General features: G+C 50.2%; 1 protein-coding gene across 1 annotated transcript; it reads left to right on the top strand.

Moving 5' to 3' along the window:
• The first annotated feature begins 25,425 nt into the window (after positions 1 to 25,425).
• Muc5ac (mucin 5AC, oligomeric mucus/gel-forming) lies at positions 25,426 to 57,689 on the top strand. The gene is made up of 55 exons (XM_052172839.1): positions 25,426 to 25,498; positions 26,123 to 26,197; positions 26,982 to 27,041; positions 27,358 to 27,619; positions 27,868 to 27,982; positions 28,363 to 28,453; positions 29,099 to 29,208; positions 29,329 to 29,542; positions 29,638 to 29,763; positions 29,951 to 30,065; positions 30,257 to 30,395; positions 31,633 to 31,743; positions 32,260 to 32,329; positions 32,415 to 32,552; positions 32,633 to 32,797; positions 34,084 to 34,178; positions 34,702 to 34,828; positions 35,099 to 35,354; positions 35,498 to 35,550; positions 35,984 to 36,084; positions 36,402 to 36,553; positions 36,783 to 36,921; positions 37,014 to 37,127; positions 37,233 to 37,412; positions 38,748 to 38,987; positions 39,326 to 39,482; positions 40,289 to 40,417; positions 40,642 to 40,813; positions 41,416 to 41,459; positions 41,573 to 41,758; positions 42,748 to 44,596; positions 45,209 to 45,285; positions 45,391 to 45,544; positions 45,671 to 45,882; positions 46,555 to 46,660; positions 46,754 to 46,887; positions 46,993 to 49,116; positions 49,342 to 49,535; positions 50,000 to 50,174; positions 50,554 to 50,804; positions 50,897 to 51,080; positions 51,328 to 51,529; positions 52,134 to 52,312; positions 52,872 to 52,962; positions 53,091 to 53,191; positions 53,330 to 53,361; positions 53,847 to 54,009; positions 54,555 to 54,653; positions 54,837 to 54,901; positions 55,433 to 55,555; positions 55,635 to 55,733; positions 56,151 to 56,270; positions 56,464 to 56,521; positions 56,623 to 56,731; positions 57,178 to 57,689. Exons 1-55 carry the CDS (start codon positions 25,426 to 25,428, stop codon positions 57,455 to 57,457), a joined length of 11,190 nt encoding a protein of 3,729 aa, XP_052028799.1. The 3' UTR covers positions 57,458 to 57,689.
• The last annotated feature ends 13,373 nt before the right edge of the window (positions 57,690 to 71,062 follow it).

The raw sequence follows: 71,062 nt of genomic DNA, 5'->3' as shown, positions 1-71,062 counted from the left end.
TATTCTTGCTGGCAGCATCACATTGTAGACCATACTATGATTATTTATTCTTTCTACTGTTGATGTTTTTGGTATTCCCTCTGTGATGCTCAAACTGTTTTCTTTCCCCATATTCATATGTTGGTATGGGAACCCTTGGGACCTCAGAGGGTCCTCTGTGACTTTATTTGGAGCTAGATCTTTATAGAGGTCAGCATATTAAAATAAGGCCAGGAGAGTGAGTCCTAATTCATTCTGTCTGTGTGCTATCAGATTTGTCAGCTTGACACAAGCTAGAGTCATTTGAGAAGAGGAGATGTAACTAAGAAAATGCCCCATAAGATCAGATACAGGCAAGCCTGTCGGGCATTTTCTTGATTAGTGATTGATATGGGAGGGCCTAGCACCTTTATGGGTGGTGTTGCTCCTGGGTCTGTAGTCCTGGGGTGCATAAGAAAGCAGGCGGAGCAAAGCCATGAGAAAGCAATTCAGTAAGCACTCCTCCGTGGCCTCTGCATCAGCTTCTGCATCTGATTCCAGGTTCCTGCCTTGAGTTTCTGTCTTCACTCCCCTGGATGGGATGATAGACTAAAAGCTGTAAGAGGAAAAAAGCAACCCTTTCTCGCTTTGGTTGTGGTATTTTATCACAGCAGGAGGAACCCTAGGGCAGATTAGCATCTTAATAGAAAGGGGAACCGACATAGTCAGGGAGAGTATCCTGGGAACAGAAGGCAGAGGACATGGTTTCATGACAAGGATAGTTAACATCCATGAGAGCTTGGGCAGGCTGATGTATTTCCTCACAGCAGCCTGGGAAGGACCAGCTCACCCCATTTGGAGCTCAGATTCCTGCCTGCCACCTGAGAGCACCTATTTATGAGGTTGAAGTATAGATCTAAGGCACTGTGTCCCACGCTTTGGCAGACACTTCTTCGTTGTTAGGGACATGATGGCTATCATGCCCACATATATGGTTTGAGTGGATCACATTGCTCCCTCAAGGAAATTGGGAGTGAGGGATAGGGTCCTATGTAGACCAAATGCTTCTATGAATAGCTGAGTTCACATAGTTGTACATATATAGCACAGGCTAGGGTGCTGGTAGGAGCCCTCCTCCTGGCTCTTGGCGTCTCAGTGTGGTGTCACACACACACCTTTCTGAATCCCTCACTGGAGCCCTTTTGCCCTTCCTTAATTGTGGGAAATCTATCTCCATTAATGACTTTAATGTTTTCTGCTCCATTAAGATTGAACAATTTAAAACTGTGGTAAAATGTGGGATGGAGGCTCCCATCGCAGTTGTTCGGGGCAGCCATGTTGTGTGAGGCCTATGCATCCTTCCAGGAACCCTGCTTGCCTTACAAAACTCCTGGAGAGACCCAGCTGTTCTCTCCATTGTTTCCTTCTGGTGACCTTGCTCCGCCTTCTGGCCTCTGCCAATGATGTTGGTGTGAGTGTTGGAGACCAGCTGTCATGTCTTAGTCTCTGTCTCTGTGTCTCCTTTGACTTTGCCTGCTTTTGTCTGTCAGCTTCTGTGTCTGGATGCCCCTCTTATTTTTCTCTCTTTGTGTCTTCCTGTTTCCTCCCGTCTTTCTGCATCTGGATCCTCACAACCATCTCTGTCTCTTTATGAATCTAGATATCTCTGTTTGTGTCTCCCTACATCTGTCCATCTCTGTCTCTCTGTGCTGCTCAGTCTCTATGCCATCTAGGTGTTCTATCTCTGTGTCTTTCTGTCTCTGATGCTGTGTCCTCCTTCTCTTCTTTGATTTCTGAACCTCCCTATATCCTTGTCTCTGACTTTTTTGTGTCTTTTTCACTGTGTCCTATTTCTGTCTGTGTCCCCGTTTATCTCATTCCTGAAGTTTGTCTTCCTCCACACCACTCCTTTCTGCAGTGTAGGCATGGTGGAGGGCCAATGGCTTTGGTGACTTTTTCCCACAGGTGAAGATGCCCTTCTAACCCCACCATAGTGGGGGCAAAGTCTCACCAGGCCCTACCATAGGCTCTGGGACCCAGCTTCCTTAAGGAGACCTTATTGTGTAGGATGGCAAGGCTACTGAGTTGTGGGTGTTGCCTGCCTGCCCTCTTGTAGGATTTTGAGACCTAGCCCTTTCTGCTGCAGACTGCAGGCTGTGGTCTCTACAGACGACGGTAGCTCAGCATCTCTGTCTTCTGTGGTACCAGAGGCCTCCAGCCTGATCCTAAGGTCTTAAGGTCCTTCTCCCCTAGGGCATAGGTACAGACAGGTTTATGTGTGCTTCTCTCCCCTCCTGGGGTTGACAGGATATAGTGGGACCAAGTAGCCAGTCTACTTAATTTTGGGGAGTTAAGTCCCTTGATAATTTCTTTCATCCAGGCCCCTGGTATGGGAGCCCACCCAGGATTACCATTAATCACCTATCTGCAGGATCCTGTGGGTTCCTTGGGAATCAGAGCCAGATAGCCACTCCACCAACCACACAGAGCCTTTTTTTTTTTTTTTTGAGACAGGGTTTCTCTGTGTAGACCAGGCTGGCCTCGAACTCAGAAATCCCCCTGCCTCTGCCTCCCAGGTGCTGGGATTAAAGGCATGCGCCACCACCGCCGGGCCACACACAGAGCCTTGAGTGCTTGGGTTTCTGGGGTGAGGCACACTATAGACTCTGGTCACTGCTCTGGCCTATCAGATGTAGGCATGGCCAGGGTAGAAATTGGCTATCTGCTATCCCACACTAATGTCTACACTGAGCTATAGAAGAGATAAACAGTCTAAGTAATATTCATGGCCCCCGAAGGAACTCTCCATCTTTGGGTTTTCCTAGTGCTATGTCCTCTTCTGGCTGGCGGGCAAAACTTTAGAAATGTCAGATGTGCCGCAGGGTCCTCTCAATGCCAGCTGTACATAGTGGATGACGCTTCCTATTGCCCTGTGAGGGAATAATTTAGATGCAGGATCTGTGTTTGTAGTTTTAGGGCCCAGATCAGTTTCCAGTCTATTCCTTATCCTTTATAAACACTTCATGGGAACTCTTCTCCCAGGTTAACCCCAAAATCAGCCCCAAAAGCCTAACCACTCACCTCTGGCCAGTGGGTCTGGCTGCGAGACAGGGATGTGTGGTAGCTGAAAAGCAAGGGTTCTAGCCTGTGATTGTCACTGATCTTGATCAGAGTGAGTCCTCTTGCCTCTGTGGGTGGGCAAGCATGGTGATGCAAGGGTCCTGTAGGATCATGGAAGGCTTCCTGGACAGTCCTCAGGGCTGGGCTTGGGGAAGACCTTGTCACAAAAGCATAGGGTTGGGATTGGTGGAGGAGGATGGTGAAAGAATTCATGGGAGGAGGAAGGTAGGTGTCAGGGAAAGGGCCACTGGCTGTCCAGCCAGGCTAGGACAAATGAAGGGCCAATCAATGAAGTGGAAGCATGAGGCCCTGTTTCTGTGAGAATCTTCCAGAGGTTTAGGGAAGGAAGATGAGAGTTGTGGTTACAGGTAGCAGGATAAGAGGGTTAGATACCCAGAACCTTTGAAAGGTCTTTCTGAATAGACTCAGCACGTAGGGGACCTGTTGGTAGGTAAAAGACATGGTGGGTCCAGACCTTGGTTCTAGAGGGCTAGAACATGGAGCCATGGAGGCTTGCCTGACACTTGGAGTTTCCAGGGAATGTGGGATCATTCCCCACATGCTCAGCATCTAGTTATGATGGCACTACGAGACATGGCTTCATTAAATCCTGACAGATCTATAGCTAAATAAGGCAGCTGGTCTAGTGCTGAGTCCAAACATGGTACATTCGTGTCACCTTCCCCCAGTGTTTGTGGGAACACGGAATCTCCCTCCTTCCTTGACTGTCTCAGTCACTAGGGTTCTGGCACTTTGCTTCAAGCCATGTGCTGACACTGTCTGGTTCTGTGAGTGACAGTGTGTTACAGAGACAGTTCATAGTTGCTCTGCCAGGTTAAGAGAGAGTCTATGTCACCAAACATGTAAACTCATTGAAGAGAATGAAGGGCAACCACAGGAAGGGACTGGGTTCAGGCCTTGAGGAGCCCCAAAGAGAATGAGAGTCTAGGAACTCCACAGCAGGGTCATATACTCCAGACCCGCACTGTGACATAAGGTTCTTTGTTGGGGTTTGTCCATGGCTGCCAGGAGTTCTCTTTCAGGTTGTAACTCTGCTCCCATTTGGTTGTGGATGCAGAGTACACACCTTGATAGCTTGAATTAATGATGTGTCAGCCACACAGGGTGCTAGGTGTTGAGGTGTGAGTGGACAAAGGTCTAGGAGATGGGTTTATGGCATCCACACTGAATTCCAAGGCAGGGATGATGTGTGGCGCAAGAGGCCATGTGAGTACTGTGGGCATTGTGGAAGTATTGTGGGAACTGTTGTGGTACTGTGGGGACTTTGAGACCACTGTGGGCCAATTATAAACCCTCATCTCATGCAGCCTTTGACAAGCTCTCAGCCAGAGCCCCTGAGGTAAGGAGTCAGGTTCTGCCTCCTGGGAGGATCCTGTTTGTGGCTCAAGACCTGTCCTTGCTCTGCTGTCGAGGCTTTCCCATGTTACCTGATGTCCACACTTGACCTTCTTACCCCACTGTGGACATAGTTAAGTGCTTCACCTTCCAGGGCTAGGAAGATCCCCCTCTACCATCCTATTCAATCTCACACTTCCTACCTTGTGTGGTCATTAGAAGTGCTGGCTGTCCTTCCTTGTGAACTGAGATCTGGTCCACCTCTCATACACACATCCTCAACTCATAGCACTGCAGCATGTCTTTAAGGCCAGGGAGATGTTAATGACACCAGGATGTCCCCAGGCAGTGAAGCAGAGCCTGGTCTCTAGTCCAGGAGTTAGCTGAGGATGACCTATATCTGGCCTATTTTCTCCAGTTGGAGTGAGGGTGGTGGCCACTGTCCTCCCACAGTTTGGCTAGCATTGCTAAGAGACTGAGAGTAGTTTCTTTTCTTTCTTTTTGTTCTGAGACAGAGTTTCTCTGTGTAGCTCTGGTTGTCCTAGAACTCACTTTGTAGACCAGGCTGGCCTCGAACTCAGAAATCCACCTGCCTCTGCCTCCCAAGTGCTGGGATTAAAGGCATGCACGACCACTGCCCTGCTAGAGAGTAGTTTCTCTTCTTCATGGGTTCTGAAGAGTCCTAAGACTCCCCAGAGATGCTGGGCAAGGAGCTGGACTTGCATCACTTCGAGAAGTAGAGTTCACTTTAAGAAGGGATTGGATTGAGGAGGTTTCATTGTTGGTTCTGGTGTTATTTCTGAGAGTGTCCATCAGTGTAGGTCGTCTACTGCCCTCTGAAATCCCCTTACCTTCTCTCTTGGCCTGAAGTGGGATAAGTGCTGAGCATGCCTGCATAGTCATCTGGTCAACCTTGGTGGCAGGTGCCATTCTTGTTCTGTGTCCTTAATCTGAGCTAGTCTCTCTTTTGAACTATGAATACACTCTCCACCCAATGCAGGTTCTCATGCCCCAAGGAGAGATAAACTCGAAGTTTGTTTTCTGAAGGAGGAGTGTGGCAGGATATTTTCCTTTTCTGTGAATAAATGAATCTTTTGCTAGTATGCATGCCAAGGTACATGGATCATAGGCAAGGAACCTGGCTGGGTTATAGCCCATGACTCAGGCCTCCATAGGGAATCTGGATCCACCCATATCAGCCGGAAGAAATCCTAGGCTAGCCCTAACAGCTACCCACACACCTTTATCATCCACGGGGTATCTTCCAAGTACCTGATGACCTACCAACAACCACCAGTGGTGGCTTGGTGGCTTAGCCTAGTCTTTCCCAAGGTACCCCATGCTAAGCTGTTCAGACATAGCCCATAGGCTGGTCAGAAGGCTCTTTCCATGGTGAATGAGCTTTGCAGAGGCATAGTGGCTAGTAGCCCATGGTCATGGCTTGGTCAATATTTGCTGAATCAGAGGGCGAATGAATAAATCAAACCACCACCACCTGCCTGGGTGTCTACCACAGGCCCACAGAAAGGCTCCAGACCTCTTAGTCAGGCTTCAGGCTGAGTCCTTTTGTGGCGAATAGTGGTCTGGACCAACAAGTCTCAGGGACCCTGTCATCCCTCTGCCCTCCCCTTCTCCTTCTCCACTCTCCTTCCTTCTCCCTATTTCCATCAGTTCTTTACTGGTCCCTCTGTGCATCTTGTACAATGTCAGGAAGAAATTTCCATCTGTGTCCTCATTCAACCTTTCCATGCCTTTGTACAGTGGATATTTTTGTCCTGAGCTGACTGTGAGTGACGAGTATCACTATAGCCCAAATTCAGCCTCAGTCTCCACTTTAGGCACACAGGGATGCTTTGTGGATGACTGTGTGACAGTCGCACAGCTGTGTGAATGGATCAGTGCCAAAGAACTGTGCAGTTAGCACGGTCACAAGGGCGTATATGTCCTACTCTGTATTTTGCCACATTGCAAAGCATGTTATTAGAAAAAGGACCTGGGGAAGCATCTTCCCAACATACCCAGGTCTGAGTGTACCCCAGGTCTGAGTGTATCCCAGGTCTGAGTGTACCCCAGGTCTGAGTGTACACCCCAGTGGTATAAATTCTGCTCACAATATTATGTAACTGTCACCATCATCCACCTCCACAACTTCCTTCTTTTTAAAGCCAAAAACCATGTCCCTGTCAAGTATGGATTCCTCAGAACCCAATACCCTGTCTTTTTCTCTCTCTGACAACTGTACAGACCTCAAGAAATGAAATCCTGCTAGATTTAGTGCAGCATCCTTGATGGTCATCCATGGCCAGTGTCCTTCTTCTAAAGGTTGAGTAATATCCTCCTATAAGGATAACCACACATGGGACAAGAAGATCACTTTGTTTGTCCAGTTATCTGTTAGATACTTGGTTATCCACTTTTTGGATCTTGGAAGTAAAACCATGTAAACCTGGGTGTGCAAAAATCTGGCTTGTTGATAGAATCAAGCATTAATGTGTGCTGCCCACACAGGAAGGTAGGCTGACTAAGATGGAGTTCTCCAGATGTCTTGGATACAGGCATCTGGGGCCCACCAAAGCTCTGCAGAGGCACTGTTCGGACTCCATCCATCCTGGCCCTGTTCAGAGATACAAGGGTGCAATCCTCACCCCATGTGGCTACTTCCCTGATCCTTCTGGGTGGCCTGCTGTATATCAGGACCAGTGGCCACTGTTCCAAGTGTCCAACTCACTCCAGACCCCCTCTCCAAGCAGGTGCATCCTGGAAGGAGGCATATCAGGGTAGGGAGTGGCAACTGAGTATATAGTTGCATCCCCCATTCCTGAGGCCAGGCTGCTGAGGCCATCAATATCACAAGTCTGAATAATCTTGGAATGGGCATCCATTGTGATGGTTAATACTGTTGTCAACTTGACAGGAGTCAAATTCTCCCAGGAGACATACCTCTGGGCTTGTCTGTGAGGGAATTTCTAGATTAGGTCAACTGAGGTGGGATGACCCACCCTGAATGAGAGCAGTACCACTACTTGGGGTGGGGTCTTAGACTGAGGAAGGAGACAGTGAGTTGAGTACCAGCATTCATCTCTCCTTTTCTCTTAACTGCAGATGCAGTGTGACCAACTACCTCATGCTCCTGCTGCCACGTCTTCTCTGACATAATGGATGGTATTCTTAAGCTGCCAGTCCAAATGAAACTTTCCTTAAGTTGCTTTGTCAAATATTTTGCCATAGCAATGAGAAAAGTGCCTAGAAGACCCTGTCCAGCTTTCTCACGGATGCCTTGTCCTTCCCCTGTCCTTTGTAGGATGAGCATGGCAGTGAGAGCTCTTGTCCAGCCAGACCCCCATGCCCTCCCTACACAGCAGAATAACTTCTGGGGCCACCCGGCTGTCTTCTGCCCTGAGTCCCAGCCCTTCAGATCTTGTTGCATATGACCCATTCACAGTGTCTCTCACAGCTTGGCTACCTCTTACAGCCCTTTGGCTAGGAGGAGGGACACCAGAATGTAAGTGAGGGGTCTATGGATTCTGATCCCAGGGATACCCCAAGCCTTTGACATGATGAGAGAAATGAGTGGCCAAAGGGTCAAGCCAGAGCAACACGGGAAAACAATTGTCAAGTAGGGCCTAAATCAAGTCAATGAGATGTGTGATTACCCAAGTGCCTTCAGGAGGTCAGGAAAGAGGGGGAGGGGACGTTGGGGCAGGGGCATGAGCATGACTAGTGACAGGTCCCTGAATGCAGAGGATGGGAATGCCTGGTTCCCCAACTGCATCCTCTCACTGTAGGCCTCAGGGAAAGGAACCTGTATCTTCTGCTCCATGGTCCACTTTTTTAGTCAAGGCCACCATCCACCATGCCCTTCAGGCAGAGGCTTCTCACATGGCCTGCCTGTGCCTGTACAGGCACTAAGACACCAGGGTGGAACTCAGATCAGAGTGGTTCTCATGCATCTTACATCCTCCCAGTAGCAGCATACATATCCCAGTCTCCATAGTATCTAGGGATAGGACCCTGATTTTGTGGGCAGTGGTTTATTGCACACTCTCAGGATGTTATCCTTGCAACAAGTTATAAGATAAGCAGTGGACTTTCAGAGCGTCCAGTCCTGGCCTTGTGCCTTCCTTCTAGCAGGCTGCCGGGGGAGGAATATGACATTGGACAAGGCAGTTCCCAGTGAGAGTCAGATGTGCCTCTGGCGACAATAGGTCATGGTTCTAGTGAGTGGAGGCTGAGTAGTCTACCGTCTACTATGCAAGGCCACTGGTGGCCATGGAAGCCTACCTTCTCCAACCTTCTCTCCTTACCTACTACAGGTGTCTCGAGTTCATGCCAGCTCAGTGTGTGTGTGTGTGTGTGTGTGTGTGTGTGTGTGTGAGACTCTCTGACTCTGAAGGAATATCAGAGGACTTTTTGAGGCCTATCTCAACAGTGTCTGGGGAAACCAAAGTCTGAAGATACCTATCAAAACCTGATAAAGCTGGACCCACTCCTACGACCCATTGCCCTGCTTAGAGCCATCTGCCGCTGTGGCCTGGCCAGGGAGCACAGACAGTTGAAGGTCTAAGAAGAGGCAGCCGATCAAGAAGGCAATCAAGACCTCTCGTGATTCCCTCCAGCAGATGGCACCCTTAGGCTCAGACACTGCCACTTGTGGTGGGCCATTCTCCCCTTCCCCCCATATCTGCCACAGCTTCAACTGAACCCGACAGGTGTGGGGTGCAGGGAGAGAACCCAGAGGCTCCCTCACTAAGACAGCAGAGGGGCCTGCCAAGCTCGGGCACTGGCATTGATGGATATCTGGGAACACCACCCACCAGCTTGTCCCATTATCTACACTCTGTGTCTCCTCTTGGGTGCGGTTGAGTTGTGGTAGATAAGCCGCTTAGCTTGGCGTGCGCCCTTAGGCTTTATCGGGGCCAGGATGTTGTCTCAGGTGGAGTTGGGCCGGCCCAGGGGAGAGGTGTTCCCAGGCTGCAGAGACCCAGTGCTGCCTAGCTCCCAACAAGAAGGGGGAGGACTGGAGAGGCCAGGCCAGGGGCCTTCCGCCCCAGAGGCCAAGGTGGATGGGAGCCAAAGTTGGCAGTTTAAGCTCCTGTTTGGTCCTCAGAAGGCAGCCTTCCTCATCAGGTGTGTGCCCCCTGTGCATGGAACACGAAGGCCCTTGGGGAGGGGGCATTGGGGGGGGGCAGCCTCAGACACTAGGATTTGTCGCTGGGCCTGGCCACTTGTGGGACCAAATGCATTCCTAGGTTTGCTCTGCTCAGTTCTTGAGACGGCACCCACAGTAAGGAGACTGGAACTGGGGAATTCCACTCTCCCCTTTGCAGTCAGATCTCATCCCAAGACAGTTCTGAGCATCTTACAGTGACCTGTGACCAAAACCAACATAAATCCAGCATGGATTCTGTAAGAGAACTGCAGATTCTGTGGGAATCAGGTAGTCCTGGGCTGAGTGGCAAGCCAGGCGCTTGGTTTGTAGGTGGCAGGGATGGGTTGCTGAGAGTGGGGCCGAAGGGAGTGGAGGCCTAGATGGCTGGAGGACTCAGGGACAGGGTCCTGGAGACAGTGAGGGAAGCACGGGGTGTTGAGTGGAGAGCTTGGGCAGGGGGGGATGAGGCCCACTTCCTCCTCTGCCCCACCCCAGAGCTCACGTGCATCCAGGCCTGGCCCAGCCAGCCTGGCTTCCCAGTTGAGACCTAGCATCATCGGGTTTCACCTTATCCCATCCTGAATGTCTCTTTATAGTCTGGGCCAGAGTTATACACCCCATTCAACATGGTGTCCCCCACAAGTCCCATGTCCACTTATCTAAATGCTCTATGTCCAAGACCCCTTCAAAAAGCCCCTGTCCCCTCAGCAGGAAATGCAGCCTTTAGAGTCTGTTCCAACCCAACCTGCCATTTATCCTCAAGTAGATGAGTTACAGCAACCTATAGCTGGTGGGCCCAGGGGCCCCACAGTTGGCTCACAGCCAAAGTATTGTCCCAGAGCTGGGGGAAAGGCAAACAACTCTGTGTGGGGCCTCCTTTTCTATTCCAAGCACTCTGGGAACAAAAGCTGGGGGGGCTGAGGAGCCTCACAGTCTAGCCGACCTGGCCCCACCCAGAGGCAGGGGGAGGGGGCACCTGGGTTGAAGCAGAGGGTGTCTGAGAAGGATCTTGGGTGTCCCTGAGACTGCTGGATCCCTCGTCCAAGGCAGGGAGAACAAGGATTCCAGCAGGAGAGTGGTTCTGTGCAATCCTGGCCAGGGCTCTGAGCCTCTCTGGATCTCAGCAACTCTGGGAACTGACAGAAGATCAGAGGAAGGATAGCTTAGGACAGACTCAGTTTTGTTGCCTCTCTTTCTGAAGTGAGACTCCCCTGGGCCCTGCATGGGAATTATGGTCAGTACTAGGATTGCCTGGGCTCTGGACAAGGCTCTTCTCTTCTTCCCCGCCTCCTTCTTGCCTTCCATTCCTGCCACTATGACCATGAAACCATTGCATGTGGCCCTGATTCCTGAGGTCTTAGGGGGTTCCATCCCTAAACCTTCAGCCATGGCTTTCCAGGCTTAGGCCCCCTCCATCAAGCCTGGTGTTCCATATTCATACTTCTTTATTTATTCACACTTATGTTCCCTGCCTAGGGAATAAAAAGTGATGGAAAATTAACACTTCTTACAATGCTCAGGCAGATTTCCAGCTGTCATTAATTCTGTCCTGTGCTATGGTGCCCAGAGATCCTCTTAATCCTCCATCAGCAGGGGAGAGGCCCAGTGAGACCATGGTGGACATACTAGGAAGCCCAAGTCCTTTGGTCCTTTAAATCATGGGCTTTTAGGCCAACCAAATGATGACTTATAGGGCCAGGCAGTTCACAAACCCTAGGGAGAGCTCCAGAGGCCAGGGAGGCCATGTTCATATAAGTAACACACACACACACACACACACACACCTAACTGTGGTGGGGCCCATGAAAAATGTCCTCTAGAGACAAACAGATTATAAAGTAGGGTAAGGCAGGTAGAAGGCATAGAGGGTTCCCTGTGGCTAGGGAGAAAGAATGTGGAGAGATAGTCCCTTCAGTGCTGAGGAGTGGCTGCCATCAGATGGGCACATCTACCACTCATAGTCACAGAATTAGACAGCATAGAGAGGATGCTATACTAAGGACTGGGGAGCAGTATCAGAGGGGGTCCAAATTAGTGCAAGGAAGCAAACGAAGGGTGACAGCCTACCTATCTAGGAGCCGATTTCCTCATTGTTGCGATAAAGTAGCTGATGTAAACAACCCAAAGGAGAAGGGCTGACCTTGACCTGTTTTCAGAGGGTACACTGGTGTGTGTATGGTCACTTGGACTCCATGCATCCTGATGGCAGAAATGTATTGTAGAGGAAGTTCTTACTCTCGTGGCAGATGGGAAACAGAGAGCAAATGTCTCGCTTTCAAAGGCATAGTGATCTACTTCTACCAGCTAGGCTCCATCTAATGTTTCCAGAACTTTCCAAGGTGAGGAGCACATGGCCAACACATGGGGAGTCGGGCATTTCATATTCAAACTGTGACAGCTGGTTCCCCAAGAAGGAATCTCTCTGGTTTTCAGGGAAAGATAAAGAGTTCAGGCTGAATGCACTGGTGGCTGGATCCAGTGTTTAACATATGAGTGTTTAACACTGTGTTAACATGGGAAAGGGTGGTTTCCAGTGTTTAACATGGGAAGGGGTGGTTTCTCACGTAAACTGTGGTGCCTCTATCCACAGTCTGCAGGTTTGTGATGGGAAGAGTTCACAATGAAGGCAGGAGCTTGCTGGACAGAACAAACTGAGGTGCAAGCACAATGTTGCCAGACCTTGAATCTTGATTCACCACAGCAAGGAGCTGAGGAACAAACCCAGAATCTGCATTCTGACTCACTCATGAGCAGGTTAAAAACCTCCCTTTCATCTTCTGAAGTTCAAAACCAGTCAAGATGCTCTCATAGGGCAGAGTCTCCTGGATTATATTTTAATGGAGTAGTGACCTCAGCAGGTGGCCTCGATGTCTCAGCCATGGAGCTGAGAAGGTTAGCAGAGTGGAAGGAAGGAAGCGATGTGCAGGGAACAAAATCTTGCTTTCTAGAGCTGAAGTGATGAGGAAAAGGGACACCTAGGAAAATGGAAGACGAGCCAGGCATAGTGGCTCATGTCTGTATTTTCAGTACTTGAGAGGATGAGGTAGTTCTACATGTTCAAGACCATTCTGGGCTACATTGTATGACCTTGTGTACAATCTACACAGTAAGTACCAGGCCAGGCAGGGCTACATAGCAAGATCTTGTCTCAATCCCATCCCTTCAGTTACCACTTCTAAATAAAAAGGAAACACACAGACACAGACACAGACACAGACACAAACACAGGACACAGATGCAGACACACACACAGACACTCACACACACACAAACCTGGATACTGGTTTAGTCCATCCGACATAAAAAGAAGTGTACAAAGGATAGCCGAGTCCAATGGAGATAAGAAACCTGAGCTTGGTTTTGTCTCAGCTAGGCACCCTTTCCTTCTTCCCTTTAGGCCAGTGAGGTCTCAGTGGATACATAGACTCTCTACCCTTTGCTACCACCATGCTATCAGCAATGAATACCCATCCCCCCTCTTGGCTTCATCTCACTGGTGACCAAGCCTCTACAGTGTCAGTGGAGGACTTGTAAAGAGTTGTAACAAGGTACCCGTGCCACCCTAAGCAAGAATCAGACCCAATGTGAGCATGGAGCAGAGAGCCCTTGGGCATTCAGACACCTGCAGGAAATGTGAGCCTCTGCCTCTTGGTGACTGAGTGCTAGGAGAAGCCAACTAAAAGACTCGACAAACCCAGAATCTCATAACAGAACCTGTAATACACAAGTTTTGATAAAAATTTGATAAAAATTCAGTACAAAAATCACAAAGATCTCAAGCTGAAGCCAAAGGCAATCAGTAAAGGTCAATACTGAGACAGCACAGATAGATGGTACAGTTACTCAGCTAAGGCCTTTACACAGTCACTGTAAAATGGCTTCCATTGGGAAACACAGAGGCAAGCTTAAGACACACATAGAGGCTCAACAAAGAACACAGAATCTAAGCAGAGATATGAAAAATGCCAGAGTAGGGCTGGAGAGATGGCTTAGAGATTAAGAGCACTGGATGCTCTTCCAGAGGACCCAGGTTGGATTCCCAGCACCCACATGGCAGCTCACAACCATCTGTATCCTCCAGTTCCAGTACTTTCTTCTGGCCTCCCTGGGCACCAGACATACATATCTCCCACAATCATATATGTAGGCAAAACACCAATACATTAAAAAAAAGACATCAAGGAGAACCAATTATAAATTTTAGGACTGAGAGAGCTACAAAAAAAAGAAAAATGTCAAAAGCTTAGCTCTCGCACATGTGCGTGCATGTGTGTGTGTGTGTTTGTGAAATGTGCTTCAGAGATTCATTTGTTTCAACTCTTGGTCTTCAGTTGAGGAGCACAGTTTTGGGAGGTTGTGGAACCTTGGCTTTGCTAGAGGAAATAAATCACTGAAGGATCAGTCTTGAGGGGTGTAGTCTAGACTTTGTTCTACCTAAGTCTTTTTGAATCCTGGTCCACTGGTGCAAACAACTATTGGGCACAGAGTGACCCACCATCATAATTTCCCCATCATGATATTCTGTATCTCTGCAAACCATGAGCCCAAACCAAGCCCTTCATCTTGTATTTGGTCACAACAATGAGGAAAGTAGTTGCCACAGTGGACTTCAGTGATAGAAAGCAGGGGAAAGATCCTGTGAGAGGAGAAAACACTGAACTGGAAGACATAAGTCAACAAAGATGACACAGGCTAGAGAGAAGACAGAGCATCAGAGGCTGGCAAGGCACACACAGCCCCAGCAATCTGTATCAGAGAGCTCAGTGATGCCTTCATGGTGTGTTAGTTAGTTACGATTCACATGACCAAGTACCCAACATCAGCAACTTAAGATAGGGCTTTTTCTGAGTCACATTTCAGGGACACAGTTCATCCTGGTGGGGAAGGTGTGGAAGCAGGATCATGAGGCAAAGTCCACAGGAAGGCGAGACAGAAGAATGCTGGTACTCAGCTTCTCTCCTTTTATTCTGTCTATGGGCTGGTGATGCCCACATTTGGAGTTGGTATTTACTCCCCAAGCAACACAATGCAAGAGTTCCCTTATAGACATGTTCAGAGTTTTGTCTTCTAGATTCTACTAGATTGTGTCAAGTTGATGGTCTATATCAACCATCACATATGGTTTGGTCTTGGGCATTGTGTGAAGAACCCATGTGTGGAAGGCTTCAAGTCTCCAGTGTCCACACACTTCTGCTGTGATACATGGCCTTGTCACAAGTTTCAAGCCTAATGATTATAGACTAGAACCTCCAAAACATGAGCCCCAAGCACAAAACCAATTCTATTGTCCATTATCAGCCTGTCTATCTGAGGTGCTTGTGTTATAGTAACCAAAGCTAACTCACAGAATGGTGGGAATCATGGAAGAAGAGGAAGAGGGTGTGGCAGAAAGGAAAGTAATGAGAAGGGGTGAAAATATCCTGAGTAGGGTTAGAAAGATGGTTCAGCAATTGCGAGCACTTGCCAATCTAGAAAGGACCTGAGTTGTGTTCCCAGTGCCCATACTCAGGATGGTCCTCGACTTCAAATCCAGGGGATCTGAATCCCTCTTCTGGCCTCCATGGGAACCTGACCTCACATGCACAGACTCACAGTAACACAAATAATTAAAAATAACTCTTAACAAAGTAAAATCTCCCAAGTATGGCAAAACACACTGAGGCTCAAGAAGCCATGTGAACCTCAAGCAAGAGCAGCCCTAACAACCCACAAACTTCTGAAAGCAGAGGAGAACACGTTTTGAAAACTGTAAGAAAGAAACCTGGTACCTACACAGAGTACCGACTCAGCTGACAGCAGAGTCCCCATCAGAAACCGTGGAGTTCAAAGATGGCAGGGCATCCTCCAAGGGTGGGAAGAGCTGTTCTCCAGCCTAGAACGCCACTCCAGGGAGGGCAACTCAGAAACAGAAGGGTCAGGACCTTAGAGGAAGGGACTGAAAGCCGAAAGCCCCGAAGCTGATAGGAACAAAAGGAGAAACACAAACTTACAGTTAGAGTTAGAGATGCCGACACCCCTCTTTAAACAATTGTTAGAACAATGAGACCGAAGACCAACAAGGATGTAGCAGAGATTAATGCTCTCCGCCAACAGGACCTAAACTTCATCCCTGGGCACTCCACCCTGGGGCACACACCCTTCCCTCAAATGCCCTGGGACCATTGTCGAGTACTTGCTTCCTCCAGGTTATGTGACAAGTATGGTCTGGAAGCAGAGCTGCTGTAGTGACCTACAGAAGACCTTGACCTGCAGTCATGGCGAGGGACTAAGCAGAATACAGCTGATAGCGTGGTCTGGGGCAGCGGAGCTGTCAACAGTCCGATATAGAGGGCGAGTCACAGGATATTGGGCTTCTGGTTGTTATTCTCTTCTGCCTCAGCTGGGCCTGTAAGGGGTCTTGTCTCAGCTGTATGTGGTCTTGAGGGATGCTAGAGTGAGTATTCAAGAGGTGGAGCGTTGACTGGGGAGGGGGCTCTATGGTGATGCAGCTGCCTGAGAGTCATCCACACTCCCATCAGTAACTCGGTAAAATCACTGGTTGTCTGTTGGGGTTTGAAAGTGCAATGCCTCGGGCAAGCTCCTAGGTTTGAACTTGACTACCAGCTGGAGATGTTATTTTGGGAGGTTGTGGAACATTTCAGAGGTGGGTTCTAGAAGGAGGAGGTAGGTCATTGGTGCTAGACCATGGAATGTACAGTCTAGCTCTGCTTCTTGCCCCAGGCAGATGTGTGTAAGCTGCCCCTGTCTCTGTGTCTTCTCTGGACTGTACTCTCTCTTTTTTTTTATTTGATATATTTTTTATTTACATTTCAAATGATTTCCCCTTTCCTGGCTCCCCACTCCCTGAAAGTCTCATAAGCCCTCTTCCCTCTCCCTGTCCCCCCATCCAGCCCTTCCCACTTCCCTGTTCTGGTATTGCCCTATACTGCTGCACTGAGTCTTTCCAGAACCAGGGGCTACTCCTCCATTCTTCTTGGGCATCATTTAATATGTGGATTATGTCTTGGGTATTCCAAGTTTCTAGGCTAATATCCGCTTATCAGTGAGTGCATACCATGACTGATCTTCTGAGACTGGGCTACCTCACTTAGTATGATGTTCTCCAGCTCCATCCATTTGTCCAAGAATTTCATGAATTCATTGTTTCTAACGGCTGAATAGTACTCCATTGTGTATATATACCACATTTTTTCTATCCATTCCTCTATTGAGGGACATCTGGGTTCTTTACAGCTTCTGGCTATTATAAATAGGGCTGCTATGAACATAGTGGCACATGTATCCTTATTACATGCTGGGGAACCCTCTGGGTATATGCCCAGAAATGGTATAGTACTCTCTTAAACCACAAGTCAAACTAAACCCGTCCTACCTGAGATGCTTCCTGTCAGATACTTGGTAGTAGATATGAAAGTCACAGCTGCCTTGTTCACCAAGCTGGGCTTGGACAGGCTCATCTTTGGTCTGCTAGCATCCTCTTTATCTGGGATGAGGATATAGCTTTATGTCTCTGCTGAAAAACATCATGCAACAGGCATAGGCACTCCATGTCCTGGGATCTCAAACATACTGAGTCGGATGACAATAGAATCAAGTCAGAAACCAGCTCAGAAAACAGCAAGAGAAATACTTGACAACTGGAAGCGTTTGGCTGTGTGACTCATGGCCAGAGAGGAATGAATTTGGGTAGTTCAATCGCCCATCGTGGTAAGCTTCAGAGAGATAGGAACACAGAAAATCTCAGAGAAATGACAAACTCTGCTGTGGGGATGAAGAGACAGCTGGTTGCTAAGCTCAATCCCTGGGGCTGGGGGGGCGCTGATGTGGTGTCATCACAGCACCCGGGAGACAAAGACTAGATCCTTGGGGTTCACTGGCCAGTCAGCCTGGTCTACTTGGTAGGCTTAGGTCAGTGAGAAATCCTGTCTCACATAAGGGGACAACTCCTGAGGAAAGAAACTTGAGGTTATTCTCTAGTTTACACACACACACACACACACACACACACACACACACACACGAGCAATACATGAACATACATGTGCACACAAATGAATACATATATGCACACACATGCACGCGCGCACACACACACACACACACACGAGCAATACATGAGCATACATGTGCACACAAATGAATACATATATGCACACACATGCACGCACGCACACAATACAAATATGATAATCTGCTATCACCGTGTTCAATGGTGAAAGGTCAAGGCTTTCTGTTTCCTCTTGGGAAGAGGCAAGGATGCCTGTCCCCACTAGCAGAGCTCTATGACTCAGATACTATCTGATGAGATTCTTAGCTTTTGAATTGGTAGAAACTCGTCGTCTGCTAAGTCAATAGATCCCTAAGGTTTTTACCTGACAGTTAAAAGGACAGTAGATTAGATCTAGAGATGATAAATGGCCATCTTGGGACTAAAGACAACTCAAGAAAACTTGGCTCTCTACCTGCAACTTTCCATCTCCACATTCATAAAGTTCTTGCCAGCCAGTGAATCTTCACAAGATTCACAGGCACAGAGGCCTAAAGCAGCACAGATGTACCACGACAGTCCAGGAGGCTGGGGGTGTCAGTAAGTCATCAGGCCCCATTTCTCCCAGAGGCTCTTGGGAAAATCCATTTCCTTCAGGTTCTTTCTTTAAGGACCACTGTGTTCTTTGGCTGTTGTCTCCTCCTTGTCTCCAAAACCCTTCACTTCTTCATCTCTGCGAGAGTTACTGGGATCATCATGAAGAGGAAGGTGAGGAGGAAACCCATGACAGCAGAGCTGAGCTCCAGGGTCAGACCATGGCCTGAGGCCTAGGCAACTCACACCATCATGGCTACCTCCATGCATTTAGAGTTGTCCACAGCAGCATGGGTGGAGGAGGGCAGAGTCCAGTTCCTGTGGGCCAGGAGTGCTTGGCTGGTCTACTCGGACCCTGACCTGGCCTGGGGCAGTGATTCAGAGCTGTGCACACAAGACACCTATGGATTGTTTACCTGCTTAGTGCTCCGAGACCAAGATGTGGGAGTAAGCCTGCATTCTTCTAGATCTGGGTGTTAGGGTGGTTCCCTTCACCCCAAAATGTAAGTGTCCCTGATCTAGCTGCTCTTGGAGCTACGGTTTTGGGGTGATCCCAGCCCCATTCTCAGATATCCCAGGGGCAGCACTTTTGGGTGAGGAGGGTCGGTCTCAGCCAAGCAGCCAATTGAATCTAGTCACCATAAGGGTCAACAAGGCTTGGGAGTACCACACAGTTTTCATCCCAGAGAAGCAACCATTGCTCTGATGTTCCCTTCCATTTTTTTTAAAACCAGAGTAAAATGTACATCGCATAAGATCTGCTGCCTTTGTGTCTCAAGTTCACATCTGTTGCTGTGATAAAACACTTTGACAAGAAGAAACTTAGGATGAGGAAAGTTTTTAACTTTGGGGAGAAAGGTTCCAAGCCATCACTGCAAGAGATGTCAAGGCAGCAGGAGCGTGAATCAGCCAGTCATATCACATCCACTGTCAAGAGCAAAGAGAGAAGGAATGCACACACGCCCACTGCTCAGATTGCTGCCTCAGTCTGACACACCAGGACCCGAACCCAGGGAATGGTGCGGCTCACTCCAAGGCTGGGCTCAGAGCTCAAACCACTGTAGACATTCTCTCACCGAGACTCTCTCCCCAGGTGGTTGCCCAGTTGACAAAACTAACCACCAGTCATTTTCAATGCATAGTTCTGGTGTCACAAGTGTTCAGCCGTTGCCATCATCCACTTCCAGAATATTCCATCTTCCTAAAATGAAACTCTGTCCCTGTTCAATGCCGACTCCGTGCCCTTCCCAGTAACAGGCATCTCAAGCTGCTTTCTGTTTCTGTGAATACGACGGCTCTAGGGACCCTCTGTAAATGGAATCCTGTAGAATTTATGGTTTTTTTTTTTTTTTTTTTTTTTTTTTTTTTTTTAGTTCAAGAAAGGTCTCACTATTTAGCTCTGGCTGTCCTGGAACAAGTTTGTAGATCAGGCTGCCCTCAAATTCCCAGAGATCTACCTGCCTATTTCTTGAGTACTGGGATTAAAGGTGTGTTGTACCAGGCTCAGCCCAGAAATTTATCTTTTTATGTCTGATTTATCTCATGTGTCACAGTTCTCTGCCCCTGACTTCTGAGACAAGGTATCTTTCTATGTCGTCCTGGCTGACCTCACACTTGCTATCTTTCTGCCTCAGGCTCAGGGTGCTAGGATTACAGGTGTGTGTAAGGTAACATCCTGGTATGTGGACACAAGATGTCTTGTGCAAGTAGCAGAGGAATTTGGTTTTTGTGAATCGTGCTTCAGTGAGCCTGGATATTTGGCCATCTCTTAGAGGCCCTTTCTGTTGTTCTGGATGTGCATGCAGAAGCAGGGCTTTGCTATGAATATACATTTCAGTAGATATGATTGTGCGTGGTGTGTCCATCTGTGTGTGTGTGTGTGTGTGTGTGTGCACTTATGTGTGTATATGTGTGTGCACATGCTCGGGTGTGCTCACGCATGGGAATTGGAGTGTGGAGGCCACAGGTTGTTGTTAAATATCTTCTTCAATCATTCTGAAGCTTGGTTTCTGAGACAGCTGCTTTTTTACTGACTGTGGAGTCACTGATTCTACTGGGCGTGGTGGCCAGCAAGCTCCAGGGATCTCCCTGTCCCTGACTCTTCAGTGCTGGTATTCTATTTGCCAGGCTTTTTTTTTTTTTTCAAATGAAGGATTCAGAGAATCCAAACATCAGGTCCTTATGCTTGTCTGGCATGCACTATATTGTCAGAATAATTCTCCTAGTGCCTGGGTATGACTAATTCCTGAGGAAAGTGTTCTTTAAATGCACTGACCCTGGGTCGTGTAGGATACAAAGGGTCAGAGCTGCTGCCTATGTCCCAGAGGTCTGGCTGGGGTCTGGCCCTGGAGAGACACGTACTCCCTTCCCTCCCCTGAAGCTGTGTAAAGGGTGAGAAACCTGGCCAGGCCCCCAGGCCATCATGGGAGAACAGCACTGTGGAGGGGTGGTCAAGGGATAGTACCAACAAGATTCACTTGACTGTCACAGACCTAAAGCTTCTGAGGGCTGGGAGAAGGCTGGGCTGACTAGTTGAGTGATGGCTCCAGAGGAGGATTTGGGTCTGGTGTTCTGCCTCAGGGTCTTCTTTGTTCCTAAAGTTATCTTCAGGTTCACATTCTCTAGGGGCTGCATTGAAGCTGCCTGTGTCCCTAGAGGCGACAGGTGACCAGAGGCAAAAATAAAAGTGAGGAATGAAGGGTTGTAGGGCAAGAAAGGAGGTTCAGCTTCCGGAGACAGTAGGAGAAAGCCCTACATTCTTCCCAACAAGGCAAGAGGAAGTTGGTGTTGGGCAGCACTAAATGCGAGGGAGGCCAGTATTGGCTACTTTTTGCGGCCATCTATGTGGTCCTTGCTGTGGACACTGCCAGAAAACTGGCCCTTTGGCTGGAACCAGGACCAGAGGGGTTAGGACTTCCTTCAGCTGCCCAGCCAGCTCTTGGGAGGAATTCTGTTTGCCTAATGATTCAGAGAAGCAAACAAGCTCAGGAGTGCCCAGAGTCATGGCAGCCCAGCCGCAAAATCAAATTGACGCAATATTTTTTTTTTTTAACCTCTGATGCTGGGGTGCAGTCCCCTAGCTAGAACTGCTCTCAGTTCCTTGCGGGAAGGATGAAACAGAACCCCTGTGGCCATTGCTTCACCGTGTCTCTCCCTGGGGCCCTCCCAAATAAAGCTGGAGAAATTTAAGATGCTTTTCTCCCTTATCAAGGAAGTTCCTGGCATGATAAAGATCCACCGTCCAGCCTGCCCCCTCTGTCAACACCAGAGACAGTTCCTGAAAGTGGCAGGGCTGCCCAACCATGCTAGGGGTCATCCCCTTCCACAGTTGGTGCCACTGCTAGCCAGCTTGGAAAAGTGGCCTTTCTCATGAAGCTCCCACAAAACACAATCAAACAAGAAGATGTGGTTATCTGCCCCCAAATGCCAGCTGGTAATCAGAGATGGACTTGTCAGTGGGCTCAGCCCAGACCCAGGCTATCAGGACAACCATGTATCATACAGCTATGGGCTAGAAGTGGCTGAGAAGCCATCAGGATCATAACACCTGTTGAGATTTATGTGTCATGATCGATACACAAATGTGTCCAAAATGACAGGCTAGGAAGTACCACTCTACTTGGTGGATGAGGAAGCAGGACTGCTTTCAAACCCCTTGATTAGCCTAAAGTCTCTGGGAAATGGGGCAACATCTCTGCTTCCATGGCAGGACAGAGGTGGGCTGACACAGAGTACTTTTCCAGAGTCAAGGAACAGGGCAGAGGATCCTGTCCTGAGTTGGACTCAGTTCATTATTGGGGCTGGTAGTTTACTGTGTAGCAGCTCCTACAGATGAGGACACTGAGGCATGGAGTGAGAGGGGCTGGTCTAGGGCCACATGGCTGTCAGGATTTCCATCTTCTGCCCAGGAAGCAAGCTCTCCCTGGATTTTCAGGGAGAGTCCTTTATCACTGAGCCCTGGGCAGGAGTAAGAGAGCTGAAGGATCTCAGGTCTGCACATTGCTGCAGGGGCATGGGCTTCTCTGGGTAGAGTGAGGCTGACATGAGGGCTTTGGGGCTATGTCTAGAAACTGGGAGGGAGAAGTGTGGGCAGTGGGGGAAAATGCCAGGCCCAGAGCTCCAGATGTTGAGATCTGAGATCAGCTCATATGGGCCAGTGATGGACTGGGCTGAGAGTCAGGCTGTGGCTGGGCTGTGGGAGGCAGGAGGCAGTGCAGTGGGTAGGCTACGTTAATATTAAGAGGGTGTAGGTCCAAGGCTTTGCCTAAGACAAGAAAACCCCTAAGGAGTTCTTGCTACAGGTGGGAAGGGAGCTGGAACACACTGTTCCAGGGAGAACTCAAAGCATCCTCCAACGCAGGGCTAGACATGCAGATGAGGAGTCTCTGGTGAGGGTCATGGAGTCTTGACAAAGCGAGCCACATCTCAGTCCTCAAGGCTGTCCAGACTGGCTATTTTTTGCCCTACTCTGGGGCTGATCCCAACGTGATCCAGCTTAATCTCCACTGAGTCACCAGGCTAGCCTGCCAGGATCAAGAGGATATCAGATACTGGCTTCCTGTAACACACTGGGGCGCGGGGGCTTAGCGGAGGTGGGACTGATAGACAACAGTGTGACAGTGATGCTCTGGAATATGGCCATGGCTTTTGCCCTGTTCTGGTCCCTGAGTTTCCCTGGCTCCATGACAACGGCTGGGGTATGATCCTTCCTTGCCAGATTGTAGTGAGCCATTCACTTATCAGTTCCTGAAGGGAGGAAGGAAGGGCTCCGCCCAGCCAGGGCCCAGGCCCTGAGCGTGGTAGCTTCAGAGGCCGAAGGAAGGCTCTGGCCACTGCCCTGGCCCCATGCCCTTCACTTCCATGTGCGCAGCCTTTTTACTCTATGTCCTTTAGGACAGTGTCCTTTAGCCTCCAGCAGCTTAGCACAGCCCCCCCATCTGTGATCCATGCTGCAAGTAAGGTTTTGCCACCCTGGCTTCAAGGCCCGCTCACTGCTCCTATACCTGTCCTTGATCAGAAGATGGGTAGGTTCAGGCCCAGGGTAGAAGAAGGGACTGGCTCCTACTGTAGGTGTCAGACTGAGGCTGGAGCCTTACTGGATGGATATGTGAATCTTGAATGCTGAGACTGTTGAGTCTCTGGGAGAGTACTGGGAACTGCCAATGGTCCAGCTAGCTTGAATATGCATAGGAACAGCCGTTAAGCCTGGTAGCTCATATCCAGCAGCTGAAATCTCCAGAACTGGGTACTTCAGAAAGCTCAGCATCCACATGGCCATAACAGAACCAGGCAGCCACACAGGCCTGCTCCCCAGAGCAGTGCTGAGAATCTTTCTGTTTTGTTACGTTACAGCCTAGGGATGGTCTTGTCTGTGATCTGGTCAAGGGATCAGCTTACAGTGGTTTAGCCCAGTCTTGATAGGCATGATACCCATCAAAGCCAGGCTGATAACTCAGAGGGCCCAGGGGTCAAGCTGTGATGTGGGCCTGCTTCTTTGTGCTAGGGCCATGAATCCCGCTGACCAGGGAGCTCCTGCTTTGGTAAGGGTAAGGAAGGTACTGCTCCCAGTCTGGAGCACCTGCAGCTCCGTTCAGTTACTGCAGCTCCTCAATGGCACTGGTCCCAAAGCACACAGTCCAGACACCCAGCCATTGTTAGCCTTGTCCACTTAGGCTGCCCCACAGCAAGGCCTCACCACCAACCTTTCTCCAGGTTCCATGTCCTGTGCTAAGGCCAATCAAGCTCTGCAGCAGTTGGTGGTTGGTGCAGGGGGTTTGTCATGTATCTGAGCCCTGGTCCCCTAATTCATACACCCCCTTACAACCCACACCTTTTCCTGTGTGTCTGCTCATGCATCTATCCTTCAGCTCACTCACTAATTCACACATTCACTCCTCTAGTCATGCATCCTTCACTTACTCATTGACTCATCCATTCATCCATTCATTCATCCCCATCCATTCACCCACACTTATTGATTGATTTCGCCATCCATTCATTTACTGAGCTGTCTACTCTTTCATTCATTCATTTGTTCATTCATCTGATTTTGCTCATTGATCAATTCACTCATTCACTAACTTTCTTCACTGATTCACTCACTTATCCATAGTTCCTCTGGGCCCTCACACTCCTGTGATATGTGAAGTGCTCTGTCTCTCTGTCTCTCTCTGTCTCTCTCTCTGTCTCTCTGTCTCTGTCTCTGTCTCTGTCTCTCTCTCTCTCTCTCTCTCTCTCTCTCTCTCTCTCTCTCACACACACACACACACACACACACACACACACACACTGGAACCAAGGCATGTGTAAAGGGCAGTACAGAGAACCACATGGCCAGGATAGGCTTGAGATAGGAGCCAAGGGAAGCCAGAAGCAACCAGAAAGTTCAAATGTAGTTCTTTCTTTAACCTTTGACCTCTCTCCAGCAGGGAGAGGGCCAGAGTCTCGTCTTCTACTGCCAGCTCTCCCTTGGCAGGATCTTTCACTCCATTTACCTGTGGGCGACAGAGCTGCTGACATTGACTGAGGGAGTCCGGCTACTGAGGAGCAGTGTTCAGTTCAATCCCTAGTAGCCCAGAGAAGGCCCAGAATCATCATCCCTGGTCTCGGCAAAGCTTTCTCATCTGGGCATCAGGACAGCGAGCATGGGCTCCTCTAAGAAGAGTCAGTATCTCTCCGGCCAGCAGGCATTGGATGCCTTGGCTTCTGTAACCCAGAGGCATCCAGCGGGTATGAGCTTCTGCTGCAGCTTCTCACTCTGGTCTGGGAACTTGAAGTATAGCCCAGGTTTGGGGGAGTATGAAGCTGGGTAGGGGTTTCTCTGGAGGTTAGTAGCTTTGAGCTCCTCTCTAAGGAAATGGGGGTGACTGTCCAGGAGAGGCTCAGGGGGAGTCTCAGAGGAGGCATTTGGTCAGGCTGGAAGATGTGTCTACTGAGGCACCAGGAGCTCATGGCTTAGAAGGTGGCTTGGGAAAGTCTGGGTGGGTTCTGCTTGGGGAGGAGTACACAGGTGAGACCTGGGGGAGCCTCGGGGAAACCGGGCTCCACCCGCCGGCACACCCACCGCTGACTGCTGCCATTGACCAGCCTGATGTGACTGAGTGCCCACTGTTTACCTGGGTGAGGGGAACCACGGGCCTGCCCCACCCACCCACGTGAAGCCACTGGGGCTGGAGCCAGCTCTTAGACTACAAAAGGCAGCTGGTGACTAGAGTCTCTCCTCAGAGGCTGCCAGTGGGGACATTTCCCCGTGCTCCACAGCATGGGTGTCGGCCGGAGAAAGTTGGTCCCATTCTTGGTCCTAGCCCTGGCCCTGGCCTGCAGCCAACACACAGGTAAGACTCAAAGTGTACAGTTTTCCCAGGCCATTTAGAGAGACCTTTTCATTCCCCCGTGCCCTGGACTCAGGTGGGCAGCGAAGTTCAGAGTCTTATCTGGGTCTTGGCAAGCTATAAGTGTCAGTGAGAGGGTCCTGCCATGCAGCCTGTGCCTGCAACCTGACAACTCCAAACAGTCTCTGAATTCAGAGGCAGGGAAGTAACTCTGACATGCAGGGGTTTGAGGCTGGGTATCCAATGTGTGGGGAGCAGAAGGCTATGTCTTAGAGTCCCACAAACTGGCCAAGGCAGGCTCTCAGCCTGTTCATATGCGCACAATCCTTTCTGACAAAACCTCACAAGAAGCCTGCAGGTGTCTTAGGCACAGCAGGGAGTCCTGGGGACATGGGGTCCTAGCAATAGGTGGAGGCACCAGGAAACTAGACTTAAGGTACAAGCCAGTCCCAGCTTTGTTCAAACCGTCTCGTGTAGGTATGGGGTGGGCCATTCACCTACCAGTAAGCTGACTAGGTCATTAACTAGTGATATACTATGTCCCTTCCTCCATCTGCTTACTGGTGGCAGAAGCCTGGGCTGCCTGAGACATCGGCTCTCAGCTCAGACCCATCTCCTCTTCTGCAGGTCAGGCCCAACAGGACACTCTGAAATCGGTCCATGAACACCGCTCTGACTTCTCTCACCCTCAAGGGCATGTTGGTGAGTCTTAGCCTTTCATCCTCATTACACCTGCCAGGTCCCCACCACTCTACCTGTATTGTGGCCTCGGGTCCCCAGGGCTTCTTGCCTTAATGGCTCCTCAATTAGCACACGGAAGAGTCAGAACCTGGAGCTGAGTGGCTATGGTCAGCTACCTCCTGTTCCCAACTGGTCCAGCCTATGGATGTGTCACAGGCATCCATGCTCAAGCTCCAGAGAGCTCCAGAAAGTCTGTCAGGTTGCCTGGGCTATGTCCTGTGTGGCACAGGCTCGTTGTTCCGGCTACATTGATCCTACCTCTGTCGCTCTTGGTTTGACTAACCTATCAACACCACACTCACCTTTTGTGTGTTCACCCTAGGAACTGGGGAATCAGCCACATATGTCAAAGCAAGGAGTCTTGTGGGGTCTCGTGGGGCCTTGTGGGGCAGCTGGTACCTTGCATTTTGCATTTACCCAAACTGGTTAAAAAGGGAGGGGGTGAGAGGTTGACCTGTTGGCCTAGATTCTGGCATTGGTGAGGATCAGGACACAAGCCCCATGTGCAAACAGAAGTTTCTGGGCTTTGAGGGTACTGAGGGATGATAGCTTCAGAGGTCAGTGAGAGAAGAGAATGCTGGATGTAAGCCTCAGGCTGGGCCATGCCCAACCTGGGTCTCAATAGGCAGTAGCATTGAAGCCGGACTGGGGACCTGGGAGTCTGTGCCCTTAGCCTATTCCCCTGGGCCACAGTGACCCCATGACCTTGCTGTGCACCCCATGACCCACACTCCTGCCTCCATAGGTACTCCACTCGATAGGGTGACCATCATCCCACCTCTGAAGACCATTCCTGTGGTACGAGGTGAGTGAACCCCAAAGAGTACCTGGGAAAGAGGCCTGCTTAGCCGGGGTACTCTCTTAGGACTGAAGAGCTACTTAGACAAGGGTACCTGGTCCTGGATAATACTTAAACATAGGGAAGTTTGTGAAGGGTATGCAAAGCTGCTGTGAGCTTTCTACGTCAGATCGGATCTCAGATGCCCACTGTGGGCAGCAGCCTCTCTGACCCCAGTGGTGCATGAAAAGGTACCATGTGAAAGGCAGAACATGGAGGGCGCATCAGGGCTCTGGGACCCGATAGCGCCTCCTTCAAAGTCTGTCATTGCTTTGTTCCACAGCCCTCAACCCAGCACATACCAGGCAGGTGTGCAGCACCTGGGGCAACTTCCACTACAAGACCTTTGATGGGCAGGTCTTCTACTTCCCTGGCCTCTGTAACTATGTGTTCTCTGCGCACTGTGGGGATGCCTATGAGGACTTCAATATCCAGCTACGTCGTGGCCAGGAGTCTAATTCCACCACTCTGAGCAGGGTCACCATGAAGCTTGATGGCCTAGTGGTTGAGCTGACCAAGAGCTCCGTCTTAGTCAACAACCGCCCGTGAGTCTGGGGCACTATTGGATGGGTGATAGAGGTGCTTGGTGTTATTTCAGGGTTGTGAGAGACACTGGGGTTGTTAGCAAGACTCTACTCTCAGGAGCAAACCCCATTCTGGAACTGTCCCCTAAACTCTTCCTTAATACTGGCATTCCAGGTCCATGTCTCGGTCACACCTGGCTGTAAGGACTTTCTCACCTGGGGTCTTTTGTCTCTGCCTCTCGGTACCTTGTCCCTACTCTCTTTTACAGGGTCCAGCTGCCCTTCAGCCAGTCCGGGGTCCTCATTGAGCTCAGCAATGGCTACGTAAAGGTGGTGGCTAGGCTGGGCCTGCTCTTCATGTGGAATGACGATGACAGTCTTCTGGTGAGGGGGAGTAGAGTCTCCTAGTGGTAGGGGATGGGCAGAGGTAGGGGTGGGCATAGCCTTCTGGTAAAATGGGGGCAAAAGATGGAGCCTCTTAGTGAAATCAGGAGGTGGGTAAGGAGAGGGGCCATAGGCCCCACAATGCTAGGGAAGATGAGCATCCAGATATCAACAGAGCCTTGGGGTCTTTGCCCCCAGACACAGGTCCTGTGTATTTAGGATGGTATCTTGAGCCCTGCTCTGAGTCAAGCCTTCATATGGGGAGGGTCTTTTGGCTTGGGTCTCCTCTGAGAACCCTCACCCTCTTTTTGGGAGTCTATATTTGACATTCTGGGGTGTCTATAGTGGGAACAAGTATCTGATGTCTCCTCCAATTTCAGCTGGAGCTGGACACCAAATATACCAACAAGACTTGTGGTCTCTGTGGAGACTTTAATGGCAGTCCAAATTCCAGCGAGTTCCTCTCCCACAGTAAGTCCCCAGGCACTGCCTCTAAGGCCCCAAGACACTTAGTCTCCCAGTGTTTCAAACAGTGTATCTTTGTATAAATGCAAACAAATGCTCACACTCACAAATTGCATGTGCCTGCTGCTCACACAGGCACGCATATACACATAGGCTTCCCTCCCACAATCCCAGCTTATGCATAAGTGCACACAGTCACATCTGCACATATCCATACTTGTGTGCATGTATACTCTTGGCACGCTGCTACACCTTACAAATGCATGTAGGGAACAAGATGCCTGGCAGAGCTCTGGTCCTTGATGCCCCTATTCTGGGGACACAGACCTTCACTGGAGTCCTCCCTGCTTCTCTCAGGCCTGAGAGGGTCACATCTCTTTACCACCATGTGGTGCAATCCCAAATGTGGCTGTATCATCCAGATACTCCCACACTTCTCCCTCTTCCAGTCTCCCTAAGTCCCCCATAAGCTGTTGGTGACAGAACCTATCCATGCATATGTCTGCTCTGGTATGCTGCTGTGTATATAGGCTAGCAGGGATCACAGGATCACATGGACATTTTTAGAGGGGAATCCTTTTGGCTTGTCCATTGTGATGATGGGCTGAGCGTGTGAGAACTGCAGACAGAACTGCTCTGGGCTTCCTGCAGATGTCAGGCTGACACCCCTTGAGTTTGGGAACCTTCAGAAGATGGACGGCCCCACAGAACAGTGCCAAGACCCCCTCCCTGTGTCCCAGAAGAACTGTTCCACCAGATCTGTGAGGCTTGAGAGGAATGGGTGGGCAGGGTGGGGAGGAGGGTTGTGGACTGTGGGCTAACCCAGGTGCTTCTGGGAAGCCTGAGGTCTGAACTCAGCATGGGTTCCTGCCGTTGTCCAGGGCGTCTGTGAAAAGATCCTGAAAGGTCAGCTGTTCTCAGACTGTGCAGCCTTGGTGGACATCAGCAGCTACCTGGAGGCTTGCTGGCAGGACCTCTGTCTCTGTGAGAGCTCGGACCCGTCTGACTGCATCTGCCATACCTTGGCTGAGTACTCCCGGCAGTGTGCCCATGCTGGAGGACAGCCCCAGGACTGGAGGGGTCCCAGCCTCTGCTGTAAGTGCCCTCAGCCTCACCTCCCCATCATAGCATTATCCAGCTGGTAAATGGGACCTGACTTGATATGATCTTACTTTCTGGTCTTCTTGCAGCCCAGACATGCCCCCTCAACATGCAGCACCAGGAATGTGGCTCTCCCTGTGTGGACACCTGCTCCAACCCCCAGCGTTCCCAGGTCTGTGAGGACCACTGTGTTGCTGGCTGCTTCTGTCCTGAGGGTAAGATGGAGTCTCCACCCCAACCCCAACCCCAGATCTCCAAAGAACACAGCTGCTTTGGTGGTCATGCTGCTATAGTTCAGCCTTGGTGATAGATGGCTATGGCCCTGGCCCAAAGTGTCTCTGTGCTGTTGATATTTACGGAGGTTCTTAGATGTCACCTCTCACATGGACTTGCTTTCTACAGGTATGGTGCTTGATGACGTCAACCAGACAGGCTGTGTCCCTGTGTCCCAGTGTGCCTGCCTGTACAATGGGACATTTTATGCACCGGGTACCAATTACTCTACTGACTGCACCAAGTGGTACGTTTTGGGTTCCCCATCCAAGACTCTGATGGATACTGTCTTCCTCGGAATTTGTGGACTTGTTAGGTCTCAGGCTGCTGTGGCCAGTGACCCATGGGCAGGAGTTATCAGTTTGGTGACAAAAACAGCAGGAGTGTTGTTCCTGGGACTAGTATACAATATGTTCTTCTTCTTCCTACCTCTAGCACATGCTCTGGAGGTCAGTGGAGCTGCCAGGAAGTCCCATGCTCTGGCGCCTGCTCAGTACTGGGAGGCTCCCACATCTCCACATTTGATGAAAGACAATACACTGTACATGGGGACTGCACCTACGTGCTGAGCAAGGTGAGGCCTACGGTGTCCTCGGGCTTCTGATTTTGGGAGCTGTACCAAGCCAAGTGCCTCCCCAGGTATTAGGAGTCTAGGCTTCCATTACTGCTGCAGCAGGGAGACCCTGGGGGACTTCATGCTAAACTGTGAGGAAATACCTTTGCCTGTTGGCCTGGAGCTCTATGGAGTCAGTCAGCTGCTGATTGAACCTCTAGTTCTGAATAACCCCTGCACATTGCTCTGGTCCTTTGGATCTTGTCATTTTCAAAGAGACTTATTTTATTTACATATTTTGTTTATGTGTATGCGTGTGTGTCTCTGTGTGTACATGTGTATGCTGCCTATGGAGGCCAGAGGAGGCATCGTATTCCTTGGAGCTGGAGTTACAGGTGGTTGTGAGCTACTTGATATAGATGCTGTACTTTGGCCCTTTGCAAGAGCAGTACACAATCATTGATCCATCTCTCCAGTCCATGTGTGGTTTTATTTTTGGAAGAGTTTTATGTTTACAAATAAATAGGAAATCCAGGGAATTCCTAAACCTTACCGGCTCCATCAGCCTTGCCTGTACTAACATTTTGCTTTAGTATAGTGCGTTGGTTACAACTGATGCTGAAAAACAGTCAGCCATTTCTGTCCATGGCAGAGTCCCTCAGGTCCACTCAGGAGCATGCCCCAGGGTTTCACAAATGTGAAAGGTCCTGTATTTAATACTCTAGTTCCAACCAGTAGTTAACCATGCTGACCATCCTAGACTGCACCTGATCATCTCCCTCTCCACCTTGGAAACCATTGATCTTAAAAAAACTAACATGGTCTACAGAGTGAGTTCTAGGACAGCCAGGGCTACACAGAAAAACCCTGTCTCCAAACAAACAAACAAACAAACAACCACAACTGTTTTTCTTTTAAAAGTATTTTTATTTAGTTTTTGAAAATTTCATAAACATACACAATGTGTTTTAATCATCCACCTTCTCTCCCACTCCCAGCTCCCCTCACTCTCCTTCCCAACTTTTAGACTTATTGCATTCAGTAGGTATATTGAGTCCCCTTGTTGGGGGATAGGGAAACTCATGGCATGTGCTCCTAGGAGCACCTTCCTCCTGGATTCAAATTCTGCTTCTTAGAATATATGACAGTGGTGGACTGGGGATTTTCAACAAGGAGAGGTAGCATATGCTGGAGGAGGGAGAGGGTGATGTGGGCAGGGGTTTGGGCAGTATGTAAGGACCTGTGTCATCCTCTGCAGCCCTGTAATAGTAATGCCTTCACTGTCCTGACTGAGCTGCGGAAGTGTGGACTGACTGAAAGTGAGACTTGTCTGAAGACTGTGACCTTGAACCTGGGTGGGGGGCAGACGGTGAGTATCACAGGGAGAGCTGAGGGGAACCTGGAAGAGGTAGGTCCTGGGAAGTGGAAAGAACATGTTCACATTACCAGTCAGCTCTGCCTAGTCCCTGGATTCACACCCTGAACAGTGAGCCCATCTCTACCTGTGGGTCTTTGGAGACTATCCTTAAGTAGAACATTGTAGGTGTTGGCTCTGAGGCTCCTGTAGTTGCACCACTTGGACCTAGGAAAGAGGACTCAAGCATTTCTGTCTAGTACAACTTCTCCATTGAAGTTATTTTTTATACATTAGTTTCTGTTTTTATATTACTTAAGATATGATTCATTTGAAAGTTTAGAAAATCAGGGTAAGTATGGGGCCTGATCTTGGAACACAAGTTTACTTCCTGGTGACTACAGCTTTGTAATCCAAGGTCTCCTAGACCTAGCGAGGACACTTCACAGCCTGTGTGGGTTACGAAGAGTCAGTGAGGGAGATATTGCCTTAGTCCCATACTGACCCCCTTGGCTCTGGAATTGGTTCTAGGTGGTCACGGTGAAAGCCACAGGAGAGGTCTTTGTGAACCAGATCTATACCCAGTTGCCGGTGTCTACAGGTGAGAGTTGCTTGTGTGAGTCTGAATGTGTATCTCCATCTCATGGGACATCCATCACCTTGAAATCCTCATCTTCTGCCCACAGCCAACGTTACCTTCTTCCGGCCTTCAACATTCTTCATCATTGGTCAGACCAATCTGGGTTTGCAGCTTGAGATCCAGCTGAATCCCATTATGCAAGTGTCTGTGCGTCTGACACCTGAGCTCAGGGGGCTAACCTGCGGTAAGAAGGACTGACTCTGGGTCTGAGCCCATTCCATCTTAGAGCCCACGTGGTGCCTCAACCAGCTCTTCTGCCCCCAGGGCTCTGTGGTAACTTCAACAGTATGCAGGCTGATGACTTCCAGACCATCAGTGGGGTTGTGGAGGGCACAGCAGCTGCTTTCTTCAACACCTTCAAGACTCAGGCGGCTTGTCCCAATGTCAAGAATATCTTTGAGGACCCCTGCTCGCTCAGCGTGGAGAATGGTGACTTTGTTTATTTAGCTGTCTGTCTGTGCTCTGTTGATTGCCAAGGGCTTTGTTTACTCGGTTTCTTTGGTGATCTGGTTATTTCCCAAGAATCATTTTCTCAGCAACTCTAGCCTGGCTTGGTGTTCAGCTATCTACCCCGAAGTGATGAATAAGCAAACAAGTGTACACTGCACTGTGTCAATCACACATTGAAGAAATGCCAGAGACGGCCTGAGGTGTGTAGGTGCCACATGGAGGAGTGAAAAGAGGGTGCTTTCTCTTGGAATAGTTTGACTCACAGTGACCTCAAATTTGAATCCCCCATTTCTTTTCTGGTGTTTTCCATGTCTATATTTGTAGTTAGTAGCCTGTTTATTTGTTGCCTGTCTGTAACAAAAGGTTTTGCTCCATGTTTATTAAGCAGCATGAAGAATATGGCCAGAAGAAGCAATGAGAAATTCTTTTTTTGTACACATTTTTAACAGTTTTACAAAGAAAAAAAATATTTCCTGACCTCAGTTGACCCAGAATATCAATCAAAACTACACACAGACTTTATCAACTTGTATCTGCTTGGTGCATCCAACATTTATGGGATATTTGTTTTGTGTAATACTGATTTCAACCTGTTGGATGCTTTCAGCATGTGATTACCATAACACTCATTCATTATTCTGGGTCAGGGCGTGGAAAAGGACACAATTTAAGATTAAAATTATACGTTTAGCTTAGATTGTAAAAACTAGTTATGGAAGAAATCCAAGGCATAGCAAGGTCAGTTATATGGTTCTCTTAAAGGCAGGTTAACTTGAATAGGCTGAGCATAGGATAGGACATCAAATTGGATACATTGTCTTCAATGAGTCATGAGGCTTATTATTAGCTTGACTGTAGCATGTGGAAACAATTCATTCATTTTGAAGGTCAGAGGCAAGTTCAAAAATGGCAGGGACATCATCAGCTGAACACAGGGCATTGGATCTTAGGGGTCCTGATTCAGGGTAAAAGAAAGCAAGAAGCCTCTAATGTACTTGTGACACTGTCCAGCCCCCTGAGAAGGGTTGAGGAAGCGGGGTTCAGTATCAGTTGCTCCTTTCCCCTTTTCTTCTGTATTTTTGACCAGACGTTATGACTATTTATCCATGGCAATGGACACTCATATTCCTAGGAGGTGAAGGGTCTGGGGACATAGGAAAGAAGAGAAACAATGATTGTAACTTCTTCATGCCTCATGACTCCATGTGGGAGAGACCCAGGGGCTTGGGTAAATAAATAGCTGATGGGTTTCTTTCTATCCACAGAAAAGTATGCTCTGCACTGGTGTTCTCAGCTGACTAACGCCAGCGGCCCGTTTTCCCAGTGCCACGCCACCGTGAACCCTAGCACCTTCTTCTCGGTAATGTCCCCTCACTGCTTTTTCAGCTAGGACTCCGACACTGCATTGTGTGCTCCATATTTGGAAGATTAAATGACACTGGAGGGAAGCAACTGACAGGCAGCATGCAGCAGGAATATTCTCCAAGCCTGTATCTCCAGTTCTGCTCCTGATATCCATGGTCCTTTTTTTTCTCATTGCATGTTCATTGAGTTTAGATCAAGCCTCGGGTCTATACTAGGAACAGAACTAAACATGAATCTTTTGAGACGTGTGAGTCATAAGACAGTAAGGAAGACAGGATGTTCTAGAGGTGGACCAGGTGGGTCACAGAGATAAAGGGCCAGGGTCTTTCCAGCATCTATGTCTTAGAGGCTGGGAGAGTTCACCATTAAAGAGAAATGAGGAGGAGTGGGGGATGGGGAAATGTCCTGAGGAAAGGTAAGGAAGTTAGGAATATGTTAGGGTTGGGGGAGGGGCAGTCAGATACCAGGTTCCTGAGTTCAAGGCTGGGTCCCTGATGTTCCAATGTCTCCACCCCCAGAACTGCATGTTTGACACATGCAACTGTGAGAAGAGTGAGGACTGCATGTGTGCAGCCCTGTCCTCCTATGTGCGTGCCTGTGCTGCCAAAGGCGTGCTGCTCAGTGACTGGAGGGACGGCATCTGCCGTGAGTCTGCTGTGGGCAAACAACTCTCTTTCTGTACAGATCAGGGCCCCTCTCCTTTGCCGACCAGCTGATTGGATGCTCTAAGGGTCTTTTTCCTACATCAGTCTCTGAAACTAAGGGAGATCCATGCCATTATGACCGAGAGAGCTAATCGGGAGACAGTATCTGGGGGAGCTGAAAAGGCGTCAGACTGCTAGGTCCTCTTGTTCTGATTCCTGGGCTATGTGTCCGCCAGTGTTCTAAGTCTCTCTTCTTTCTGTTCTCACACAGCAAAGGCTACAATTACCTGTCCCAAGTCAATGACCTATCAATACCACATCAGCACCTGCCAGCCCACCTGCCGTTCTCTGAATGAGGAAGATGTCACCTGCCACATCAGCTTCATCCCTGTAGATGGCTGCACCTGCCCCAAAGGCACCTTCTTGGATGATTCGGGCAAATGTGTACAGGCCACCAGCTGTCCTTGCTACTACAAGGGATCCACAGTTCCCAATGGCGAGTCTGTGCATGACAGTGGGGCCGTTTGGTAAGACCCTTAGGCCTGCAGACAGTTCCCAGAGGACCCCTCTCACCCTGCCCCCATGCACCTGTAGTCATGCAGACAAGGAGGACATGGTGGGGACTCACAGGGCCCAGAGTGGATGATATTCTAAAGCCCTCTACTTTCAGCACCTGCACCCAAGGAGCACTAACTTGTATCGGAGGTCCTGCCCCGACTCCAGGTGAGTCTGGGAGGAAGCCTGTCAACTCTGGGAGGACACCCAAAGAGCTGTTAGGGTTGATGCACCCCAAGTGAACAGAGCTGGGCTGATGATTAGTTTCACTGTTGTGGTGCAGTCTGTGTCTGTGCCCTTGGATTCCAAAACAGGGGAGATGAGGTGTGGACACTGTGCACACATAATCATGCAAACATTCAGTGCATTCACATCTCACATAACACACACACACACACACACACACACACACACACACACACACACTTACATGAATTCTGCATGCATAACACAGATGTGCACCTCCCCCCACCCCAGGGCAGGCAGCCACATGCTTGCCTATCTAGAAACAAATGGCTAAGATATTACAGTACTGGCCTTCCTCGGAGAAAGTTTAGCAGGGATGGAAGGCATCATCTCCCTGGTCCCCTTCCTTCTCCAGTGTGTGATGCACCCATGATCTATTTTGACTGTCGCAATGCCACACTTGGTGACACTGGAGCTGGATGTCAGAAGAGCTGTCACACCCTAGACATGACCTGCGTAAGTGACCTGGTCACTCCCTAAGAACCCTTCCTAGGACCTTCCTGATGACCCCTTCCCTTCCTTAACCTTTCCTGCTTTGGTGTCTGTGGAGACCATCAGGCTCCCTCGTGGCTGCTCCTGGAGCAGAGCAGCAGGGCTCTCCAATGCTGAGGGCCTTCAGGGCAGCATGGCTAGACTGTATTCTCAGAGCACCTCTGGTCTCTCTGCTGTGGAGTGTCCTGTTCCCATGGTACCCACTGTCCTGCAGACAAAAAGGATATCTCAGCCCCAGACGTCCACATCAGTCCCTTTCACCTTGTCCATATTCCCTACAGTATAGCTCCGAGTGTGTGCCTGGCTGTGTGTGCCCGAATGGACTGGTGGCAGATGGCAATGGAGGCTGTGTTGTTGCTGAGGACTGTCCTTGTGTGCACAACGAGGCCACCTACAGGCCTGGGGAGACTATCCAAGTGGGCTGCAACAACTGGTATGTGGGGGTCACAGCGGGAGAGGTGGATATCCAAGCTATCCTCAGGAACAGAGGTCCTTGTTAGGAATGGACTAACCTCAGGCTTAGCTTCTGATAGCATATACAGCATAGGCGCTCAAGGTGTCTAAGCTCTGTGCTTCAGTTTCCCATAAGGCATCCCCATAGAGCCTCTGGGAAGGTCTCCACTCTGGTGGGAGCCCTCAGCCGACCTCCACTTCCTATGCAGCACCTGTGAGAACAGGATGTGGCGATGCACAGACAAGCCTTGCCTAGCCACCTGTGCCGTGTATGGGGACGGCCACTACATCACTTTTGATGGGCAGCGCTACAGTTTCAACGGGGACTGCGAGTACACACTGCTGCAGGTATGCTTGTCTGGCGGTCTCTCCAGAGATGACACTCAGCCCTAGGAACTCAGCACCCTTCCATGCCCTATTATGGTCTTTTGCTCCTCCAGGACAACTGTGGTGGGAATGGCAGCTCCCAGGATGCCTTTCGTGTTGTCACTGAGAACATCCCCTGTGGTACTACAGGAACCACCTGCTCCAAGGGCATCAAGATCTTCCTAGGGGTGAGTAATCGAGATAGCCAAACACCCTGGGGGTTGCACAGTGGCACAGGGGCACAAGGAGGGAGCGGGTTCCTGGCCAGGCCCTGAGGATCTCTTGCCACACAGAACTATGAGCTGAAGTTGAGTGACAGCAAGATGGAGGTGGTCCAGAAAGATGCAGGGCAGGAGCCCCCCTACTTTGTCCACCAGATGGGCAACTACCTGGTGGTGGAAACTGACATCGGCTTGGTGCTTTTGTGGGACAAGAAGACCAGCATCTTTCTCAGACTCAGCCCTGAGTTCAAGGTGAGGCTGAGCCAGGGAAGCATTTCTGTTATCCCTCTCAAGGCCTGGGACACACACAGAGGTGGGGAGATGAGCAGAGAGAGACAGAAACACACACAGAGATAGAGGGAAAAGTAAGACAGCGAGGCAAAAAGATTGAGAGAGATAGTCAGAGATGAACAGAAAGAGTGAGAGAGATCAAGAGGCATGTGCAAAGAGACAGAGACAGAGAAAGGCAAAGAGAGACAGAGAAAGTAGGGTCGGGGAGATGGCTCAGTAGGTAAAGGCATTTGCTGACAAGCTTGATGACCTCAGGCTAGAGTTTAATTCTCAGGACCCACACGGTAGTAGACCTGACCTCTGTGGAACATGCAACACACACACACACACATACATGAACACACACACACACACATACATGAACACACACACACATACACACACACACACACACACACAAATGCACACATACTACAATTAATGAAATACATTTTTGAGAGATGGAGGGGATGGAAGGAAGAACCTTTAGGATAGCAGTGAGGAAAGCCGGTGCTGTGCATGTCTTGCGGGTTTTGTAACAAATGACCACAAACTCGTTGTTCTCTTTTGTATCTGCACACTGGAAGCCCAAGAGATGTATCAGTAGGGCTGTGACCCCTCTGGAGGCTCAGGAGGCTCTTGCTTGCCTCTTTAGCTTTTGGAGCTCCAGGATTGTAGCTTCACTCTCCCAGTCTCTACCTCTGGTATCTCATGGTTTTCCCTGTATGTGGTTGTGTCAATATTTTTTCTCTGTAATAAGAACACAAGACAGGGGACCCAGAACCCACTCTGCCTTAGTGGAGCCTCATGCCACTGGACTACATCTTCAAAGATTCTGTTTCTAGGAAGGCACCGCTCACAAGTATCAGGGTTAGAACAGGAGCAAATACGGGCCCACTGTCCAGATCACAGTAGTGTTTTGGACTGCTATCCAAGACAGGCTCTAAACTGACGGCCATGGCCCCATGCTCACCCAACAAAGTGACTGAGAACTGGTACTAAAGTTAACGTAGAGGGAAGGACAAAGCAGCCTCATGGAAAAAAAATGTGGTTAGAAGTTTCCTAAACTGCCAAGCTGGGGGACTCATAGGCCTCCTAGGAAGCCATGGGCAGGGGTCGTGGCCTGGGGGCAGACACAGATAGGCACAATTACCGTGCACTATCACTGGACACCAAAGGTGTTGCCTTCCAAACCCACACTCACTGCTTTTCTTGGACTCGTTCTTCAGGAGGTTGGGTCACAGTAGAGCAGAACCGATATCAGGGTAAAGCAAGGGGTTTCTGTCCCACACCTCTAATCTCTGTGTCTCTCTATAGGGCAAGGTCTGTGGCCTGTGTGGGAACTTTGATGACAATGCCATCAATGACTTCACCACACGCAGCCAGTCTGTGGTCAGTGACATGCTGGAGTTTGGAAATAGCTGGAAGTTGTCTCCATCCTGCCCGGATGTCCTGGTGTCTGAAGACCCTTGCACTGCCAACCCTTACCGCAAGTCCTGGGCCCAAAAGCAATGCAGCATCATCAACAGTGCAACGTTCTCCGCTTGCCATGCTCACGTACGGCAGTGGGGCGGGGTGGTCTCTGGTCCTTAGGATGGAGAAGCCATCAGCCAAGGGCATGGGTGTCTGGGGCTCAGGGATCCACATGCATACACCAGAATGGACTATTGTTTGGGGGGGGGTTGTTGACTCTGAACATGGACTAAGGAAGCTTCAGGCAGCTCCCTGATCAGGGCCAACCTATGGATGCTATGATGGTCTGGCCAGATATTCATGGTCATACATTTGTCACCATGGACACTAGTAGAAACTAGTCCAAATGATTAGGATAGTATGTGCACTAAGAGATGGGGGAGGCAGGCATCCCCAGAGCCTGGCACTTTTGTCTCTTCCAGGTGGAGCCAGCCAAGTACTATGAAGCTTGTGTGAATGACGCTTGTGCCTGTGACTCAGGGGGTGACTGCGAGTGCTTCTGCACTGCTGTGGCTGCCTATGCCCAGGCCTGCCATGAAGTGGGTGTGTGTGTGTCCTGGAGGACACCAGACATCTGCCGTGAGTGGGGCTTTGTCTGTGTTTCTGAAGGGTGGGGCTGGGGACGAGGTGGTGGTATTCTTCTCCACTCCGCCTGACTTGATTCTGGCCAATATGTGTGTGCATGCACACTGAGGGCAAAGAGTGACATTACCAGCCCAGTAGGCCCCCTGCATGCACACCTGCTAGAACCCCAGTGACTTGAGCTTTAGTTAGGAGGGAGAACATTGTTGCCTTAGGCGCAGCTCAGAGGGAAGGCACCACTATTCATGTACACACACACACACACACACACACACGCACACGCACACGCATGCACACACACACACACACACAAACACAATACACACATCCAAGTGCACAAACGCTGTGACCACTCAACAAGCGGCTCTAACATGAGCAGCTGCAAGGACTGGGAACTGCCAGGGCTGGGCTATGATATCTGCTGTAGACTAGGTTTCCAGGCAGGTGTGGCCAGTTCTGTGTATTCATCAGGATGCATTGAAGGACTAAGAATTTCCTGAGGAAAGTGAAACAGAGATGAGGGTGAGCAGCTGGAGGAGGAAGCCTGGCCTCAAAAAACCTGCACGGGAGGCACCAGCACCCCTTTAACTTAAGTGTCACGGTCCATGTGAAGCCCTGAGGCGTGTGTGGCTGAGGGCAGCTGCTGTGCCTGGAGAGCTCATTTGATGGTTTCTGCTCTGGCACTCCCATTAGCCGGACACCTTTATCTGAGTTACCCTTTCTCGGGTGGGGTGGGGTGGGGTGGGAAATGGCTTAGCAGACCCTAGGTGCTGGCTTATCCCCTAACTCTTTTCCCTTTCCAGCACTGTTCTGTGACTACTACAACCCAGAGGGTCAGTGTGAGTGGCACTACCAGCCGTGTGGGGCCCCCTGCATGCGCACCTGCCAGAACCCGACTGGACAGTGCCTACAAGATCTCCGCGGTCTGGAAGGTAGATTGAAGGCAGAACTGGGAGGGGCAGGATCTGTTGGGTTCCTAGAATCAGGACTGGGGTCTATCCTGGGATCTAATGCCTGAGGTCTTCTTATTCTTCCCGATCCCACTAGGAGTCTTTATGATTTCAACCTCAAACACCAGTGTTGTGGATGAGGGTAATCCTAGGGTGAGAGGGCTCTGGGAAGACTCTGTCTGGGACTCAGGTCTCTTGGTCCACAGGATGTTACCCCAAGTGCCCACCAACAGCCCCCATCTTTGATGAGGGCACGATGCAGTGTGTATCCAACTGTACAGTCACCCCCTCACCTCTACCACCACATCCCTGCCGCGTCAATGGAAAGTTGTACTGGCCAGGTGCATCAGTACCTTCAGACAAAAACTGTCATTCCTGGTAAGTCAGCCACTCAGACAGAGTAATAGATAACCTGAAACACTGTGGGGAATTCAAACTAACCTTATTGATAGCACCAGCTTGGGGTCTAGAAGTACCCTCAGTCTGAGGTTGAGCTGAGGGGAAAGGATGACATTACCAGCTCTGTGGACCCTCTACATGCACACCTGCCAGACCCCAGTGGCCTGAGCTTCAGCTAGGAGGGAGAACACTGTTGCCTTAGGCTGAGCTAGGAAGGGGGATACTCTTGGCTTGATGCTGGGCTGACAGGGAGGGCATTCTTGGCTTGAGGCTAAGCTGTGAGGGACGGCACCCTTGGCCTAAGATCCATCTGTGTATGAATGTGATGTGTCCTCAGGCCTGATGTCCTCCCAGGGATGAGGGGGATGATGCACATCAAAGTCCACATTGCCACCATTGGTTATTGAGAGGGCTGATGTTTGAGAGAGTGTGACCTTAGTAGAGCAGAGGCCCTGGGTAGGACCTCAGCCTCCAGCTTGGGCTGTGGCAGGGCTGTTTCATCACTAATACTAAGCACAGCAGGTTCTGCAGACGGTTCCAGTTCCCAGGCGCTCAGCTCCACTTCTTGCTTCTCTTGACAGCTTTTGTACGGAGAGTGGTGTGAACTGTACCCACGATGCTGGTGGTGAGCACCTGCAGCTCTCTCTGAGCTGGAGATGGGGGTGGTGTGTCAGGGGAGGGGCATTCGTTGCCAGAACTTTAGCACACCCTGACAAGCTAAATATCTATTCCCCACAGCCTGTGTCTGTACCTACAACGGGCAACAGTACCATCATGGAGACATCATCTACCACACAACAGATGGCATGGGAGGCTGTATCTCTGCACACTGCCTGGCCAATGGGACCATCGACAGGAGAGTTGACACCTGTAGTTCCACCACCTCCACACCCCCCACCACCTTCTCCTTCTCCACACCGCTCGGTAAGGCAGATGTGACTGGCGGCAGAGAATGCTAGGTTTCCCAGCGGTGTCCCTTTCCACGCTGATTGGTACTGCCTCTCTTGCTGAATGTTAGATTAATGACTATCTATGGATATTAGTGGCAGGCCTGGTGTCCATGACACTGCTTTCTGTAGCTACTGGACATTACCTCAAGGGAGTGTGGGCCTTGAAGGGTGTTTTCTCAGTGACACAGCTGTAGGTCAGATTAGACCAGAGTGACAGTACACAAAGGCAGGTTTATTAGGAGGCAGCTCTCCACCGGTGGAGAGCAGTGAAGTGAAGCATCCAGGCTAAAGCAAGGGGGTTTCAGAGAGCTTAGGTGTAGAGTGATGCCGTGCAGCTAGGAGCTGGGATTGTGGTCAGAAACTGAGCCCCTGGCCGGGCTCTCTTGGGTGGGTTGCTGGAAACTCGGAGACCGGGATTGATGACATGTTAGCCTGGAATTTTCTCTAAAGGGGTGGAGGAGTTTTCTCTGTGTGGGTGGGTTTAGGGGAAGGAGTGCAGATGAGGGGTTTCCCATCTTGTGTGGGGTTTTAGCCTAGCAGGCCTTAGCTTAGAATCTCCAAGTACAAGTGGTCCTAGGCCAACCTTGGATGCACATGAGATTCATAGCGGCCTGCTTGCTTTATGGATCATTAGGCAATCTCTTGGGGGGTTGCAAACTTACCCCAAACAAGTTTTGAGGGGTTTACACATATAGATCCCTCTCACAGCATGGCTCAAAGAGTAGGTTCCCTTTAGAGATTAATTTGTCTGTTCGTGGACCCACCAGGCTCTATTTCTGCCCACTGAAAGGCACTGGGAAGACAGGCTGACTGACATGGCTATGATGTTCAGCTTTCAAAGTTGGTATGACCAGGGTGGTGAGACCCTCAAGGCAGCTGATGAATGAGGAGCGAGGCTGTGACTAGGGACTGGGCAGACAGCCCCAAGGCCCCAGTGCTTACTCCTGTTGCTTTTGTCCACAGTCATGACCTCAATGCGACCCTCGAGCACACATTCTAGCCCTACCCCGAGTGTAGTGTACCCAGGGTCTCCAAGCAAGGTTGCGTCAACAACCAGCAGCATATTGTCTGTGAAGACCCCTGCCACAGGCCCTAGCTTGACCACATCTACTTCGGCCTCCACCGTAACGACATCAGGTTGCCAGGAGGAGTGCCTCTGGTCTCCCTGGATGGACGTCAGCCATCCTGGCCGTGGCATTGACAGCGGTGACTTTGACACTCTGGAGAACCTCCGTGCCCACGGCTACCAGATCTGTCAAGTGCCAAAAGCAGTGGAGTGCCGTGCTGAGGACAGCCCTGATGCGCCCCTTCATGAGCTGCAGCAGAGCCTGGAGTGTAGCACAACTGTAGGGCTGACCTGCTACAACAGGGATCAGGAGTCAGGGCTCTGTGACAACTACCAGATCAAAGTCCAGTGCTGTACCCCAATCAGCTGTCCAACCTCCAGTGGTCATACCCAGACCACCCATCTGATAGCCTCCAGGACAACGACCATGGGGGACACAACCTCCTCAGTCCCTGTCACCTCAACTGAGCATGCATACAGCACAGTTACCTCAGGTCCTTCTCCCCTTTCCTCAGTGCCTTCTTCACCAGCTCCAGCTCCATCTACTCCTGTCGCAGTCACTTCTACCACTGTTAAAACAACTCTGACCACAACTAGCCCAACACCAGAGCCAACTCCAGCCACATCATCTGTGTCCATCTCAACCTCAGGGTCTACCAGGGCGTCCTTTGAGACAACTCATGAGTGCAAACAGGAGCTTTGCCATTGGACCGATTGGATAGATGGCAGCTACCCTGGGCCCAGCAGAGACAGTGGAGATTTTGACACTTTTGTAAACCTGAGATCTAAAGGATACAAGTTCTGTGAGAAGCCACAAAATGTTGAGTGCAGGGCTCAATTCTTTCCCAACACACCACTGGAGGAGCTGGGGCAGGTGGTGACCTGCAGCCGAGAGGAGGGTTTGCTCTGTTTGAACAAGAACCAGCTGCCGCCCATTTGCTACAACTATGAGATCCGGATAGAGTGCTGCACAGTAGTAAACAACTGTTCCACAGCTTCAACTACCACACATCCCCCCTCACATGGAGTTAGCACAAAAACAAAACCCAGCTGGACCACGACCGTGTATTCCTCTTCTACCAAGGACACCAGGAGTCACTCAGCAGTCACAGACACAAAGACCTTGGTCTCAGGTAATTCACACACAACCACTCAACCACTGACAACCAACTGCCAGCCTCAGTGCAACTGGACCAAGTGGTTTGACACGGACTTCCCAGTGCCCGGGTCACATGGAGGGGACCTGGAAACTTACAGCAACATCCTGAGGAGTGGAGAGAGACTCTGTCACCGGCCAGAGGAGATCACACAGTTGCAATGCAGGGCTGAGAACTCCCCTGAGGTAGATATAAAGGATCTGGGTCAGGTGGTGCAGTGCGACCCCAGTGTGGGCCTGGTGTGCAACAACAGGGACCAGGGTGGCAACTCTGGGATGTGCCTCAACTATGAGGTGCGAGTGCTGTGCTGTCACGTTCCTGAAGGCTGCCCCACCACCACACATGCCACTCTTGTCAGCACCTCAAGTGAGACTGTCACCAGCTCAACACCTGGCACCACTTCCATGCACACAGCAAGCAGCACCTCCATGTCCCAAACCATGACAACCGTTGTGCAGACTGACAGTACTACCTCTGTATCCCATATGAGCTCACCTGCCACAGGAAAAGGCAGCACTGCTCACAAAACCCAAAGCAGCTCAACACCTATAGGAGAAACCAGCACCATTTCTACCAGTCCCAGCTCTGGGCAGACGGCCCACACAACATTCGTGGGGAAAACCAGCACTCTCTCTGTTCCTGGAACCAGCACCACCTCTGTTCCTACCAGCACCACGGGTCCCATGCTTTATTCTGAGGTGACTTATTCCCCAGTGACCACCCACTGCCAGCCACAGTGCAACTGGACCAAGTGGTTTGACACGGACTTGCCAGTGCCCGGGCCACATGGAGGGGACCTGGAAACTTACAGCAACATCCTGAAGCGTGGAGAGAGACTCTGTCACCGGCCAGAGGAGATCACACAGTTGCAATGCAGGGCTGAGAACTCCCCTGAGGTAGATATAAAGGATCTGGGTCAGGTGGTGCAGTGTGACCCCAGTGTGGGCCTGGTGTGCAACAACAGGGACCAGGGTGGCAACTCTGGGATGTGCCTCAACTATGAGGTGCGAGTGCTGTGCTGTCACATTCCTGAAGGCTGCCCCACCACCACACATGCCACTCTTGTCAGCACCTCAAGTGAGACTGTCACCAGCTCAACACCTGGCACCACTTCCATGCACACAGCAAGCAGCACCTCCATGCCCCAAACCATGACAACCGTTGTGCAGACTGAAAGTACTACCTCTGTATCCCATATGAGCTCACCTGCCACAGGAAAAGGCAGCACTGCCCACAAAACCCAAACCAGCTCAACCCCTATTGGAGAAACCAGCACCAGCTCTGTGCTCACGGCAAGCACAACATCCATTCCTAAACTGACCTCCAGGCAGACAACCAGCACAGTGTCCACCAGGGACATCAGCACCAGGTTCGGGCAGACAGTCAGCACCACCTCAATACCCCAAACCAGCTCACCCTCCAAAGGAAGAGTGAGCACCACCCTCAGACCCCAAAGCAGCTCGACCCCTAGTGGAGAAACCAGCACCACCTCTACAACCCAAACCAGCACAGCCTCAGGCCCAACAGCCAGCACAGTGTCCACCAGGGACACCAGCATCACCTCTGGGCACAAAGATAGCCCAACATCCAAACCTAAACCCACACCAACCTCCAGCACCATTCCCACCAGGGACACCAGGACCAGTTCTTTGCAGACAGACAGTACCACCTCCACATCCCAAACAAGTTCACCCAATACAGGAAAGGGCAGCACTGCCCACAAAACCCAAAGCAGCTCAACACCTATAGGAGAAACCAGCACCATTTCTACCAGTCCCAGCTCTGGGCAGTCTGCCCACACAACATTCGTGGGGAAAACCAGCACTCTCTCTGTTCCTGGAACCAGCACCACCTCTGTTCCTACCAGCACCACAGGTCCCATGCTTTATTCTGAGGTGACTTATTCCCCAGTGACCACCCACTGCCAGCCACAGTGCAACTGGACCAAGTGGTTTGACACGGACTTCCCAGTGCCTGGGCCACATGGAGGGGACCTGGAAACTTACAGCAACATCCTGAGGAGTGGAGAGAGACTCTGTCAGCGGCCAGAGGAGATCACACAGTTGCAATGCAGGGCTGAGAACTCCCCTGAGGTAGATATAAAGGATCTGGGTCAGGTGGTGCAGTGTGACCCCAGTGTGGGCCTGGTGTGCAACAACAGGGACCAGGATGGCAACTCTGGGATGTGCCTCAACTATGAGGTGCGAGTGCTGTGCTGTCACGTTCCTGAAGGCTGCCCCACCACCACACATGCCACTCTTGTCAGCACCTCAAGTGAGACTGTCACCAGCTCAACACCTGGCACCACTTCCATGCACACAGCAAGCAGCACCTCCATGTCCCAAACCATGACAACCCTTGTGCAGACTGACAGTACTACCTCTGTATCCCATATGAGCTCACCTGCCACAGGAAAAGGCAGCACTGCTCACAAAACCCAAACCAGCTCAACCCCTATAGGAGAAACCAGCACCAGCTCTGTGCACACGGCAAGCACGGTGTCCACCATAGGCATGGTCCACAAGAGTACCCGCTCTGTGCAGACAGCCAGCACATCCTCCACAGCCCAAACCAGCTCAACACCTATAGGAGAAACCAGCACCATCTCTACAACCCAAACCAGCACAGCCTCAGGCCCAACAGCCAGCACAGTGTCCACCAGGGACACCAGCATCACCTCTGGGCACAAAGCTAGCCCAACATCCAAACCTAAACCCACACCAACCTCCAGCACCATTTCCACCAGGGACACCAGGACCAGTTCTTTGCAGACAGACAGTACCACCTCCACATCCCAAACAAGGTCACCCAATACAGGAAAGGGCAGCACTGCCCACAAAACCCAAACCAGCTCAACCCCTATAGGAGAAACCAGCACCAGCTCTGTGCTCACGGCAAGCACAACATCCATTCCTAAATTGACCTCCAGGCAGACAACCAGCACAGTGTCCACCAGGGACATCAGCACCAAGTTCGGGCAGACAGTCAGCACCACCTCAATACCCCAAACCAGCTCACCTTCCAAAGGAAGAGTGAGCACCACCCTCAGACCCCAAAGCAGCTCGACCCCTAGTGGAGAAACCAGTACCATCTCTATAACCCAAACCAGCACAGCCTCAGGTCCAACAGCCAGCACAGTGTCCACCAGGGACACCAGCATCACCTCTGGGCACAAAGCTAGCCCAACATCCAAACCTAAACCCACACCAACCTCCAGCACCATTCCCACCAGGGACACCAGGACCAGTTCTTTGCAGACAGACAGTACCACCTCCACATCCCAAACAAGTTCACCCAATACAGGAAAGGGCAGCACTGCCCACAAAACCCAAAGCAGCTCAACACCTATAGGAGAAACCAGCACCATTTCTACCAGTCCCAGCTCTGGGCAGACGGCCCACACAACATTCGTGGGGAAAACCAGCACTCTCTCTGTTCCTGGAACCAGCACCACCTCTGTTCCTACCAGCACCACAGGTCCCATGCTTTATTCTGAGGTGACTTATTCCCCAGTGACCACCCACTGCCAGCCACAGTGCAACTGGACCAAGTGGTTTGACACGGACTTGCCAGTGCCCGGGCCACATGGAGGGGACCTGGAAACTTACAGCAACATCCTGAGGAGTGGAGAGAGACTCTGTCAGCGGCCAGAGGAGATCACACAGTTGCAATGCAGGGCTGAGAACTCCCCTGAGGTAGATATAAAGGATCTGGGTCAGGTGGTGCAGTGTGACCCCAGTGTGGGCCTGGTGTGCAACAACAGGGACCAGGGTGGCAACTCTGGGATGTGCCTCAACTATGAGGTGCGAGTGCTGTGCTGTCACGTTCCTGAAGGCTGCCCCACCACCACACATGCCACTCTTGTCAGCACCTCAAGTGAGACTGTCACCAGCTCAACACCTGGCACCACTTCCATGCACACAGCAAGCAGCACCTCCATGCCCCAAACCATGACAACCCTTGTGCAGACTGACAGTACTACCTCTGTATCCCATATGAGCTCACCTGCCACAGGAAAAGGCAGCACTGCTCACAAAACCCAAACCAACTCAACCCCTATAGGAGAAACCAGCACCAGCTCTGTGCACACGGCAAGCACAGTGTCCACCAGAGGCATGGTCCACAAGAGTACCCGCTCTGTGCAGACAGCCAGCACATCCTCCACAGCCCAAACCAGCTCAACACCTATAGGAGAAACCAGCACCATCTCTACAACCCAAACCAGCGCAGCCTCAGGCCCAACAGCCAGCACAGTGTCCACCAGGGACACCAGCATCACCTCTGGGCACAAAGCTAGCCCAACATCCAAACCTAAACCCACACCAACCTCCAGCACCATTTCCACCAGGGACACCAGGACCAGTTCTTTGCAGACAGACAGTACCACCTCCACATCCCAAACAAGTTCACCCAATACAGGAAAGGGCAGCACTGCCCACAAAACCCAAAGCAGCTCAACACCTATAGGAGAAACCAGCACCATTTCTACCAGTCCCAGCTCTGGGCAGACTGCCCACACAACATTCATGGGGAAAACCAGCACTCTCTTTGTTCCTGGAACCAGCACCACCTCTGTTCCTACCAGTACCACGGGTCCCACGCTTTATTCTGAGGTGACTTATTCCCCAGTGACCACCCACTGCCAGCCACAGTGCAACTGGACCAAGTGGTTTGACACGGACTTCCCCGTACCCGGGCCACATGGAGGGGACCTGGAAACCTACAGCAATATCCTGAGTAGTGGAGAGAGACTCTGTCACCAGCCAGAGGAGATCACACAGTTGCAATGCAGGGCTAAGAACTATCCTGAGATAGATATAAAGGATCTGGGTCAGGTGGTGCAGTGTGACCCCAGTGTGGGCCTGGTGTGCAACAACAGGAACCAGGGTGGCCACTCTGAGATGTGTCTCAACTATGAAGTGCGAGTGCTGTGCTGTCATGTTCCTGAAGGCTGCCCCAGGACTGATCGGACTCCTGTGACATTGTCTCATAAGCCCTCATTTCCTGTTGTGTCACCAACATCTGTGTCCCCATCCTCGTCGACCAGCCCTAGGGTTCACTCTACTACCCCATGTTTCTGCAGCGTGTCAGGCCAGCTATACCCTTTGGGTAAGTGAGATATTTTTATGTGGAATTCTAAGGTGCTTGCTCTATTTCCTCCTTTTCTCCTGTGAACATCCTTGGTTTTGGCAGATGGTGTCCCAATTGCCTTCAAACATTTCTAGTATTATCCTTTCACTAACTGGAAAGTCTTGAGGCTGGCAACCCACCACCTTGGAAACAGACTTTTCTTCCAGGGCCTTCCCAACTTCTACATACGTCTTGGTCTTGCAGGATCTATCATCTACAACCAGACAGACCTTGATGGCTACTGTTACTATTCCATATGCAGCCAGGACTGTCAGGTGGTCAAAAGTGTTAGTCAAGCCTGTCCCTCCACCACGCCATCCCCTACACCAACTCTATCTCCATCTACGGCTCCACCTGTCACTGAGCGGGATCGGTGCAATGTGTTTCCTCCAAGACTGGTAAGTCTATATCCCATCCTTTCTGGAGATTCGTGGCCACTGTGGAGACCTTGGTGTCTTTGCAATTAGACCTCAGCTTCAGTCCCCATGAAGGTCACCACTTCCTAGTTGACACAGAGCATGCTTTGGACTGGGTTTGTTCATGGTTTTGCAGGGACGGTCTATGGTTTGCAGGAAGGGATGTTCTTGTCAGGTGTTGAGGTGTTGGGGTTGGAGCTTAAAACACACCTCAATGAGAGTGAAGGTGACAGAGGGCATAGTTCACTCCATGGAACGTAGTGGCACATGGAAAGGCATGACGTATAGGAGAGGGACAGTTCCACATCGAGTCCCTTGTAGCCAGTTCCATGTTTTAGCAGGGGTGCGGTGAGGCCATGAGCTGGAATGGGGGTATAGAACCCCGAGAACTGAAGAACAGCCCCATGGCCCAGGACTCCCACCCACAGCTAGCTTTGTTCTTGCAGAAAGGGGAGACTTGGCCCATGCCGAATTGTTCCCAAGCCACCTGTGAGGGCAACAATATCATCTCCCTGAGCCCACGCCAGTGCCCAGAGCTGAAGGAACCATCTTGTGCCAATGGGTACCCACCTCTGAAGGTGGATGACCAGGATGGATGCTGCCAGCACTACCAGTGCCAGTGTGAGTGGAATTAGGGTTTAACAGGGGGAGGCATGACAGAGGAGGAATGTGGTAGACCCTAGGAAAGGCTTCACTTCCATTGTGAAGGCAGGATGGGGGTACCAAGTGGAGAGAACGGAGTCCCAGAGCTGTAAAGCCCAGTGGGTGAAGAGAAGGGTCCTCTGGGTCTTAGAATCTCAGTATCTTATGAAGGATCTGTCAGGCCAGAGTCTGAAGGACCATCTATGTGTGTCAGAAGGGTACAACAGTTTCAGGAGTTTCTGATTTGCAGGCAACAGGGGAGGGGTTGGACCAGCTGGTTGAGAGCCACTCTATAAGGTTACCACCTCTATAAGGTTATAGTATGGAGGTCATGCTATAAGCTACCTGGCACCCACAGGTGTTTGCAGCGGCTGGGGTGACCCCCACTACATCACATTTGATGGCACCTACTACACTTTCCTGGATAACTGCACGTATGTGCTGGTGCAGCAGATCGTGCCCGTGTTTGGAAAGTTCCGTGTGCTCATTGACAACTACTTCTGTGACCTGGGAGACAGTGTTTCCTGCCCACAGTCCATCATTGTCGAGTACCACCAGGACCGAGTGGTGCTAACTCGCAGGCCAGTTAGCGGGGTCATGACCAACCAGGTGGGCATGTCCTTGTGTGTGGAGGGGTTGTGGTAGGCTTGGTCTGGGGGAGCGACCCTAATCCTAAACTTCCTCCTGCTGTCTGTACCCAGATCATCTTCAACAACAAGGTGGTCAGTCCTGGCTTCCAGCAGAACGGCATTGTCGTCTCCCGTGTGGGTATCAAGATGTATGTTACCATCCAAGAGATTGGTGTCCAGGTCATGTTTTCAGGGCTCATCTTCTCAGTCGAGGTGCCTTTCAACTTGTTTGCTAACAACACAGAGGGCCAGTGCGGTAAGCTCCACTCTGGATATTGTGTAGGTGTTAAAGGCAGCCTCCCTATGGGCCTAGAGGGATTTTAGACTGTGCACACATGTGGTTCACACCTGTTGTTCCCTGGTGGCTTCCCTGCACACTGGGAACCAAACTGACTTCTGGGGAAGCCAGATGCACAGGAAAGGGAGACAAGATGCCAGTTCTGATCCTCAACAGGAGTACACTGGGCTGTTGCCCGGCCGGCTGACTCTTGCTTCATCTGCAGGCACTTGCACCAATGACAAAAAGGATGAGTGCCGCCTGCCTGGAGGTTCTATAACTTCCTCTTGTTCTGAGATGTCTCTCCACTGGAAGGTGCCCAACCAGCCTTCCTGCCAAGGGCCTCCACCAACTCCAACTTCAGTGATACCCAAGCCTTCACCTACTCCATGCCCACCATCGCCACTCTGTTGGCTCATCATAAGCGAGTAAGACTCCAGGAAGTGGGGTAGCCTTGCTGGCCCTATCTGCCAAAAGCTACCGGGTCCTTAAAAGGCTCCTAAGAAAAATGAGACCCACCTTGTCCCAGACTCTGGGCACTGTCTCTGTGGGTCATGTCAGATGGTGGTTGTTGCTGGAATGCTATTGTAGGGCTGGCTGTGGCTGGATTGGCTAATCTCTGAAGTCCTCCACCAGCTCCTCTCAGTGGTATGGGCATCAGCCACTGCCTGCACGTGGGCAACACCCAGGGTTTCAGAATGAGGGAGCCTGAGGGGTGAGGCATGGGTTTCAGAATGAGGGAGCCTGAGGGGTGAGGCATGGGTTTCAGAATGAGGGAGCCTGAGGGGTGAGGCATGGGTTTCAGAATGAGGGAGCCTGAGGGGTGAGGCATTGCAAAAGGCGATGCTCTCACTGATACCTTTCTGGCACACATGGAGCTGGGATGTCCTTGGAAGACAGACTCATAGGAGCTGAGTCATTGCCCAGGGCCTCACCTCTAAGGGCATATCACAGATCTGGAAGCCCCTTCTGGGCGTCAAGTTGGATAGAATGGATGTATACACCACCACGATTGTCTCTACCCACCCACAGTGTCTTCAAGCTCTGCCATGACGTCATCCCCCCGTGGCAGTTCTATGAAGGCTGCTTATTTGATGCGTGTCACAAGTTAGACCTGGAGGTGGTCTGCTCAGCCCTAGAGCTCTATGCATCACTCTGTGCAGCCCAAGGCGTGTGTATCCCTTGGAGAAGCCATACCAACAACACTTGCCGTGAGTACCCAGCCAGGTCACCTTCCTGTTCTCCGTTGTGAGCATTAGGGGCCCTAGGCAGATATCCTGGATAAGGAGAAGGACAGCCAAACTCAGCATGTCTTCCCTGAAGAGAAAGCTCCAAGCTTTTGGCTTGTTGTGAGGAAGGGGGTTTGTCAAGTTAAGGTGTCTTTGGACTTCCGGCTTGGGGTGCTGGCTGTCCTGGACAAACAATAGAGCTAAGGACCTAGACAAGCAGTTCTCTACCTGTGGCTCAAGTGGTCACACATTAGATATCCTGAATATCAGATATTTACATTATGATTCAAAAGAGCAGCAAAAGTACAGTTATGTAGTAGAAGTGGAATACTTACATGGTTGCAGGTCGCCACAACATGAAGACCTGTCTTAAAGGGCCATGTTGTTAGTTAGGAAGGTTGAGAACTACTGACCTAGACGAATTGGAGGTTATAGATAGCCCCCGAAGGCTTCCGAGTGGGTGTCAGCACTCAGCAGTGGCGGGGCTTGGAGGAGTGGGGCCTTGAGACAGCGTCTCAGGTGTGACTCTCTCTGTGTGCAGCATTCACGTGCTCGGATAACAGCGTATACCAGCCTTGTGGCCCATCCAACTCTCACTACTGCTACCGGAGTGATGACATCAGCCCAAGCTTGTAAGTGTGAGCACTGTGCTTACAGGGCTGACACACCCTGGGTACCTGATTCTGCCATTTGGCTCTCCGAGGCTGCACTCTTTCTAACTTGGAGGGTGAAGGACCCACCAATTCTCTGTTTTTCACAGGATCCTTCAAGAGGCCGGACCCAAGACAGAGGGCTGCTTCTGTCCAGACAACATGACACTTTTCAGTACCAATCACTCAGTCTGTGTGCCTTCCTGCCAGTGTACGTCCCTACAGGCATGGAGTGTGGGCTTGGAGGGGCAGGATGTGGCTTGACCCCAGATCGGACTGTGGTCCCCAATGGGTTCTCTTCCTGCTCCATCCCTGTGCCCACCAAAAATGACAGAACTTCTCTCTACAGGGTGCCTGGGGCCTCATGGAGAACCCGTGGAGGTAGGTATAAATGGTGATCATCTCTGGGGACCAGAGATCTCTGGGGAGGAGGTGCTGCAAAGGAAGGCAGTGTAGGGCCGGGGTGGGGCTTTCTTAGTGTGCCAAAGGGCAGATGAAGGCAGAGAGTGCTGGTGCCACCAACAGGATCCAGAAGGCCTTCTTCCCTGGGGCCTACCCTGCCTGTGTTCTGGAGCTGCTGGGTGTCTCATGAGGACTGGTCAGCTCTGTTCTGTCCTGGGACTCCTTATTCCCTGAAGAGATAGGGAAAACTGTTGGCTAAACAAAGCCCCTTTCCCACTCAGCTCCAGGCTGCCATGCTTGGCCATCAGTGCCTCAGGCCTTGCACCTCTGAAACACTCTCCCCAGGCTTGCTGCACAGCTCCTCAGTACCTGTGGGGGCCTGAACATGAGGCTTGGCCACATACAGCGGCCCCTGGGCTGAGCAGCTCCCTCTCAGGTCAGGTTCATGTGTCATTCCCCCATAGCCGGGCCACACCATCAGCATCGACTGTCAGGACTGCATCTGTAAGGAAGCCACGCTGACTTGCCGAAGGAAGTTCTGCCCCCAGCCGACCTGCCCAGAGCCTGGCTTCGTGCCGGTGCCTGCAGCTCTGGAGTCTGGCCAGTGCTGTCCCCAGTACAGCTGTGGTGAGTCTTTGCCACTGTCCCCACACCTGTGGGTAGGACTGTCTCTTGAGGGGCACCAAGTCTTGAGGTGCAGCCAGCTCTGTGTACATGGTCTCAGGGGGCAGGGAGGAGAAGCCACACCCTCCCTGGCTCTGCACATTGTCTGAGGGACCTGTGTCCTGATCTGACAATCTCCTAGCAGATGTTCTTTTTTGTTGTTTTTGTTTTTTTGTTTTTGTTTGTTGTTGTTGTTGTTGTTGAGACAGGGTTTCTCTGTGTAGCCCTGGCTGTCCTGTAACTCACCCGGTAGATCAGGCTGGCGTGGAACTCAGAAATCCACCTGCCTCTGCCTCCCAAGTTCTTGGATTAAAGGTGTGTGCCACCACTGCCCGGCACAGGTGTTCTTTAGGTTTGTGTGGTGGAGACTCCTCTGCTCAACCTGAAGAGCCTGCTCCCAGGGTCCTGGGCTGCCATGACCTACCATGGTGTGGGGGGATGGGCCCTTGGAGCAGAAGAGAAGCATGTATAGAGGAAGCCCAGCTCCTAACAGCTCTCTCTATCCACAGCCTGCAACTCCAGTCACTGCCCTCCACCTCTGTACTGCCCGAAGAATTCTAGCCTGATAGTCACATATGAGGAGGGAGCTTGCTGCCCAAGCCAAAACTGTAAGCTTCCCTAACCCTTGCACCAAGCCACACTTGGTCTGGAATTCCCCAGGGAATGATGAAGCTACGGATGGTTTGAGATGGGTGGTGGTTGCCCTTGGTGGGAAGGAAGTCTGCTGTGGTCCGGTATCTAGCAGCAGAACTTACTGATGCAGAAGCCAGGCTGTGCCCTGCAAGACCCAGGCTACAGCCAGTATATCTTTTGGACAGGTCACAAGGGCTGTGAAGTCAATGGGACTCTCTACCAGGTAGGAATCACTGGTGTTCAGACCTTAGAACCTACAGGAACTGCATTCCCATTTGGGGTTCCCCACCAGCTCCTTGGAGCTCAGGTGGATATCCGAGAAGCCAAGGAGCTCTTGAGCCTCTCTAGAACCTGCCCAGACCAATGACCCACAGCTCTGTGGACATAGCTCAGAGCAGTGCAGTTAAAGTCGGCCCTAGTACCCTTGAAGCTGCCTATACCTGGTGTCTGGGACCATCAGGATTCTAGAAGCTCCCTGAGATCATACTGGGTATGCCAGCACCGCAATTCCCCCAGCTGTACTTTTCCATGCCATTCCCCAAGTATGTGGTCTTCTGGGTCCCCTGACATAGAGACATAGTTATAGGTTCTGGCCTGTGACAGTACCAGGCTCTTCACAATAAATTAACACCAAGGGAATGAGTTAGCCTGGTGGGTATCTGGTGGGTGGTGGTTATGGCAACTGGCCAGTCAGAGATAGGGAAGGTCTCTTTTGAGCCTGAGCCCACTAATGCCCAGCTGGGACTCTTTTCAGCCTGGTGACGTGGTCTCCTCCAGCTTATGTGAACGATGCCTGTGTGAGGTTTCCAGCAATACCCTTTCCGATGTCTTTGTGGTCAACTGTGAGACTGAGCTCTGTAACACCCAATGTCCTAAGGTGAGCACTGGTCCCATTTCTGCTCTTATCAGACTGTGCAAAGGGCCTGAACTCAGGCAACACACCATTCTTCCTGCAGGGCTTTGAGTACCAGGCCATGCCAGAGCAGTGCTGTGGCCAGTGTGTACAGAAGACCTGCCCCTTTAAAAACAGCAGCAACTCTACCCACTACTACCAGGTCAGTAGATGGGACTGTGCTAGGTGACTTCAGGAAGGGGAACTGATGCTGGCAACAGCAGACCACAGGCTCTGCAAAGGTTCCACATAGGCTGGGGCAAAGCCACAACAGTTACCAATCTACTCAAAGTCCCCAGCTTAGGTATAGAAAACATGAAATGGACAACATCTGTGAACAGAACAATCAGGATCCTGGGGGCACTGGACCCCGAGTGGCCTAAATCCTGGAGGCCCAGGGATGCTTAGGCAGGGTCCTGGGGATTTCAGGCTGAGTAGAAAAGGTCCTACAACTTGGGGGCTCTTGGGAAACCATATCTCACAGGCCTATGTCTGCCTATGCCAGTGTCTCCCTGGAAGCTAATAGGCTGTAAGGAGACAGAGGATGGGTACTCACTATTTGACCTGGGTCTCTTTGCAGCCTGGTGAGCTCTGGTCAGAACCTGGCAACCCATGTATGACACATAAGTGTGAGAAAATCCAAGATGTATTCATGGTCGTGACAATGAAGATAGAGTGCCCCAAGATCAACTGTGCACCGGTACGTTTGGGCTTCCTGGCACCAGCCAAGGGGGCAGATCCTGCGGAGATGATGGGGAGGGCTGTATGGCGGTAGGCAGATCCTCTCTAGTGGAAGGGCTTCCTACTCTTGTTTGCCTTTGGCCTTTGTCTCATTCCTCCATTTCTCAATGTCTCATTGCCCCAATATTCACATTGGCCCATTGTTGGCACAGGGCCAGGCTCAGCTGAGAGAAGACGGATGCTGCTATGACTGTCTCGGACTCCCGCAGAGTAAGTGGGGATCTGACAAGGAAGGGCTTGGTTCCAACCTGGGGCACCCAGGAAGAGACTGAACAGACACTTACCTTCTGCCTTCTTTCCTGTCCTCCCAGAATGTACGGTGCACCAAAGACAGCAGATCATCCATCAGCAAAACTGCAGCTCTGAGGGCCCAGTGAGCATCTCCTACTGCCAAGGAAACTGCGGGGACAGCACCTCCATGTATGTACGGGCTCCACGGAGCCCAGGGAGTGTTCACAATTGGGAGCAAGGGTGTGTGTGTAGGTGTACAGGGCAGACGGGCAGAACCAGGAGGTTGAGAAAGAGGATGCAGGGCTTCTAGACTGTTGTAACTCATTAATTCCAAGGTAGCAACAGCAGAGTTCCAAGCTCTTTGGGCTGTATTGACAACTTTTAAAGCAGTATCTGTTTGTGGAAGTATCAGCGATCCAAGCAGGGACCTGGTAGCCTTCCATCTGTAGACTTAGGACACCTGGTGGCCAAGGGCAGCTGTAACAGAAACATTTGCCCCAGGGCAATTGGCAAGTGAGCCTGTAGGGTCTTGAACAGAGGGTGACAAGGACCTTGGGAGCTTGACACCGTGCCAGCTGGACCCAGAGCCTGTGGCAGGCACAGCAAGGCCAGGTACTGAGCAGATCTACTTACAGGTACTCCCTGGAGGCCAACACGGTGGAGCACACATGTGAGTGCTGCCAGGAGCTTCAAACCTCTCAGAGGAATGTGACTCTGCACTGCGATGACGGCTCCAGTCGGACCTTCAGCTACACCCAGGTTGAGAAGTGTGGCTGCCTGGGCCAGCGGTGCCATGGTCCAGGGGACACAAGCTACGCCGAGTCCTCAGAACAAGAGTTCAAGTCCAAGGAAAGTGAGGAACATGGCCAGCAGTCAGCAGTCAGGGTCAGTGATGACATGCGTGGGCCTTTCTAGTAAACTGAGCCCCACTGCTGTCCCAACCATCTTCCTGAGGTCAGCAGGGCAAGTACTTTAGTCCAAGTGGCTTGAATTCTACCTACCTGCTACTTCCTCTTCAAGAGGGACATCGACCCCAGATGTCCTTGGAGGTAGGAGAGGCCCCTCTCCACTGATTAGGAGGAAGATGGTCACAGGCTCCTTTTGAAAGAACTTCATCATCACCCAAGAGTCCCATGAATGACTGTCACTCAGGTATGGGTATCAGCTGCTTGGCCTCACTCTCCCCTCAGCCCTTCACCTGTGTCCCCCACACCAGAAAATGACCAATATGTTTTATAAATACACTCAAGAGCATTTGTGCATTCTCTGTGTGTGTGTGTTTTATTAAAACAAACAAACATGTCTATAGCTATAGGAGCTGAACATGGACAGGCCTACATTCCAGGAAGCTTATATGTCAGGCTGTTTACTAGGGGCCTGGAAGCCCAGTGAGGGCCACTGTTTCCCAGAGAGGACATGTCGCAAAAGGTTACAGTCACTACACAGAAGCTAACGAGAGCATGGTTGATGCTCAGAGTCAGAAGCATCCTGGGAGAGGACAATAAGGGGAAAAAATGAATTAGTGAATGAGCAAGTGACTGAATGAGAGAATGAGTGAATAAATAGGGAAGCAAGTGGCTGAGTGGGCGTGTGAGTGAATTAGTGAGTGAATGAATGAGTGGGTGAATTAGTGAATGAATGAACAGATGAATACGTTGTATGAGCCAGTGGATGGATGAATGAATGAATGAATGAATGAATGAATGAATGAATACAGTGGATAAATGTGCATGTAGATGAAGGCACAGATGGCCAAGTGGTTGATTGAATGAGGGGGTAGATGGCTAAGTTTACCAATGCATGAATGGATGAGAGGGACCTAGTGGTGACCAGGCTGAACCAAGCAAGTTTGGATATCTCACAGCCCAGAGAGGCCTGAATAGTCCCTGGGCAGGCCAAGATCATGGCCATCCCACCCTCCAGTGCTCAGCTGCTCCAGACCTCATCAAGAGCATACACATGGAGGGCAGCAGGGCAAAGATCCTAGAGCAGACGCTAGGAGCAGAGGGTGAAACGTCGGCCCTTTGGACCTAGACATTTGCTAGGAAGCTGGATCTATAACTCAACAGGACAGGAAATAAACAGCTAGACCGACCTTGTTGGGTCGCTGGGGGCATCCTGGGGCTCAGGGTGGGAACCTCAGACCTGTGGTCTCTGGACATGTGTGGAGTGGATAGAGTGGGGTGCGGTCAGATTCTGTCTGAATGTCTCTGGCATGGCATGAGGGGAGGAAAAAGGTTCTCTCAGGGCTTGTCTCACCCAGCAAGGCAGCACACTGGCAGCAAGCATGGTGTACACGGGAACCTGGACTCATGTATCCAAGCCCGGCCTCCTGGAATTCAGTGTCCAATGCTTCTAGTTCATGTTGCCTCAGATGTAAGAACCAGGCTCAGCTGGGTCTAGTCTGGGGCTCCAGGAGCCTGCAACCCTTCATGGCCAACTGGGAAATGAGCTTTCTAGAGTTCAGATGTGTCCCCCAACGCTAACATAAGGTAGAGCAAGCCCAGTTCTGCACCTTTGTAGCTTTCTGGATCTGGGCTTTTGTCCCTTGAGGAGAGCACAAAGCAGAACTGAGGCCTTAGAGGGGACAAGAGTTTCCCAGGGCCTAAGGAAGCGTGTAAGAACAGCCCTCCAGTTCTTCCCAGGCATGCTCACTGGACAGCAAGCTCTGGGCTCAGCTGGAGAACTGTGGTCATTCTACTTGTCTACTGGACCTGCCAGTCAAGGCCTGGTCTGACTGCCAAAAACACCCTCAGGTCCATCCTGCCTGAATGTAATCTTTAAGTTTAGGAAATCAGAGATATATCTAGTCCCTATCAGGCCCCAAATCACAAAGGGTTCTGTCTCAATGGCGGGCCTCACAATATGCCTAGCATTGGGTTTCAGGTAGACAAGTCCTATCAGCCTAATAGTAAGGGTCCCAGACCCTCCCCCTAGCCCTACAGCTGCCCTGCTTGCATGGGTTGTTTACTTCCAGGGGTATGACCTGCTTTGGGGCTTGATTCCTATCCATGGCTGGTGCTGAGTGGGACCCTTCCTGGTTGAGACACTGTGACCTTTCATGTGACCCCTGAGGCTGGCTGGCTCTGCAGGTCTACTCTGCTGCCACTTACCCCACTGACCTCTTAGTGGCTGCCAGTCCCTAATCAGTGTCATTGCCCCTGGAGAGGATCAGGTATCCCAGAGAGCCGCCTCTTCCTCTCAGTGGGGCAGTGCAGTGGTCACTAATCCTCTAGTTCTTGGAGTACCTGTAGACTGAGGTCCTCCCTCCTTGTCACTTCTGCCTAGAACCACGGCAGGTGTGCTGGCAGGAAGCAACCGGATCTCATGCCCCGGGTGGGAATGGTTACCTCCCTTACCTGCACACCCTCCCACCGCAGCCTCAGCAAGATTGTGCAATGCATTGTTTCTGGAAAGAGCCAACGTGCTGGACAGGAGCCTACACACGTCTCGGTGGTAGTCTCCACCCTGACCACAGGGGTAGCCCCTTGACCCCACACCTGGACTCTCCATGGAAAGGGACAAGAAAACTTTTTACTGCTGATACAACTGAACAAGGCCCCGTTGACATGGGCTGGCCCCGGCTGCTCTGGAAGGAATGAGGTCTTAAGAAGGACTAACTTTAAGAGCTTTGTAGGAGGCACAGGGTGGATTTCCACCCTCCATGTTTTAGGTGCTTCCAAAGTTGGAAACAGTATGGATAGAGGGTAGGATAGGTTCCTCTTGGCCCTTCACCTAGCACCCCAACACCTTGCTTTTACCCACAGTGGGGCATCTGCTTGGTCTGAGGCCAGAGCCCAGGTGCATTTCCCCATGACTGTCCTGGGAAGGCAAGGTGGGGAACCCTTGTCTAGGACAAGGAACCCTTGTCTAGGGGTCTATGGACAAGGGGGAGCAGCACAAAGCTAGGAAAGGAGTGTGGTCCATTGATGGTCAAGGGTGAGAGGCCTCTTCAAGTCCCATGGTCTAACTCTAGTTGACCTGTGGGCTTCCAAAGGTTAAGATAAAGACAGATTGTCACTTGAGGTTGTGTCTATGCCCAGAAGTGAGGAGAGACTCCTTAGTGCTTTTACAGGCAAGCAAAAAGTGCTGTTGTCTACAAATCCCAAGATAAGATGATCAGGAGTGGACCCTTGAGCAGACACGTGCAGACATGCTCAACTACAGGCTTCCACAGTTACCTTACCCCAACCCTGAAGAGGCTGTTCAGATTCCCAAACCCACCTAATAGGCCATGCTTAGGTTTACTCTTGAGGTTCCCAATTGCTGAGTGATGGATTTCTCGGACCTAATGGGCATGTCAGAGTATAGGTGTGCAAATGTCTTCAAGAGAGATCACAACTGATACAGCTAAGTGTAAACCATCTTCCTTCAAGGCTGTTAACAGCTTGTGGCCCTGTGACACTGCAAGTCAGCTGCCACCAAGACCACGTCACCATTAATAGGTCCCCAGGCCTGTGCCTAGTTCAGACCCATCTGAAAACACCCTTCTGTAATGTCTGCAGCCATTCTGTAATGTTAGCAGCTGTGCTGAGATTGTATCCACACCTCCCTAACGGTCTCTGCAGCCCACTTACCCCATTAAGAGAGCAAAGGGCTCCAGCCTTAGAGGCACAATTTCCAGCGAGCCTAGCCTGAGCAGGGGACACTGAGGGGGATAGAAGCATCTAGGGGCACCTGCTAGGACAGCCTCACAGGACTCACACTCTGGCTCCTTTCTCTGTCTTCTCTGACATTTTCCAGATAAGAGGGACATCTTACCTCACATACTGAAACACAGCCCAGGGGTTCAGATGTTTCTGCCATCTCTGGACTTGGATTTCTTCCTGCATCCCAGACAGCTACACCAGGATGGAGGCAGCCTCCTCCCCACACAGCCTGCCTCAGCATGAAGCGGGGCCTGGGTTTCCTCTGTGAAATAGGAAGATCAGTTTCCTACTGGCCCAGTGCCAGACAAGCTTCCATAGTCTGAGGTTGGGCTCATCTTCAGCAGGCAACTTCTGTGCCTCCAGGATTCCACAAAAGAGCATCCCTGAGACTCTCTTTCCTGCTGTGAACGCTGGAGGCACTAGGAAGAGGTCCCCCCAGCACGGAAAGCATGTACTTGGAATCTGCTTTGGACCCTTGTTCTGAGTACGCTGCTGAGGTGGCTGTGTTGGCTTAGGAAGTCTCTGGCGGCTGTCTGAGAACTGGATGTTAGCAGCTGTGCTGAGATTGTATCCACACCTCCCTAACGGTCTCTGCAGTGATGATTGGGTTGGTTTGCGAATTCTGCTTTTAGAGAGCTCAGAGCCACTGCTCACTGTTTGCATGTGAGGGTGTGTCTAGTCATACCTGCAGGTCCCCGATGTAAGGATGTCCATGCTCAGGCTCATCTGGACAGGCTTGGCCCTGCAGGAAGGAACTCCCTCCGCCTCCTCTTAGACAGTCACACATTTATTCCGATCCTTAAGGAGGGAGGAGGCAGTAGCTCTGAGATAGCTTGTCTGTGGGCTTCAGCCTGCAGCCCCTCTCCATATTCAGGAGTCTGAGATGAATGGGCAGAAGACCTTGTGACTAAGTCACCCCTTCACATCTACAGCCTGTCTTTGGGGCTTTTTCATGATAATGCTGGTGACAACTCAGAAGATGACCTCAGGCAGCTCTGACGCTGTGCCTCCCAGGAGCACAGGCTAACAGTTAACGCACTTCCTCCCTGCTCCTTTCCTAATGGTGGCTATATTTCTGCCATGAGGCATGAGAGAGGCCCTGGACAGGAAGCATCTGAACATGATAGTGGAGGGTTTTTCTGGGCCTGTGACTCCTACAAGAGACCTGTTGTGCAGGGGAGGCTATGCGTCCCTTTTCCCAGTGCCCAGACCTGCATAGGTGTGTCCTTTGGCTGGGCTGGGGCTCCATAGCCCGGTCACCACAGGGGTTTTGTGGCTAGGTGGTAAGAGCTTCCTGGGGAGAGGCCAGTGCAGCCTGGGTGTGGGTATCCAGCTGGCTTTGGTACCAGGTGCCTTTCTCAGCACAGGGCCATGGAGGAAGGAGGCCATAGGCCTCTCAGCAAACCTCGTGGGTAGCAAGTCAACAACAGGGTTCCTGGAGGAGAGGGAAGGGCCTGTTTGTCTGCTTGGCATCTCTGCTCGGGGACAGGACATTGAGGCCCCACTTCTGTTTGCTCTCCCTCAATCTGTCTAATCCTAAGCAAACCCGGTGGCAGGGGGCTGCTTCTCACCTTTCTGTCTATACCAGCCCTATACACGTTGCAGCTTGCCTATCATTGCCAGCGCTGGGCAGCCCAACTGTTGAGAGCCACCACAAGGCCTTGGCCCCACGTAGGCATGCTGGAAATGGGAAGGGACACTAGGCCGTGGCTGGGACACTAGCCCCATCCATTGGCTATCTCAGACTCCTGTGCCACCCATTCCTAGAGTTCATCCTGGAGACAATCCCCCTCACCTCTTCCGAGTTGCTGCTTTCTCCCTGCCTCTTGTCTACCCGTCACCTGGGCACCTGTGTCCAGGCGAGGTTTGTGGCTGCTCCTCCCTTGCCCTCCCTTGCACCTAGTCTTCAAGTCACAGATAGCACAGGGCACTCTAAGGGACTTTTTAATCTTGATAGGGTTTGAATTTCCAGGTATGTTGCAAAAATAGAACCAGGAGCTCCCGCGTGCTCCCTCCCTGTATTAACCAATGTGTGCTTTTCTGTCTGCGTCACCTCTTGCTTACGCACGCCATATGTACATATTCCTTCTCTCCGAACCACCAGGGTTTAAGAAGCGTGCCCTTCCCCTGGTAGCGATGGGTGTGTCTCCCTAAACACAGGGCGGGGGTCACACTAGAGGGGTTCACCTGGCCACAGGGTGTGGAACCTATACCTTTAGCTGCATTTGTCATCACAGCTGTTCACTCTTGCCCGGACTGAGCCTCTCATCTTATGCTCTGTATCGAACACCTAACCCGCTGGGGTCAGAGGCTACCCCACTGCTGAGAGCCACTACTAGGCTTTGACCCCTCAGTCATTGTGGCTGCATTTGTCATCGACACTGACAAAGGGCCAGAGTCACAGAAGTGTGTGTCTGTAGTTCTTTCTTCTGAGAACTGTCCTCAGTGCCTCTTGCTCTCCTGTTTTTGTTCAAGGCCAGAGGCATGGGGTCCCCCACAACTGGGTTTGTGGATGCTTGTGACTGCTTTACATGGATGCCGGAAACTAAATTCAGGTTCTCAGAAGGTGCAGTACCAGGTCTGAGCCCTGAGACATCTGTCCAGCTCTGTGTCTGTGTTTCTTGACCTTGCTTTTTTGAGGGAGTATAGGGTTTTGGCCTAGAACCCCAAATCTGTCTTTCCATGTTTGATAGGTTGTGCTTCTGGATAAGGATGTGAGTTTTGCCTTGTCCTCTCTCCCACTCATGTGCAGGGGTGCCCCTTCCCCGCCTCTCCCCTTCCCTCCACTGTCACTGGGACATTTGCTTTTGTACTTGGCTCAGGACTTCCCTACTGAGAAGTTAAGCCTGGCCTCTGGATAAGTGCTCTGGGGATATGTGAGGGCCATCAATGTCCTTGCTGGCTCTGCCTGAGCGGTTCCCACCAGGATTTACTGATCCCTTCCCCTTTCTTATTGGCATTCCTCCGTAGGAAAGATTTTTTTCCTTTTATCCCATTTAAAATTTTTGTATTTATTTTAAAGAATTTCATACACACAAACAATGAAATACAAGCATATCTATCCCCCATTTCCCCTCTAATCCCCTTATCACACCCTCCTCCATCTTTTTTCTTTTCTTTTTATGATAACCCACTAAGTCCAGTTCATGTTGTTCACACTTGCATGGGTGTGGGGTGTCCACTGCAGGGCGGGGGGGGGGGGAAGCTTGCCAGTGGCCACATCCTTAACGAAGAATGATTCTCCCTCCCTCAGCTGCCAATATCTTTTCAGTAACAGAGGGAAGGCCCCATCTATGCCAAAATGTTGGCTGGCTTGACCTGCAGAGATAACTGTAGCCACCATGAGTTCATGAGCGTGCCCCAAAGACAGTTTCTCAGCACTCCTCCCCTCCCTTGACTCTAACACTTTACCGTCCTCTTCCAAGGTGTTCCCTGAGCCTCCATAGTGGGTGGTGTTATGGATGGCCTGTTTAGGGCTGAGCACGCAGTCTCAGGTTTTCAGCACTGTGGATAGTGATGCATTTCTCTATTAACTGCTGCCTGCTATAAAACAAAGATTCTCACTCACCAAAACTTAGGAGCCCAGGTCTGTCAGCATCGGGACCTGAGTGGACACCAGAAGTTTGGGCTCTATATAATGAATGAATGAATGAATGAATGAATGAATGAATGATTTACCTCAGCACAAATTCACACATTTTTACTTTCATAATATTTAAAGGAATTAATCAGTCAAAAAAAAAAAAAAAAAACAGCAGACTGGAAAACCTCACACTCCTTACTCGACAGAAATGCCAGGATCTGGGCAAAAGCAAGAAGATGCCGCCGTAACCAACTTGGTCAGGGCTTTAGGAGATAGTTAGTTTTCTAGAAATGAAGCAAAGGATCAAGAAGAATCCATTTCTGAAATAGTGTCAGAGGTCCGTGCTTGTGTGCTGGCAGATCGCACACTGAACACCAGGGTTCTGTCTCCTCTGTATCCCCACAGCCAGGAAGATCAAGCAGACAGTACTTGAAGGGTACTGTGTGCACGTGCTCTCATTGGCCATCACGCACAGGGGTGGCGAAGTCACCACCCCTATTCTGCTTGACTGGGGCAGGAAGAGCGGCTCACATGACTTCTAGAGATCACAGGCCCACACACTCCTGGGGTAAAGACAGCTGGAAACTATCTAAGGCCTGGGTGACCTAGAGGAGGTCTTTTTGAGAAATGAGGGCATCTACAAGCAGCTATGCGCTGGAAACTACCACAAGGCTCCATGCCACCTTGAGCTTGACTGCAATGTAGGGGGCCTGAGCACTGAGCCAAGGTGCAAATCTTGGGGAAGCCCCTGGAATTCAAAAAAATATCTGTCAAAACCCTAGCAGAGACATGAGTTAAGGAAACCAGAGTTTAATAAAGATTGATTTCAGGATTTGGTTCTTGGTAGGTCAAACACGCTCCAGTGAATGATCCCATAGCCAAGAGTATAAGGAAAGGACACATCAGACCCCACAGGTTAAAAGGAAAGATAAAAATAATACAAAAAAATGAGGACATGACGTTGGCAGTGGGCGGGGCGATGAGGCATGGGCCAGAGAGGAGAGGTGAAGGAGTGGGGTGAATACTGTCAAAATAAATTGTTTCCATGTACAAAAACATTATATAAGGATCACAGGCTTCTAAAGAAACAAGGAAATATGTCCTGTTAGCAGGAACAACACAAGTTGACCTTGGATAGGTCTCTTGCCACCAGACCTGCCCTGCAAGAAGTGCTACAGAGGTTCTCAGGTTGAAATAAAAGGTCATTAGACAGCAGCTCAAACCTGGACCAAGAAATGAATATCTTCTAATAAACTAAATATGTGGACAAACACAAAAGCCACTATTGTTATAGTTTTGATTTGTAACTCCATAACTCCATTTATATATTCAGCAGGCTTTAGAAGACAAATACATAAAATAATCATAAACTATTGAGTATATAGGGATTTAAAGATAAAACTGTGACACCAGTAACACAGAAGGAAATAAGAGAATTTCATGCAATTAAGGTTAAATTGGCATTGATTTGAGATGATTATGTCTTTACAGTGTTGCACATAATTAAGGAAGCAGGCACACATCTACAGAAAACATGCAAAAGGAGACAGAAGGGCCTCACAGTTTGCTACTGCAAATCTCCAACTAAACACAAAAGACCGTGACAGAGTGAGGAGCGAGAGGTCAGAAGACAGCAGATGTGGCAGAGGTGATGCCAGCATCCTTATTCTCTCTCTCTCTCTCTCTCTCTCTCTCTCTCTCTCGTCTCTCTCTCTCTCTCTGACTCTGTGTGTGTGTGTGTGTGTGTGTGTGTGTGTGTGTAGGCATACCATGTGAAGGTACGCACAGAAGCCAGAGGATGGCATCAGAGCCCTTGGAACTGGAGTTACACACAGTTCTTAAGCCATCATGTGAGTGCTCGGAAAGGAACCTGAGACCTCTGCAAGAGCAGCCAGTGCTCTCACCTGCTGAGCCTTCTCTCCAGTCCTCAGAGTAAAGGCAGCAAAAGAGAAATTCCTAAGGAAATCAGCAAAGGATCATCATCATGCAGACTTCCCCGAGAATGGTGCCCCCACAGTACGTGGAACCCTCCTGGATCAGTTAACAATCCCTAACAGATGCACTCACAGGCCAATCTGATTTGGACAATTCCTCAATCAAGACTTCCTTCTCAAATGACAATAAAACTAATTAGGATCAGAAGTTTATATGAGAAAAAAAAAGACATTATGTGTTGAAAATACAAATGATTCAACAGAAGATACAACAGTTATGAACATATATGTACCAAACAACAGAATCAAAAAATACATGAAGCAAACTGTCAGAATTTAGGGAGAGATGGAAATGATGTCAGGAGGCATCAACATCTCACTTTCAAATAGCTGGTAGATCAAGGACAGAAAAGGTCCAGAAAGACTCAGACAAGCCTGGGCCCAATGTGCACACACAGTCTCCTGAAGGAGCTGCACTTAACATGGAGTGTTCTCTAAAGACTACAAATGTGTTCATCACCTTTCTCATTGCTAGGGTCAAATACATGACAAGAAACAGCTTAAGTAAGAGAAGGCTTATTTTGGTTTATAGCAGGAGTGTCCTGGCAGCAGGAAGTGACTGGTCACATGGTGTTCACAGTCAGGAAGCAGAGAGATGAACGCTGGTACTCAGCTTGTCCTTTCCTTCTTATGTAGCCCAGGTCCCCAGCTCCCCAGGTCCCCAGCTCCCAAGGTCCCCAGATCCTCAGGTCCCCAGCTCCCCAGCTCCCCAGCTCCCCAGGTCCCCAGATCCCCAGGTGGGTCTTCCAATCTCAGTTAAATCTCATCTAAAAGTGCTGTTGCACACATACCCAGGGATTTGGTTTTATGGCAGTTGAAATTCCATCAAATTGACAAGATTACATATCACACTGGAGATGCCCCTACTTCAATGTTATTTTGAATGTAAGATACCAAAAAAGTTAATAAGCATTGGAAAATTGAAATTGGGGAATGGGGAGTTTGCTTAGTGGCTAAGAGTATGGACACTTCCATGCCACAATCTGGGGGAGGGGTTTTCTCAGTTCTCCTCTCTGAAATGATTCTAGTGTGTGCCAAATTGACATAAACCTGGTCAGCACATCTACCATATGTTTAAGGAAAAATTAATAACAATTCTCCACAAACTCTTCTAAGATACTGAAGATGAAGGAACACTTCCTGGATTATTCTATGAAGCCAGGACTACCCTGCTTTAAAAATCTTGTATGTCTTAGAGTGTGTGTCTGCATGTATATATGTGCACCACACACTTGAAGTGACTGCAGAGGTCAGAAGAGGTATCAGATCCTGTGGAAATGAAGTTACAAATGATCGTAAGCTGTCATGTAGATGCTGAGAACAGGACTCAGGTCCTCTGCCAGAGCACCAAGTACTCTTAACCCCTGAGCCATCTCTCCAGCCTATCCTACTGATGAATTTTTAAAGATTATTCAGTGTGTGTGTGTGTGTGTGTGTGTGTGAGAGAGAGAGAGAGAGAGAGAGAGATGGAGTTGGGGTGGGGTGGGGGTGGGGGTAGGAGGGGTGTAGGAACCCCAGAGTCTAGATAAGGGTGTCCAATCCCCTGAGTCAGGAGTCAGAGGTAGTTGTGAGCTGACCTATGTGGCTACCGGAAACTGAACTATGGTTCTCCACAAGAGCCACACTCACTCTTCCTGCTGAAGCCACACTCACTCTTACAGCTGAGATCCCAAGTATCCCATTATGAATTTTAATGTAAAAAATTCCCCCTGCAAAAATACCAGTCAAGTGATTCTGGCAGCCCTTAAAAATGACTACACAGTGGGTAGTGATTACCGAGGTCAAATACCTGACAAGAAACAACTTAAGAAAGGAAGAGTTTATTTTGGCTCATGGTTTGAATGGAATGTATCATGATGGGGAAGACAACAGCAAAGAGTGTGAGGACGTGTGGCCACACTGGAAGGAGGAGCTGGGGGATTCCCACAAGGAGCATGGGGGAGGGGGAGAGGCGAGATGTGGGTATGATCAAAGTACGTTGTATACATGTCTGAGCCTCTCAAAGAATGAATTTTAAAACATCTTAAAGGAAAAGAACTACACACGATGACCAAGGGCTTTCTTCTTGGAATGCAAAAAATGGTTCTGGATATGCCAATCCATCAGAGAGATATATCACTTTCTTAGGATGAAGAACATCAATAGTGGCCATGTCAATTAGGAAAGAAGAAGTGAAATTACTCAGTTGACAGAGGCATCAATTTACAGACAGAGCCCTCGAAATCGCACCCTGGAACTGTTGGAGGTCATTAGAAGAAATTGAATGAAATCAAGGAACAAGTAAAGAAGGAAATCGAGAAAACTGTTTTGAGGTTGGAGAGATTGCTCAGGTTGAGAGCACAAGTGGGTTTTGCAAAGGACCCAGGTTCTATTTCCAGCACAACCATGATGGCTCACAATTGACTGTAATTCCAGACTTCAGGATTGAAGCTGGCGGGCTTCTGGCCTCCATGGGCACTGCACCAATGTAAATATCCATACACATAAAATAAAAATTTTTTAAGTTTAAAAAGAAAACAATTTCACTTGTACATCATCAAGAAGAATAAGATATTTAGGAATAGATGTAATTGAGGAGGTAATACTAAGAACTACGAAACTCATCTAAAGTTACTTTAAAGACCCCAAGTGGAAAACATTCATGTTTAAAGATTTCAAGATAATATTGATTATAATACTCTTCAAAAGGACCTGTAATTCCATATGACCCCTACCAAGGTTCCAATGGTGGGGACTGGAGAAATGGTTCAAGGGTTAAAACACTTGTTCTGTAAGCACAGGGACCAAGTTTGAATCCCCAGAACCCACATAAATGCAGAAATGATTTCTAGAACAAGCTGTCCAGCTAGACTAGCTATGGAAGGCTCTGGGTTCAGTGAGAGACCATGGCTCAAGGTGGAGAGCGATCAAGGGATATACTTGGCATCCACTTCTGACCTCCACATGCATGTGCACACAGTGTCATACATGCACACTCACACATATGCATACATGTGCACCACACAGGGGATTTTTTTTTGAGACAGGGTTTCTTTGTGTAATAGCCCCGGCTGTCCTGGAACTCCCTTTGTACATCAGGCTGAACTCATAGAGACCTGTCTGCCTCTGCCTCCCAAGTGCTAAAAGGCATGTGCCACCATGCTCAGCCAATGGTATCTTTTTTGATAAGTTCAAAACCCACCCTAAATTCATATGGAATATCAGGGGATCCCAAGATGGCTCTAGATATTTGAAATAGTATGAGTAATATATATTTGAAACAGTATGGGTAATATTTGAAACATATGTAATATAAAATGAATAATATGCACAACAAGAACAGTGCTGTACTATTATGGGGAAAGACACACAGCCAGGGGGTAGAACTGAGCACCCAGAGGTAGGCCGTTACTGCTTATTGATCGTCAAGGTGTGTTTCAAGAACATTAGGTCTTTTTGACAGATTGTGCTGGAAAAACTTGACATATGGAAATAGTAACAAAGGAGTGAACTTGGACCCTAACTGCCCCTCAGTGGCACGATGGCCTTCAAGTAGATCAAGGGCATAAACACCAGAGCCAATGAGTCATTACTATGAAGTGCTCAGAGGGAAGCAGAAAAACCCCAGAACCATTGGCAATCATTTATCCCCCCACAGTTTTGTTTGTTTGTTTGTTTTTGAGACAGCTTCTCTGTGTAGCTCTGGAGAACCTGAAACTCTCTAGGTAGTTCAGGCTGGCCTCAAACTCACAGAGATCCCCATGTCTCTGCCTCTCTAGTGTGGGATGAAAAGAATGTACCACTACACACAGCTTGTGAACATATTTATGTAAAGTAATGTTCTAAGCTTTTACTATTATAAATTCAAAGTATCAATTGGCTTTGATTTAAAAACATCAAAGATGTTCTATGTCTTGCAGTATCAAATTCAGCCAAGATGCAATTCGTTATGCAAAATTAAGCAAGCATACCCGGGTTAGAGGGACGGCTCAGCTGTTGGGAACACTTACTGCTCTTCCTGGGGACTAGAGTCCAGTTCCCACCACCTACACCAGGAGGCTCATAACCACTTGTGACTTCAGCTCCAGAGGACTGGACGCCCTATTCTAGCCTCTGGGGCTATTTGAACACTACACCGAACCCCCCCCCCCAACTGACATGCACAATTAAAATAAAATTAAATATTTAGTTAAAGCTCAAGCCATCCATCTCATTAGTATGAAAATTTGCTTTTATCTCTAACACATGGCAAAATTAAATTTACACCCCCCAAATTGTTTTTAAATAAATTTCCTTACCATCCATCATCAGTAAT

This window comes from Apodemus sylvaticus, chromosome 1 (genome assembly GCF_947179515.1).
Source record: "Apodemus sylvaticus chromosome 1, mApoSyl1.1, whole genome shotgun sequence".
In the NCBI taxonomy this organism is placed as follows: domain Eukaryota; kingdom Metazoa; phylum Chordata; class Mammalia; order Rodentia; family Muridae; genus Apodemus; species Apodemus sylvaticus.
Note: the sequence above shows the minus strand (reverse complement) of the source record. Positions and strands in the feature narration are given on the sequence as shown.

Coding starts and splice junctions, on each gene's coding strand:
- Muc5ac (XM_052172839.1), top strand. CDS start 25,426: ATGGGTGTCGGCCGGAGAAAGTTGGTCCCATTCTTGGTCCTAGCCCTG. Junction 35,355..35,497: donor CATGACAGTGGGGCCGTTTG/GTAAGACCCTTA, acceptor CTCTACTTTCAG/CACCTGCACCCAAGGAGCAC. Junction 50,805..50,896: donor GCGGGGTCATGACCAACCAG/GTGGGCATGTCC, acceptor GTCTGTACCCAG/ATCATCTTCAACAACAAGGT.